General features: G+C 41.4%; 1 long non-coding RNA gene across 1 annotated transcript; it reads right to left on the bottom strand.

The window, feature by feature from the left end:
* Window positions 1-24,390: 24,390 nt before the first annotated feature.
* LOC117870911 lies at window positions 24,391-46,630 on the bottom strand. The gene is made up of 3 exons (XR_004644068.1): window positions 46,376-46,630; window positions 39,311-39,386; window positions 24,391-24,613 (listed from the first exon to the last, which is right to left on the bottom strand). It is a non-coding gene; the product is annotated as an uncharacterized LOC117870911 (long non-coding RNA).
* Between the last annotated feature and the right edge of the window lie 25,459 nt (window positions 46,631-72,089).

Genomic DNA, 72,089 nt, shown 5'->3' with positions numbered 1-72,089 from the left:
GTGCCAGAAAATAAGAATGGCTATACTGGGTCAGATCAAAGGTGCATCCAATCCAGTATCCTGTCTACCAACAGTGACCAATGCCAGGTGTCCCAGAGGGAGTGAACCTAACAGGTAATGATCAAGTGATCTCTCTCCTGCCATCCACCTCCACCCTCTGACAAACAGAGGCTAGGGACACCATTCCTTACCCATCCTGGCTAATAGCCATTAATGGACTTAACCTCCATGAATTTATCTAGTTTTCTTTTAAACCCTGTTATAGTCCTAGCCTTCACAACCATACCAGGCAAGGAGTTCCACAGGTTGACTGTGCGCTGTGTGAAGAAGAACTTCCTTTTATTTGTTTTAAACCTGCTGCCCATTAATTTCATTTGGCGGCTCCTAGTTCTTATATTATGGGAACAATAACTTTTCCTTATTCACTTTCTCCACACCATTCATGATTTTATTTACGTCTATCATATCCCCCATAGTCTCCTCTTTTCCAAGCTGAAAAGTCCTAGCCTCTTTAATCTCTTCTCATATGGGACTCATTCCAAACCCCTAATCATTTTAGTTGCCCTTCTCTGAACTTTTTCTAATGCCAGTATATCTTTTTTAAGATGAGGAGACCACATCTGTACTCAGTATTCAAGAGTTGGGCGTACCATGGATTTATATAAGGGCAATAAGATATCCTCTGTCCTAATCTCTATTCCTTTTTAAATGATTCCTAACATCCTGTTTTCCTTTTTTACTTCCGCTGCACATTGCGTGGACGTCTTCAGAGAACTATCCACGATGACTCCAAGATCTCTTTCCTGATTAGTTGTAGCTAAATTAGCCCCCAACATATTGTATGTTTAGTTGGGGTTATTTTTTCCAACGTGCATTACTTTACATTTATCCCCATTAAATTTCATTTGCCATTTTGTTGCCCAACCACTTAGATTTGTGAGATCTTTTTGAAGTTCTTCACAGTCTGCTTTGGTCTTAACTATCTTGAGCAGTTTAGTATTATATGCAAACTTTGCCACCTCACTGTTTACCCCTTTCTCCAGATCATTTATGAATAAGTTGAATAGGATTGGGCCTAGGACTGACCCTTGGGGAAAACTACTAGTTACCCCTCTGAAAATTTACCATTTATTCCTACCCTTTGTTCCCTGTCTTTTAACCAGTTCTCAATCCATGAAAGGATCTTCCTTCTAATCCCATGACAACTTAATTTAGATAAGAGCCTTTGGTGAGGGACCTTGTCAAAGGCTTTCTAGAAATCTAAGTACACGATGTCTGCTGGATCCCCCTTGTCCACATGTTTGTTGACCCCTTCAAAGAACTCTAATAGATTAGAAAGACATGATTTCCCTTTACAGAAACCATGTTGACTTTTGCCCAACAATTTATGTTCTTCTGTGTGTCTGACAATTTTATTCTTTACTATTGTTTCAACTAATTTGCCTGGTACTGACATTAGACTTACTGGTCTGTAATTGCCGGGATCACCTCTAGAGCCCTTTTTAAATATTGGCATTACATTAGCTATCTTCCAGTCATTTGGTACAGGAGCTGATCTAAAGGACAGGTTACAAACCATAGTTCCACAATTTTACATTTGAGTTCTTTCAGAACTCTTGGGTGAATGCCATCTGGTCCCGGTGACTTGTTACTGTTAAGTTTATCAATTAATTCCAAAACCTCCTCTAGTGACACTTCAATCTGTGACAATTCCTCAGATTTGTCACCTACAAAGGACAGCTCAGGTTTGGGAATCTCCCTAACATCCTCAGCAGTGAAGACTGAAGCAAAGAATTCATTTAGTTTCTCTGCAATGACTTTATCATCTTTAAGGGCTCCTTTTGTATCTCGAGGGGCTGCCCCTCCCTCTGTACTGAGTGGACACCTGGTCAAATTTCAGTGGCATTATGACCATGCAGCTGGAGCGATGCTCTGGACCACTCCAGCAGCAGCCACACACTAATTTAGTATGGGACCTCAGCTTAAAAGTGATCAGGCTGTTGCCTCCCCCTGCCACAGCCCATGGAACTTTCAGCAAGTGCAAAAACCTTCGGAGGGTATTAACACACACACACACACACACACACACACACACACACCTTTCCCTTACTGGTGCCAGTGGTATTTAAGAACCCAACAATGCAGCTAGATGCCTAGGGGGATTTTCAAAAGCATCTAGGTACCTAATTCCTATGGACTTTTAAAAATCCCAGTGGGTGCCTAGCTGCATCTTTTGGCAACTAAGTACCTTTAAAAATCCAGCCCTAAGTGACTTACCCAAACTGACACAGGAAGCCTGGGACAGAGCAGGGAACTGAAGCTAGGTTTCCCTAGGTCCTAGGCTAGCAGATCAGCCCTATTTCTCTAGTACAACACTCACTAATGGCCCCAAAGTGTTTAAAAACACTTCTATAAACTGTACTTTTATAAAAGGAATAACCAACACTATTCCTTAATCAACAAATGCAGTGCAAACAGTCTGTTTGCTCCAGGCCTCAAGAGATCAACTTTGTCACCTCTAAGAAGTGGTTTTCTTTATTATCTTTCCTTAGCTAGTTTTATTTTGTCCTTACTTTGTAGTATAGTGAAAGTACAAAAAGAAAAACAATTTATGAGTGGCAATTATATAGACCTCCACAGCTATGTTTCTCATTACCATCTGGCATCTCTTATCCTTATAAGTTAGACAGTAGAAAGATAAGCAATAGAATTCAATGAATAAATCTTTTGTTGATCTTCAGAAAAAATGATTGTATCATTATGAAAATGGTGCTTCTTTTTAAAATGTCACACATAATTGTGCATAGCCAGAGTTAAATGAACCAGTAAATGGATTGGCGTTAATAATTATATTGGATATGCATGTGATTTCAAGTATTAACTAATAAAAATGATTGATATTTTTTAGATAATTGCATTTAAGAATATGAAGGAAACGTTAACAAAATGTGATGTGAAGCTTTTTAGAGAAGTTAATTAAATACATGTTAAACATAATAATTTATTATATCCATGGGATTTTGTGAACAAAATAAAATACAAAAGACAACAATAATCTATAACTTTTGATAACAATATGAGTGCCACAGGCCTGTAAACATCAATCTCAATTTCTTATGATTGTTCCTCACTTCTGTCCATACTTTCATCCTGACTCCCGAAATTCTTTACGGTTTGACATCCATTAATCTACAGAGAGATTTTTGCATTCCTGTCTCATTATAGGCTTGTTGATTAAAAAGGTGGTAACAATGATGACAAAACAAAAAAATCCTGGAATTACAGAGCACTTTCAAGGCTCCTGACCCTGAAGCTTTATTAAGACACTCGATAAAAGGAGGAAGAAAGCGAGAAGACAACTTTCATATTGTAATGAAACAAAAAACATCATTATCGGCTTGATCTATCAGAAGCTGTTAAGAGTCCAGCTCAGTAATCTCAATTTGGAGAAGTAATTATTGCATCAAATAATAGCTCTGATTTCCATGGGCTATAACACAGTTCTAATACATAATTTCTAAGAAGGAGGGGGGAAAGACGCGCACCATACAAAGGATAGGTTTTAAGATTACAAATAAAGACTGATGAATAAAGATACAAAGATCTAACTCTGAAATCCTGTATCAGAGTTTCATACAATAGACCAGATTGTGGCCAATTGTTGTACGAGTAAACTGGGGTGTGGTGGGGAGAGGTGGGAGAAGGACAAAAATAGCCCTTGCTCCCTTTCCTGGCTTTCCTTACACAGAGAACTGCACAAGTATAGTTCTTACCCTCTCCCTGCTGGCCTTCTAGTGCCATAAACAACCACAAAAGTTGTGGAGAGGAGCCCACCAATGGACCTGTCCAAACCAAAATTGGATGTTGGTTGGCCACAGATCAAAGTTTATAATGCACATTATAGAGTGTGGTGCAGTGGACATAGTTTCCCCATGTACCAAGAAGGTCTAAGAGACATCAGGCTACATTCACAAAGTAATGTAAGCAAGGCGACTCAGTGTTGCCACACCTAATTTTTTGGTACCTAGAAAATCACTGGGATTTCACAAAGCCTGAATTAGGTGCTTACCTATATACCCTATACCTTGAATGAAGGGAGATAGGTACATCAGAATGGGATTCACTGAAGACAGCACACAACCCAGCTCCCTGCCCGTTTTAGTCAATAGGAGATGCCTAGGAGAAGGGGGTGTCCTAAGCCCCAGCCATTTCAGGGAGTTCAGTGACTAGCTGCAAACCTTCCCTTGGAGTTAGGCATCTACCTTTATTTGCAAGAAGCTGCGGGGGGGGGGGGGGGGGGCTGAGGAGGAGAAGGATCTCCTGGGAGGGGAATGTTCTCTAGGTGGACACAGACTCTTCTGCCTGCTTGCCCTTTCTCCCACATTTCCTCCAACCTGTCTTGTCTCTTTTTCCACCCTGGATCCTTGTCCAAAGTACCATTCTTCTAGCCTAACCAGTCACTATTACTACTCCTCAAGTTTCTCCATCCTAGTTCCAGTTTCCATGTCAAGCCAGTACCTGTCTCCCCACTACTGCCCCAACTCCTTATCCCTAATCTCCTTGCTAGTGAATCCCACTTTCCCCTCAGCTCTTCATCCAATCTTTCTCCTCTGACTCTCCCCTTGCTCCCTGTCTCATCTTCCCTGGGCTTCTCATCCAATCTCAATCTCTCCCACCAACTCCTCCCTGGCTCCTTGGCCCAGTCTCCCTCTCCAGTCAGTCACAGTCTCCTTCCTCTCCCCAGCTCTTGATCTAATCCAGATGTGAAAGTAAGCCAGTATGGTCCGGAATGACATACCAGCAAGAACTGGTACGCCGTACTGGACCGGCTTCACCAGGCAGCAATTTAAAGGGCCTGGGGCTCGCGGCAGCAGCTGGAGCCCCAGGCCCTTTAAATTGCTGCCAGAGCCCTGCTGCCGGAGCACTGGGGGTAGCGGAGGTGGCCAGGAGCCCCGGGGCTCCACTGTGGTAGCAGCGGCTGGGAGTCCCTGGCCCTTTAAATTGTTGACACTACCCCAGGGCTCCGGCAGCCGGGATCCGACGGCGATTTAAAGGGCCACGGGCTCCGGCCGCCGCTACTGCCCCACGCCCTTTAAATCGCCACTGGAGGCCTGCTGCCAGAGCCAGCGTAGATTTAAAGGGCCCAGGGCAGTAGCTGTGGCCGGGAGCCCCATGCCCTTTAAATCACCACCGGAGACCCTGGCCGCTGTTAACCTGGGGCTCCAGCAGCAGGGCTCGGGCAATGATTTAAAGGGCCCGGGGCTCTGCTGTAGTAGCAGCGGCCGGAGTCCTTTAAATGGCCCCCGAACTCCGGGGCTCACAGCTGCCTCCACAGCTGGTAGCATTGGCGGTGATTTAAAGAGTCCAGGGCGTCCAGCCACCACTACCGCAGCCAAAGCCCCGGGCCCTTTAAATCTCAATTTAAAGGGCCTGGGGCCCTAAAGGTCCCACCCCTTCCACTTGAGGCCCCGCCCCCTGCTCAGGACTCCGGCGTACTGGTAAGTCCTTTAAATTATTTTCACCCCTGATCTAATCTCATTGTTACCCCCAAACAAATGACTACTAGTCCACCTCATCAGCTTCTAGTAGCAGTCTCTTTGCCCAACCAATCCCAATCTCCCCCCTTCCAAGTAATTCAGGCTTTATCTCCCTTCTGTAGTTCTAGTCTCACCAGGTTCCTTGTCCCATCATCCAGTAAAACCCAACATTTGCAAATGAAGTTAGGTGGAGTTTTTCAAAGGCACAAACTCAGGGGGAGTTCAGCTCCTAACCCAGTTTGGGTCCTTGAAAAAAAATCTCCCCCCCCCCCTTTTTTTTTTTTTTAATTGTAAGGGCTGAGATAAAAATCTTTTCTGGACACTTAACATTACCAATCTTCTAAGTATATGAGCCACATTCTGTTTTGTTATTTTGATGTAAATTTCCACCAGAGTGACAAACAGCAAAGTCTGGTCCATATTATTAGCTCTATGGTTAAATATTTAATAATAATAAGGTTATATTATAGTAGCGCCCGGAGACGGCAGCCTGCACTGGGTCCCCATTATGCTACATGCTGTGCAAATACATATGAAGACATGCTCCCTGCCCTGAAGAGTTCACAACCTAAGAATAAAAATAACTAGACCATTATTTTATGTTGCATTTTGATGATGCAGTTTAGAGCCAAAGCATATAGTAGCCTTTAACAAGAAATCACTGTATAGAGTCTGTGAAGAGGTTACACCAGATGGACTGAATGGAATTGTGTTACTGCTGCAATAAACGGAGAATGAAATGAATACAGATTTATCATTTTGAAGTAAGATCAAGGACAGTTCTATTGTGAAACGTTTTTCTCTTAGCAGTGCATAATGAAAAGGATTTGCATTATGTGAGTGCAGAAAATATCTCTACAAATCAACTTAAATGCAGATCTCAATATAAGCCACAAACAAAAGGCAGTTAGAGGATATATTGTGAAGACTGTGTAAGCCAGTGGTTTTGACCTGTAAGAAGTTATATTTCTTTAACATGTACCAGCTTTTAGAAATGAGTCATTACTCAACCCAGTAATTATGTTACCAGAATGATGTCATTTCAGCTGAGTGCTGACAGATGACCGTATTTAACTTATGACAGACTTATCACTTAGCAGTTTTTGCTGTTTCACTTTTTCCTTTAGTTACTTGCCTCGATAAAGCATAAGAGTAAAATGTTAACATGAGTCTTGAAAGTTCAATTTCCACCTCATATAATGCATGTGGCTCAGAAATGACACATACTTGGCACTATTCTACTTCATCAGTGTTAATCATATTTTCCTTCAGATTATCTTCAAAGATTTCATATGTCTTCTACAGTCAGTACTTCTGGTTTCAAAGTCATTTTCACTTTCTTATCTTTTTCAAATTCTTACTTGTTGGTTATTTAATTTTTTTTAACATTGTTAAATAGGATTTTAGAAAGCATTTCCCTAAAGAAATCTAATCCATATATTATAGAGTTCACCTTCAAAGCATATTAGATCACCCTGTACTTTTTGTTACAGAACATAAAAATGTAAGGGCAAAATGACTAAATTGTATTTCAATCAGGATTGCTGCTAGAAAGTCAGAAAAGTCCATCATCATTACTAAAGTAGAGTTAGCAAGGCAATGGGAAATTCAGTAAGGTAATTTTTAAAGGATGTATTTTTTTGAAAATATACAGTACAATAGCTAGTATAGTATTGATCCAACCAGGTATTTGGTGGGGAAATAATTGCCTTTAATTTTCTATTATATGATGTATGATAGTCTGAGATCAAGTACACAGGAATTTCTAAATGTCAATGTACACAGCATTCTGTAAACAAGAAACACAGCCAGAAAGTCTGATAGGTTTCTGGAAATGATCCCCAGCCTCAGATGTCTGCAAGGGAGAGCTGCCATCTTCTGTCTGAATTGCAACTACTATGAAGGAGGAGTATTTATTTGTGATTAAGACTCGATTGGCTTGCTGGGCTTAAAGATGATTAGCAGGGTTTATGTGGGAGCATACAAATCAATGTAGGGAGACTGAGTTGTTTTCCTCATGCTGCAGCTAGTTTAACAGCAAAAATAAAAATAAGCTAGACAATATTTTACAAGATATATACACAAACCAAAATCCTTGGTCATGTCCAAAACAGCTCATAGACATCACTGTTACAAATATTGACAATCTATTTGAAGCCTATTTGAATAGATGCAAGTGAAAATAAATGGGAATGTCAATATTGTAACAGTGATGTCTAAGAGCTACCCTAAGAATGCTTTGTTTCTGAGGAAAAAACTTGTAGGTTCAGCCATAACCTGTTCAGTGGACAAATGCTGCCACGCTCTGTTGAGTGTCGGTCAATTAGTAACAAACTGAGGTTCTAGAAGAATCCATATTCACACAGGTAAAAAGAAAGTGTCATTTCTCTAGGGAAGGTTTTATGGACCTGCTCTAATGGCCAAAGTCAATAGAAAGAATCCCATTTACTTCACTGGGAGATGGATCACGCCCATTGCTACTTCCACTACTGGCCATTCCAATGACGTTGTGCATAATAATTAGTGACCCACAGTGAGTGTTACATGATCCTCTCTAAATGTGATGCACAGAAGATGAATCTGTCAAATCCTGAACTGGAAAGTCTGCTTGTTAGCTCAAGCTGCACAGACATGCTTGCAGGTCTGGAGGCATGGTTCAATCCCTAGTACCGGCCAAGATAGTGGCTATCACAAGATCACCCCTTAGCATGATTGCCACATGACTAGAGCACTAGAAGACTGCACAAGTTGTGAAACTAGTAAAATGTTATCACTGGGTAGATTTCAGTATGTGACACACAATGTAAATAGTCTTCTGACTAACCTGGAGAAATAAAGCTGAGACTAAGGCAGCAGTTATGTCTTCCTTTGTGTTTGTACAACACATAACACAATGGAGTTATGAGTCTGACTGGTGCCTTTCATCACCACCACAATCCTACCAATATATTTTTAGTAGAAAGGATGGGTCAGTGTGGTATTCTTAGTGGAACGGGTCCCATATGAGGAGAGGCTAAGACTTTTCAGCTTAGAAAAGAGGAGACTAAGGGGGGATATGATAGAGGTAAATAAAATCATGAGTGGTGTGGAGAAAGTGAATAAGGAAAAGTTATTGTTCCCATAATATAAGAACTAGGGGCCACCAAATGAAATTAATGGGCAGCGGGTTTAAAACAAATAAAAGGAAGTTCTTCTTCACACAGCGCACAGTCAACCTGTGGAACTCCTTGCCTGGGGAGGTTGTGAAGGCTAGGACTATAACAGGGTTTAAAAGAAAACTAGATAAATTCATGGAGGTTAAGTCCATTAATGGCTATTAGCCAGGATGGATAAGGAATGGTGTCCCTAGCCTCTGTTTGTCAGAGGGTGGAGGTGGATAGCAGGAGGGAGATTACTTGATCATTACCTGTTAGGTTCACTCCCTCTGGGACACCTGGCATTGGTCACTGTTGGTAGACAGGATACTGGGCTGGATGCACCTTTGGTCTGACCCAGTGTGGCCATTCTTATGTGATGAACTATAAGGCTACTTATAAGTCCTGCAAAAACCACTGTATAGGTCCTGAAATAATTGAGATAATTCACCCAGTTTCATAGTGGCCACTGGAGTCCCTCTGTGACACTAAATTTTCACACTTCCCCCTCAATAGTGGAGGGGCAAAGCAGTCAACAATTAAGGGCCATACTTTCTCTTGTGTTTTTACTGTTACATTGCGAGCACTACCAGAAAAAGAATGAACTATTATAATAGTGGCCACAAGGGGCTGCACTGCAGAACCATGACTACCCATTAGTTAGGGTGATAGACTTTTATCCTTTGTTTACCCCATGCAGTTCTATTTACATATACATACATACATACACATGCAGTCCATTAATTTAAGTTTAGGGAAAGAGTGGATTTCACCCATGGTATACATAGGAAGCCTTAAATTATAAATGCAATGTAAAGGTAAATTGAAACCTGATTATAGGGCTCTCCATTTCTTTTAGAAAAATATGCAATATCCCCAAATATCTAGAGTAGTCAGGGAACTGTATCTCTTTACTGTGCTTTAGGTATCTGTGATGTTAATTTTCACAGAAGCACAGAATTCTGAAACAGGTCATGGCAGGTAAATAAAATGGGGGGCGGGTAGAATAATTTTTACTTGAAAATCCATTTTTGATTTTAAATCAGCCTATACAATCTGTTAATAGATTATGCTCTTAATTTTTTTTATTTAGAAGAGCATTTTAGTGCACTTCAATGTTTGCCCATAATATCATGTCTACATCTACTAATGGAAAAGCATGGAAAAAAGGTAGAACTGGGTGAACAGTGAAAACAACTGATTCACATAAATAATTGTGAATATAAGTGATACATTTTGCTCACTGTGATTGTAGTCATTATTCAGACAAGTGACAGGTACCCATGAAAGTGTCTAAATCCCCAAAGGTTCATTAATTTTACCAAGGAATGGTCTTATCTGCAAGAGGATAAATGGACACAAGTCAGATATCAGGAATGGCAATATACAGAAACCTGTAGGATAACATTTCAACCTCCCTGGCCACACAATAGCAGATGTAAAGATAGCCATCTTACAGCAAAAAAAACTTCAGGACCAGACTCCAAAGAAACTGCTGAGCTCCAGTTCATTTGCAAATTTGACACCATCAGATCAGGATTAAACAAAGAATGTGAATGGCTATCCAACTAGAGAAGCAGTTTCTCCTCCCTTGGTGTTCACACCTCAACTGCTAGCAGAGCACCTCACCCTCCCTGATTGAACTAACCTCGTTATCTCCATACTGATTTATACCTGCCTCTGGAGATTTCCATTACTTACATCTGAAGAAGTGAGGTTCTTACCCACGAAAGCTTATGCTCCCAATACTTCTGTTAGTCTTAAAGGTGCCACAGGACCCTCTGTTGCTTTTTACAGATTCAGACTAACACGGCTACCCCTCTGATACTAAGTTCTCAGGCACCCCATATGGATATAGCAGTATCCACAGTGCTGATCAAGTCAAAAGCAGCTGCGAAGTCTATAAAGATGATAACTTCCTTTTGTTGTTTTAATCATTTTTCAATAATATTCCAAACAGAGCATGGATCTACAATCTATGCTGTACCTGTGCCAGACCCATTCTGGCTGTCTTTCATTTTTCGATTGAGACAGTATTTCAGTCAGTTCAATAGCATGATCATAAACACCTTCCCTAGGACAGAAAGCAGCTCAAGTCCCCTACTTCCGGGGTTCTCAAACTTCATTGCACCACAACCCCTTCCGAGAACAAAAATTACTACACGACCCCAGGAGGGAGGACTGAAGCCTGAGAGCAGCTGAGCCCCACCACCCCAGCTTCGGAGGCCAAAGCCCAAGCCCCACTGCCTCAGGTGGGGGGGCCAAAGCTGAAGCCCAAAGGCTTCAACCCCAACTGCCACCCTATTTGATCAAGCTGATCACTTGCTCTCCCACCTCCCCAAAAAAGAAAGGAATGATGCCGCCCCTTTTCCAATCTTCTGGAGTGCAACTGGCTTCCCAAACTTTTAAGACAATACTATGAAGCTGATGAACTAAACCTGGGCCTCCACTCTTTAGCAGTTCTGATGAAATATTGTCAAGCTCAGACCTTTTGTCATTTTGTAACTGTTTGACTACAAACATCACTTCCTCTAATACCATTGGCCTGTTTTCTGCTGGGTTTATTTTTTGATTCAGTTGCAGTTTACACCTTGGTGAAGATTCCCAACAAGATGTAAAAATAATGAGTATGCTAAACCACCCCTTTAGTGAAGACTGTGATACTAATTAAGTAGAGTAAGAGTATTTTACACAACCTGTAGTACCACTCATCAGTGAGACTGCCTGTGAAATAAGATACCACAATCTGGATCATTATGATGGCCTTTCCAGCCGCACCACCACTGAAAAGTGGTGCATTTTAAAGAGACAGAATAAGCAAGCATTTCTGATGGTGCAATGTCTTTCCAGCTTTTGTGTGTGATATTTCCAGGAAGGTGCTAAAACTATGATGGAGGCATTGGAAGCCTGAGTGAAGCAAGATTACCCAGCATGTGTGTGTATGTATTACTGAGTGAATGATGTCCTCTATTGCCTGACCCATGGAGAGGATAATTGACCTACTGCCACTACAAGCTAAAAGGCACTCCTTTTTACTCAGGTAGTAAAGGCTTGTATTTTTCAGGATTGTAGATCCATCTGCCCAACAGTATATCATTTGTAGAGTAACCATATTTTTTGGTTGCAGCACATGGATACGTTACACCCTCCTTCCCTATAAGACTGCAGATATTTTCTGCATCTCCTCATTGACACTGAGTTTATATTGATAACCCTGCATTTAAAAGACAATTTTATTCTTCTTTTCTGTTACCAAAACTATGTTCTATTCAGACTGGTATGACATAACAGGGTACAATCTAGACTAATGAGCAGCTGTGTCACCCCTGCCCTGTCACCTTGGATGCCTTACTGAATGAATTTCCACCTGGGCTGCTCACAAACAGCCTTCCAGCATGCAAGCCACAGTCAGTGTCTGTATGCAACTGCAGCCTGACAACTACACTCAGATTATATTCTGGCTCTCACCAGCTTTGGTTATACTGTAGGGTGACCCCAATACACTCCCAGTCTTCGGATTTCCCCTCAGAAATGTATGTCTGTACTGCCCAGCCCTCTCCTGGACAATAGCAATAGAAAGTCTATTATTTCTTTAATAGAAATAATATGCACACAACTTGCCATCCCAAATGGAGTTTTCCAGACTGAAAATTTAAATTTAAGTGAGTTTCAATTTAAACACACTGGGATTAGTTAAAACAAGAAAACAAGTTTATTAACTACAAAGAGACATACTTTAAGTGAGTACAAGTAGTGAGCCATAAAGTCAGAAATGGTTACAAGAAAAATAAAAATAAAATGCAACTGGTGCCTAACTTAGACTATGTTAAATTCAAAGCAAAGTTTTCTCACCACATACTCTCAGCAGTCTTTCTGACCAAACTTCTTAGGTCAGGACCCATTCTCCCAACAAATGCTTCCTGTGTTGCTTCAGATGCCATGATGAGCAGAAAAAAAGAGGCATGCCTTGGGTGTTTGCCCCTCCATTTTATAGTCAGTCCCCCTCTTGGAAATATTTCCAGCTGAGATTCAGGAGGCAGAGTCTACAGGGGAGAATGCTCCCCACTGCTTTTTCCTCACCTGTTGGAGTTTCCTGTGTGTCCCTTCCTGCTGGATGACTCTTACTACTTAAATGCAAATTAAGCAGAGCACACATTCCTTTGTGTGAGACAGACCTGTTTGCTAACTTCAGTTTGGTTAAGGATACCATACAGTGGAATCTTATAACTTCACATACAATGTTGGCATACTCATTTTATCAGGACAATGACCAGCTAATTATTTGTTTTCAAAAGATCTCACAAAGCATACTTTGTACAAAGATTATTACAATAGTGTGTAGGGTGTGGACACAGTGGTATATTCTGTTACAACAGACCATTACACTAGGTGGTCCCTCAACAGATAATACACCTCTTGTAAAATCCACTCTCAAACTGACCAGATAAATAGAACAGTCATGATGAAAATTAAGTTATTTATGAGCTACCATTTAAATAACTACCACCATTCATATAACATAACCGGCTAACTCTATCATGTTACTTCAACAATTCTCTGTTCTGACCTTGTGTAGCAAATTATGTTTCTTAAATTATGAGATGTAATTTTTTGCCACCAGCCTTGTATATGGGAGAACCAGGGCAAGAGCATTTGAAAGAGTAGGTGATATAAGTCCCTCTTTGTCTTTTTCTGTGAATTGGTTCTTTACAATTGCTCTTATTGTACGTCTTTCTTTCAGCACCGTTTATCATTTCCAAAACATTTGGAGCCAAATTCATCCCTGCTGCAACTCCACTGACTTCAATGGAGTCACATAAGGGATGAATTTGGCCCTTCATACTCACCTCAACACTCAATTATCACTTTAACTCAGAGCCATTTGTTGGATTAAAAGAATTCTTTTCCTGTAAATCTCACACCTTTCATAATCCTGTCTGTGACTCTGTTTCTCAATTGTATGGAATGTTATCACATTCTATTGACTGATGTTCTTTGTGATGTGTTTTAAATGTATTAAATCTATTAATCCCTTGGCAATTGTGCATGTTATAATTCCCCCAGGCATCTAATGTGTAGATCTTTCTTTGTAATAAATAAAAAGCTAAATTCTAAGAATGAGAATAATATTCAAAGAGCTCATCTTAGTGCTTTTCTGTTCTCTATTTGATGCCTCTCCCCCCTACCTCCCCAATAACTCCTCACGCATATTTAAAGGGCCACAATAACCAGGATTGTAAAACAAGCAATTCTTTGGAATAATAATAATAAAAATAAATCAGGATCCTTTATCATAGTGTTTCCACTTCAGCTGCTCTACTGAAAACAGACATATTTCAATATCTTATTTGCAAGTCCTTTCTAATCCAACCACACATACACACAAATAGTTATAACCTTGATCTATGAAGTAATGCTTCCTCCAACTATATTTCTGGTTTATGAACTAATGCTTCCTCCAACCATATTTTTATTCTCTTACATTGGCTCTGATTCTCTGCCAGCCACGCCTTTCCTGATCTTTGAGCCTCTCTGCATCTGTGTCTTAGTTGCTGCCAGAGAAAAAGAGCAATGCATCAAGAGAAGAACAAAAGAAAACAAAATTGGACAGAGAACTCCTCATGAGAGAAATCCACAGCCAGAGTGAAGGAGTGCTAACCCTTTCCAGGCCCATCACCCTCTCCCCAGGTGCCCAATTGCATTTTAAAGAAATTATATTGGGAAATCCTTAACAGTTAGATGTCAAATATATTTTTTCTACAGCTAACTCTATACTATACATTTCTTCCTTATTATTTTAATAGAAAACTATCAGCTAACAAAAATTAACTACATAAGATAAGCCCAGTATTTACATAAAAGATGGGGAAGTGTTTATAAAATACAAACAGAAGCACAAATCTTAAATCATAACTATATAAAGAACAAACTCTTATTTTAGAGATCTCCAGTCTACATGTGACTAAAAAAAATGGGAAAAGCTAATGTAATGTCTTTACTTGGGTTGTTATAATGGGCTCAGACTTGGTGTGTTTTACTGCTGTGTTAAGGATTATGGGGTATTTATGCCCTGTGATTACCCTAATAGTGCCAGAGGCAGGAATTCTTCCCAGCTGCTGCTGTTCTTCTAGGGACACAAAATAGCCCTTCCCCTAAAAGATTATGGACTTGAACAGGAAAGAGAGAGCAGTTGCAATGTTCCTTAACTTGGGCCTGCCTGCCTTGAAGCAGAAAAGAAATGTCCCCTAAAATCCATGAGAAGGGGGCAGCCAGCCATTTATAGCAAGGAGTCAAAGAGGGTCAGGTCACTGCCTCCCTCTCCTTGAGGATGGGGCCCAGTGGGACATGGGCAGAGGATCCACCACTCTACAGCCTGTCTGTTTTTTTTACCCCAAAGATGGGTCATATTACAACCCTGAAGGACCACTCCAGCATCTGAAGCCTTTGTAGAAGGATTCCTACTATCACCCTCTCCTTGCAACTGTTTACTTAGACCAGCTATCTGTGCTTGGCACTGAGCTGTGCATTTGTCCCTTAAGTGTTTGTCTAAAAAGTCATCTGCACTAAAACTATTATTTAACATGAAGCATGAAAGACTAATCCTAGAAATAACCTGATCTATTGTAAAGACCTTCATCAGTTTCCTGAGATTATATGACCAGATGATTTCAATGCAGGGCACCCCTATTTTTCCACACTGTGTTACACATATTTTATGTTCTTCAAAACCAGAGGTCGGCAAAGTTTGGCACGCGGCTTGCCAGGGTAAGCACCCTGGTGGGCCGGGCCAGATTATTTACCTGCTGACATGGCAGATTTGGCTGATCACGGCCCCCAGTGCCCGCAGTTCACCGTCCCGAGCCAATGAGGGTGGCGGGAAGCGGTGCGGGCAAGGGATGTGCTGGCCGCGGCTTCCCGCCACCCCCATTGGCCCAGGACGGCAAACCGCAGCCAGTGAGGGCCACGATCGGCCGAACTGGCCGCATCAGCAGGTAAATAAACTGGCCCGGCCCGCCAGGGTGCTTACCCTGGCAAGCCGCGTGCCAAACGTTGCCGAGCCCTGTTCAAAACATTTTTAGATCCAAACTGACCTTTTTCCCTAAACCTCATCAATTGGCTTTGGAAATTGAAATAATGGGTTACAAAATATACCATGCCATGTTCTTTGTTATGTTTACCAATTAAAGCCCTAATCATGAAGTTTAGGCACAACCCAGCATTGGAGGTGGCGCCTCCCTAGTGCACAAGGGAAATTTGCATATTATGAAACCTTATTTGTATAGCTGTAGCACAGAGATGCTACATGGTGAGAGGCACTGCCTCAACACATACAAAGAATTCCCCCTACCCTGAAGAGCTTACAGTCTAAATAGATAAGAGAAGCCAGTGGTGGGAGAAAGGAGTATTATCTTAATTTTATAGCTGGGAAGATAAGGCACACAGAAAGTAAATGTGTTACCTAAGATCACATAGGAAGTCCACGGCAGAGCCAAGAATTGAACCTAGATGGCCTGAGAATCCAGTAAGTGTCCTAATCACACAGCCATCCATTCTCTCAGTACTATGCTGTTTTGCAGAGCGTATTGTATTGCCCTTATAAGGCTGGTCAGCTCTACTGGCTGAGACATACGGGAGCAGAAATATTCCTCTGGCTATTGCGCACCCATCAGTCGCCTCCTTTGGACTGCCAAGAGCCCTCAGTGGAGTAGGAGGAGGAAGCAGTCTGCTCCCCTTTGAGAATTACTGAAAACAACTTAAATTTGTAATGGACCATCACTTAAGAGCTTGTATACTTGTTTTGATCACAAGTAAAATGGTGGGGAAAGGGGGCCTATTTTCAGTGTAAGTCACATCCATTTAACTAGAAGGACAAAATGTTCCTAAGCAGTATTAGGGTTTCCAGTTTCAGGATTACACAGCTGTCACAGGGTTCTCTACCTTGTAGTTGTGTCTGGATAATAGTTTCACCCAGTCTGACACCCCCTTCTGTCTCCCCTTTGCACTGCAGCCCTTATTATAGTCCAGGAGTTGCAGGAGTTACTCTCCATGGCTTGGCCCTCCGGCCACATCATTATGTGTTTTTCCCCCTTCCACAGTATCAAAATCTCATTAGACTGGCTATCATTACTAGCAGTCCTCCAATCCAATGCAATGCCTCTTCTCCAGTGGCTGTTAGGGGAACCCAGCCCCGCCCACTGCTTCAGGATCCAGCCAAGATCTGCTCCATTCCAAACCCTCTACAGTTTCCCGAGCCTTTTCCTATTTCACCTCTTTCAGGCTTCCACTCCACCACCCTTCTGAGTAAACTATTCCTTCATGGCATGGAGCTCAGAGCTTCTACTCTCCCCCTGGGTTTTCTTCTTTCCCCCTCTCTAAGCCCATAGAGTCACTGCAGTCTTCTACACTGCAGCACTTTTCTACCCTCTCTACCTAGCCTTATACAAAAGCCCCATCTGGTCCTGATCAGCTGAGCTCCATCCTCAATTAGGAATTAATTAAGCCTAATTCTCCCTCAGGTTAAGTGGCCCCTTGTGAGCTTCATTAACCTTATCCAGACTAGTGTGGTATGAACACCCTATCACAACAGACAAAACCCCAGAACAGCAAACTACCTAACTAACTAACTAACTAAAGAATGGATCATTCAAAAATACCTGAAAGTTTTAATTTCTGTAGTCTTAGAAGTTGCTTGCAAATAAAGCCAGGGGTTTTTAAAGATCTCTAGTGTTTATTAGGAGCCTATAGCTAGTGCGTGAAACTCTAATCACTGTCCACCTCGAAAACAATTCAAGGAAAACAATTCTTAAAAAGTGAAATGACAATGATTATCTGCTACCAAAAGTGGAGGACAGCTGATACTAACCATTCCTGGACCAACCCTCAAGGCTGCCAAATACAATATTAATGCACAAGTTTAACTCCCAGATAGCTGTTGATTAACAACCAAACATTCATCAAAGAGAGTTCTTTATTGTGTAGAAGCCAACTTCATCATCCAAAGAGTACAGACTTCAACCAGAAAGCATAACATCCTATATCTACTGCTTACTGACAGGAATTGCTCGAGGATGTAAGCAAGATAGAAACTTGTAACCAACAAGTTACTATAATTCAGCATATTAAGAAAGTTTTATAATGTGGCCAAACATGATTTATTTAAAACAGAATTACAAAATTAGCAGATGAAAGGTGTGCAAATGTGCCAGTTCCCCCAGGAATAATAAAGGGCAAGATGGGAGAAAACAGGTATTTACCATCTAGAAGAGAGGGAAATGTAACAAGCAATAGCTAGGTGCAAAATGATTACTTTAGGACTCCAGATCTGACAAATATAAAGGGTCAGCTCCAGAAAAGCATGCTGGGGAGTGGGGGACTTCCTATAAGAGGGCAAACTTGTTTGCGACTAATTAGTAATAACTAGGAAGCCACCAATGAAAGTTTTCATAGGCATATGTTTGCTTGTGTAGTGTACTATATTCACTGTGATTGACCTAACATATACTTTTTGGATTTTAATAAAGTATTATTTTTAAAACTCGGCATCAAAGAACACTAACCAAGAACTTTAAGGGCCCTTGACACAAATTTAGAAGCACAATAAAACAGTTACATAATCAGTAGCACATAATCTCATTCTCAAATGTCATTCAAATTGGCTCGGAACGCTGTCATTTGGACTGATTCATGTCTGAAAGGCTCTGAGGTAAGGATGATGATAAATAGCAGTGCCTTTCTTGGTGATGAGTGACATCAATGGATAAGTAAATGGTAGAAGCATAGGTGATTGTCCTCTGTTCTTGGCCTTGAAAAGGTCCTTCAGCAGCACCACCAGAGCTATCTCCATGATCTATCACTATCTGAAACCTATTTGTGAAGGGTCCTGGATATTTTCAGAGATCAAATGTTGGAGCATATTGTATGCCAGCTTCTGAATTGTGCCATGAAGGAGAGATTGGAGATGAGAAGGTAGCTAGTGAATTCTCTGACTCCAAGTAAGATTTATTGAGAACTAGTAAGGTTACTGCATACTCTAGGGTAGCTGGTGGATTGTGCTCTCTGAAGGAGGTATTGATGATCTTGGTCAGCTTTGAGTCTAAACTAGCTTACATAACCTAGATGGGTAAGGGCCTGTCTTTAGGGTGATGGCCCAGACATCTTTCAGTGTTTTTAAGGCCTCCACTTGTGTGACTGAGACAAGGGCTAACAAAGAAAGTGGAATGGTCATTGCTTTCTGGATATTTGGCTTACACAGGAACAGCGAGATTGTCACAAATTCTTTTCAGCAAAGTAAGATAACAGCTTCTCATACTGAGAGATTCTGCAACTGGGTTATCAAGATTTAACTTGACAATGATTAGCCAAGATAGGCAGGGGAAATCTTAGTTGTAAGTGGCAAAAAATATATCCATTTATTTCAAGAGGTACTGTTTCCAAACCTCATTTCATTAGATGAAGTCTTGTCATGAAAAATACTTTAGTACAGGAATTTTTTTTTATTGTATTTATTTATTTATTTACTTTGCAATTCAGTTCTCTTGGTAGGCTGCACAACTCACCCATAAAAAAGAAACTGTCTTATGAAATGGATACACAAATAAACTTACATCTTGTGAGGTTTTAAAGACACAAAATGGCTTTCCTTTAGGTAGATTTTGCCTGAAGTTTAAAACTTAGCAGCTGCTGTCTGGTACTGCAAGAAAGATTGTACATAATAACAAGTTGTTCTCAAATGAAAGTTAAAACATATACAGTTTAAAGTTTCATACCGGAAGATACACTCAGATCTTTTATATAACTACTGTATATATACACTGTCCGTTTATATGGTACCTATAATATTTGTATCATAAATGTACATGGTGTTTATTTATTTACGGTGGTGCTCAGTTGATTTAAGAGGGATTATTTTTAAATCTTGATTGTTTTCACTGCAGTTTAAAAAAACCTTGCACTTTAACTTGATTCAAATTCTTTTTTACCATAAAGAGTAAGCCACCAGAAGAATACTTCTGCAATATATACATGGTAAGTGTACCTACATTATTTTACATAGCAAATATATAATGCAATAACAAAACTACCTTTCTGTGCAAAAGAGATATTCTGCTCTATAATTTCAGAGTATATTTTTATCTTTCATTTGGGATAGCTTTTATTACATCCCTGATTTTCTACTTTTTTCAGAAATAAAAGGTTATATTTTTAGCCTAAAAGAGACTTTCAACTAAAGTTTAATTAAAAAAAAAAGAAAAATCTGGATAAAAGGTGAAAGTACATATGTGACATTGCACCCCATAATGCTTTATAGAAATATGCTTATGAGTGTAAATATGACATAACTGGAATATGTTTTATGCTAGATATGCCATGTAACATATCTTTGCAAAGGTTATGTTCTGTTAAATGTATTCATCCTATTAGTATGCATGTATCATTTTTATATCTGAAGTTATGAGCATTGGCTCTATGCTTGTATTTAAACTGTTTGCTGTAGAAAGCACCTAAGGCAAATTTGGTCAACATAGTGTGAAGGGGTTACTTAAGTAATTGGGAGTACTTGACTAACAATGGACCTTGATAGACGCCAATCCACATCTGAGCTTTCCTGGGAACATTCGGGCTATCATGTGGGCAATGGCATCGGCCTGTAGAGAACCGAGTCATGCATGGACATGTGACTTGCCCATGTGACTCCAAAACTCCATCTTGTAGCTGTGATTCTACACAGGGGGAAAGAGGTGTTTCCACCCACAAGAGAGAGACTATATAAGCCCCTGGAAACCCCTCCATTTTGTCTTCAGGTGGTTCAAGAGATAGCCTCTCCACCCCAAAGAGATGCCTGAAAGAAACTGGAACAAACGACAGTAACTACAGGGGTGTGAGTGAATGCTGGATCCAGACTAGGAGGAGCTCTATTCTGTAAAAGAAGTTTATTGGAACATCTCTGAGGGTGAGATTTACTGCATTAAGTTTCTTACTGTAATAGGCTTAGACTTGCGTGTTTTATTTTATTTTGCTTGGTAATTTACTTTGTTTTGTCTGTTATTACTTGGAACCACTTAAATCCTACTTTTTATATTTAATAAAATCACTTTTTGCTTATTCATTAACCTAGAGCAAGTATTAATACCGGGGGGAGCAAACAGCTGTGCATATCTCTCTATCAGTGTTATAGAGGGTGAACAATTTATGAGTTTACCCTGTATAAGTTTTATACAGAGTAAAATGGATTTATTTGGGGTTTGGATCCTATTGGGAACTGGGTATCTGGGTGTTGGAGACAGGAGCACTTCTTAAGCTGTTTTCAGTTAAGCTTGCAGTTTTTGGGGGATGTGGTTCAGACCTGGGTCTGTGTTTGTAGCAGGCTAGCGTGTCTGGTATAACCAGGCAACGTACTGAAGTCTCAAGCTGCCAGGAAAAATGGGCTCAGAGGTAGTCCCAGCACATCAGGTGGCAGTCCCAAGGGGGTTTATGTGACCCAACCCATCACAACATAGTACACTGGCAGTGCATCAGTTCATCTCCCTGCCTCTTGGATATTTAAAAATGCTCCCACTTCCCAGTTTAACTACACCTTCCCCACAAAAAATACTCCCCATCCCATAGTCCCACCCTATCTCAGGCCTTTCCTTGAGATGATGCCAAGTTGTTTTCTATAGACTCAAACCCTTCTCCATAAAAATCTCTTAATTTAACTTCCACAGATCTTGAGCCATTCAACACTCTATATTTTATGCACCCTGATTCCAGCTTGCAATTAGCTCCCTCAATAGTAAAACATCCTTATCTGTACCCTACCATAGGCAACGTGTCATCAACCCTTACTGGCATCTGGCAATTTCCAAATGTCTGTGTCTTTTGAAAGATGGCATATACTATTTATATATAAGAAGTTCTTCCTAGTGTGTCTTTTGAAGAGGTTACTATACTCTAATGGCTTATCTACATGGGGTGCTATTCCTGAATAGTTATTCCTGATTAACTCCCTGTGTGGATGCTTTTATACCAGGGTAAGAATGCCTTATTCTGAAATATCTTAATCATCTTCCAAAGCTAATTCAGGACTTGGCTACACTTGCAAGTTAGAGTGCATTAAATAAGCCCTGGGCACCTTAACTCCTGAGGGGTCCACACTGGCAAGGCACTTAGAGTGCCTGGACTCTGCGGCTGGAGCACCCCTGGTAATCCACCTCCATGAGAGGCATAGAGCTTGCTGCCCCAGGGCTGAAACTCCAGGGTGTCAGTGTGGACGACGTGTTGCATTACTGCGCTGTGATTGGCCTCCGGAAACATTCCATAATCCCTTGAAGTCAAGTGGCCACTTTCATCATTGTTTTGAACTCGGCTGCAGGCATGCGGATATCCCCTTTCAAAGCACCGTTTCTGACAGCCGGCATGCTTATCTGTTCTGGGACACAAAGCAAACCATTACTGTGGAATGCTCCTGCTGCAGAGGCAGGCATTTGTGCGTGTGTGTGTGTGTGGGGGGGCTGATATTGGGGTTTCCCCTTCCCCCTGCCACTGTCTGAATTTACAAGACAGCATGCTGGCATACTCTCTGCCCCCCAAAACACACTGTTTCTCCCACCGTATACACACAACACATATATTTATCATTTCAGATACAAAAATGATACATGCATACAAATAGGATAATCATATTCAGCAAATACACACAACACACTCCCTGTCACACTCCATCCACCCCCCATTTGAATAGCACGTGGCAGCCATTTGCACACTGGGATAGCTACCACAATGCACTGCTTGCAGCTGACAGTGTGAACACACAGCAGCGCTTTCTCTGCTGCTCTCACTTTACCTTAATCTGCATTAACTTCCTTGTCTAGATAAGCCATAGATAAGACAGTCAGCAAATTCTTGATCCTTTTGTTATAAGTAGTTTTCAAACATTTGTATCCACAGCCTAGGAGTCAATTGATGGTTTGTTTGTTTGTTTTCATAATTGAAACAGACCCTTTTTACATTATATGTTGGGCTTTCTTCATAAAGAAGGTCCTGGTCCTGCAAACATATATGAGTAATTTTATGTGCTATTCACTGAGTAAAGTTGTTGTGATATGTAAGTATTTGCAGGTTCATGCCATTGAACTGTGCACACAGCCCTGCAAACTTCATCCTATACTTGATGGTAGAAATTGAGCTCACTAGAATGGGCTAAAATAGTCTGTCATATGTGAGAAATAATGTCTAAAATCCACATACAATATAGTTAAAATCCTCTTAATAATACTAAGTACAGAATGTCTGCTTGCATATTTCCATGAATATTTGAAGCAGTATGTATACAAAGCCCTTGGATGTTTTTCTAAATCCTAACTAGCATAATCCTGATCACAGGAAGATTAATCGTTTGCAGAACACTACAGTTAGCAATCAGCATGTGTTGCAGTGAATTGCTTATGGCCAACTCAAGATGTGAAATGATAGTAATTAAAAACCAAACAGTTAATAATCAACAACTATATGAAATGAGAACTTTTTTTTTAAATTGTTGATTCTGCAACTTTTGCCAACATAAATACATCTCAGTCACTATCATGGTTTTTGCTGGGCTGTCGTTCCTCTTAGTATGGGATATTTTGCAATTCCAGTGTATCACATTGGAAAATTGAAAAACATGGGACACTGTCCAGGACCCACATACTTGACAGTGTGACACCATCATTTAATGGGGCCATTTAAGAATATACCATTTTAAAAGGCAGACCAAGCAGTAGCCATAGTGTGAATTTTACACACAGATAGGGTGACCAGACGTCCCGATTTTATCGGGACTATCCTGATATTTGCTTGTTTGTCCCGCGTCCTGACCGATGTTAGGTCGGGACGCTGGACAAACAAGCAAGGCTCCCACAAACAGGCGGAGCCTGGAAGGGTTCGCGCCCCCCGACTCCGCCTCCTCCTTCCCCCATTGGATCGCTCCCCAAATCCCTGCCCCCATCCCCGCCCCCTCACTGTCCCATTGGCTCCCGTCCCAAATCCCTGCCTCTTCCCAAGCACGCCATGCCCAGGAGATGCAGGTGAGCGTGGGGCCGGGGTGAGTGTGAGTCCGGCCTGGCCCCGAGCAGGCAGGGCTCGGGCGCGGTACCTGGAGGGAAAGTAGTGGGGAGGCCCTGGGGCGGAGGCATCGACAAATTTGAGTGAGCTGCATGAGGATCACAGGAAGAACCAATGCACATTGCCCAAAGAGAGAGTGATGTGCAAGATCTCACATTAAATAAAGTTTGCGCTGTTGGAAATAATATACATTTTATCAAAAGGGTCAAATTGGACCTATCTATGTAGGTTCTTATATCACACTCATCACTGGGTTATCTGAGCAACATTCTTGGACTCAGATGGATGTGGTCAGGACATGATTTCGTCCACTGAATTCAAGTAGAAAAATATTTTAGACCTATTGCTGCAAATCATTACTGGCAATAAACCCTGCAGATCTGTCTAGTCTATAAAAGAAATAACCAATAAAAGTCTACAAAAATAATAGGAAACCACAGAAACATGTTTTCAAAATGAAATAAATGTGTGATATGAACAACATTTCCTGCAACATTTTGAGGGCCCTCTTTTGAGTTCCAGACTACTGAGCTTTTCAGCAACTCATAATTTACTAAGCAACAACTAAACAATAAACAGCATGTGAATGATGAATATTTGAAATTAAAGTTGTATCACCTGATGCTGTAATAGTATCAAAATGCTGCATGTTGTAGAAACCAGCTGTATCATTCATTGCTCTGCAGTGACCCTTTAGATAAGAAGCGTTTGAGGTGAATTTCCCCCTTGGTGCAGAGGGTGCACCACCTAAGTCCCACTCAAACCCTATTTTGAGGACTTCACTAGTGCATAGGCCTTAGGCTGGATCACTCTGTCCTCCTGGATCTCCGTCTTAAACCAAAAATGTGTTGATTGCAGCAACTGCAGAAAATAGAAAATAGAAAGAAAGTGTTAATCTTGGCCCTGGTCTACACTACGAGTTTAGGATGAATTTAGCAGTGTTACATCGATTTAACCCTGCACCTGTCCACACAATGAAGCTGGGGTTTTTTTCCGACTTAAAGGGCTCTTAAAATCGATTTCTGTACTTCTCCCCTGATGAAGGGATTGGTGCTGAAATCAACATTGCCGGGTCGAATTTGGGGTAGTGTGGACACAATTTGACGGTATTGGCCTCCAGGAACTACCCCAGAGTGCTCCATTGTGACCGCTCTGGACTGCACTTTGAACTCAGATGCACTAGCCAGGTACACAGGAAAAGCCCCAGGAACTTTTGAATTTCATTTCCTGTTTGGCCAGTGTGGCGAACTCGGCAGCACAGGTGACCATGCAGCCCCCTCCCCCGAATGTTTATACATTCCACCTATCATCTCCATCCCTGAGGTTATCGCAGATTAAAAGGCAAAAAAAATGCACTTGCGATGACATGTTTTCCAAGCTCATGCAGTCCTCCCACACTGATAGGGCACAGCGTAATGCATGGAGGCATTCAGTGGCAGAGGCCAAGAGAGAATTGCTGTGTTTGCTTAACAGCAAAAGTATCATGCCTCACTAGAGATCCTGCCCGAGCCAGGTCGCTATGTCAGCCTTGGGCGGGGGCATGACCGCTTTGTGAGCAAGAAGGCCATAGATATAGACATTGCATTAGGTAGCTTCTGTAGCTAGAGAAAACATTCCTGTGCATTTGGCAAAGTCTGTGTCAAAAAAAGAGAAGCCCTGTAGTGTAGTGGTGATCATGTTCACCTAACCTACGAAACGTCACTGGGTGGAAACAGGTCACTGTTTCGTTTTCTGACTCCCCTCTTGCATTTTTAGTCTTAGAACAGACCGTGCTGTGAAATTTTACTTTATGAGTTAAATAATATGGAAGCTCTCTCTCAGTTATAGTCCCAGGTTCCTTACCCTTTCAGCTGCTCTGATAAATTAACATTTTTGTTAGGGGCGGGGGGAAATTTTCATGAAGCCTTTTATAGGGACTAATGCTATCTAGGACTCTGAAATAATCTTAACGTGGCCCATAGAGTGCAATCCTTTGTTCTGGATTTGTTATTCCACAAGTTGAACTGCTCCTTACTACTGTCCAGGCTTCATGAGCCATGGGAGCAAGGGGCAGGCTGAGGTAGGTGCAACTGCACAGTAATGCCAGCTGGGAGAGCAGCCTGAGGCAGAAGCCTCCAGCTCACATGATATTCCAGGCAGGACTGAATCTCCATGAGACGAAATTTAAAGAAGAGAATGACCTGGCGTCACTCCCATTCGGTGCTCTAAAAGGAGGATAGCCATGTCTGTACAGGCACCCCTGATCGACCTCACTGAGGTCTGCCAGCTGAGTGGGGCTGAGCGGGACCCCAGCTGGCAGGAGCCAGTGGACGGAGCCCCAGACCGGCAGCGGGCTGAGCCGCTCACCCCGCTGACGGTCTGGTGCTCCGTCCGCCAATCCGCTCAGCCCACTGCCTGCCTGGGGTTCCGATCATCCAGGCAGGCAGCGGGCTGAATGGGTCCGGTGGACAGGACCCTGGAAAAAAGGGGTGAAATGATTGTCTGCCGTTGCTTTCACGGGAGTTTGGGGGGGGCTGACGACATGTACCCAGAACCACCCGTGACAAAGTTTTTGCCCCATCAGGCACTGGGAGCTTAACCCAGAATTCCAATGGGTGGTGGAGACTGCGGAAACTGTGGGATAGCTACCCACAGTGCAACCCTCCGAAAGTGGATGCTAGCCTCCTTACTGTGGATGCACTCCGCCGAATTAATGGTCTTAATGGTCTTAAGTGGGGACACACACAATCGACTGTATAAAATCAATTTCTAAAAAATCGACTTCTATAAATATGACCTAATTTCGTAGTGTAGACATACTCTTGGATATAAACCAGTGTCATCAGCCTTTTGACACTTCAGAACTTTTTAATCGTGGCTTAATGCCACATTTTCCTTTTGGCTATACTACAGTTCAGTTAACATATACTGTAAATGCTGTGTTGCTCTGTTTACAATACATATAATCTTCTATTTGATTAAACTTTATTGTAATGTTTGGAAAATGTAGCTGTTTTATTTAATTGTGTTTTTTTTTAATTACTCCCGATTAAAGGTGTGGGTTTAACTGCTGAGCAGACTGACGTCTTCTATTTATATGCAGAACAGATGCATCAGGGATCGAGGCAATGCAAACTTCTCCACTTTGTTCCACCAAATATGCCTTAACGCTGATTTGGTAGGACCATTTGTACAGGTAAGAGGGTAACGCTGATTCAGCTGGTGGCTGAGATTGGCAACAAAGGTGACAATTGTGATACTTGTTAAGTGGCCACTTTAGCTATGCCAGGACTACCACTCATTTCACAAAAGATAAATGAACAGCCAACTGAAGCTAATAACATTTAATCACTGACCCTATCTCTCAGGGATGTTGTAAAGCTTAACTCATTAATTTTGTAAAGTTTTTTGAGATCCTTGGATGGAAGGTGATATACAATGGTAGCCATTAAAATATTTCACATTAGTCTCCAAGATAAATTAATGTTACTGTGGTATTACAGATATTCTGTATATGACCCTAACATTGTCATGATAGTCACAGTAAGCGCTAAATATTATTATAGTGATAACCTTTACTAATGACCTTAGATGTCTAAATAATACATGCATTTAGTGTTACTGTTCTAGCCTACACTAAGCATTCAGCACTAAAAAAGCAAATACTTCAAATACTGAGGTAGGTATGATGGGTTCCCCCCTGGAATTGGGGTACTAATGAGCCCTCACCAGCCCTGGCTCCCTCTCACTCTGTGGTGCTGTGACAAGCTGGAGACCCGCTCTCCATCCTACACTTCCACCATCATTCTCACAGGTAGGGACACACTGAGCTGCAGTTACCTGCAGGCTCTCTGATCAGCCACTGCATGAACCAACAATAGAGAGTCCACAGCCAAGATAACCCCCAGCTCTGCAGGCACCTCCCCCACCCACTGGAGTATAAACCCAAAAGTACAGAGAACTATACAGCATAAGTTCAGAATCTGCCCCTCCCTCAATGTGGAAAGGAATATGCAACATCCCCCGCCTGTTGAGCTAAGATTCCCAGGCACTTCACTCCAAACTTACTGGTTTAGATTAAAGCATAAAATAAGTTTATTAATTACAAAAATATAGATTTTAAGTTATTATACGTGATAGCAAACAGATCAAAGCAGATTACCCAGTAAATAAACAAAAATGCACACTAAGCCTAAGATACTAGAAAGATAGGATATGAATTAGCAAATTCTCACCCTGGCTAATGGTACAAGCAGGCTGTATCTGAAGGTACACGTTGCACTTGCTTTACAGCTTGGAATCCCCAGGTTTTTCATAAACAGGCTAGAAATCCCTTTGGCCTGGGTCCAGCAGTTCCCCCAGTTCAGTCTTTGTTGATGAACCATTAATACTGTCTGGCTTCTTCATTGTTGTACATGAAAGGCTGGCTGTGGGTGTTTTCCAGAGTAAGCCCATTTGAAATACAGATCCATAGGCAATATTTATAACTTCAGATACAAAAATGATACATGCATACAAATAGGATAATCATATTCAGCAAATCATAACTTTTCCAATGACACCTTACATGCCCCATCTTGTACAAAATGAATCATAATTATGCCACAACCATATCATAATAATATTTCTGTGAAGAATATGGGGTGTAGTGTCACAGTAGGATTATCAATTTTGTAGGGAAAAAAAGCCATATATTTAAGGGTCACTACTGAATACATAATTATTGTAGTTTTACCTATGTAGGTTGGATTCATACCAGCAATCTAGAAGCAGAAACCATATCTCATTACTAAACCTTTGATTGCTCCAATTCCCCCTTAGATACTTTATTAAACTTTCAAAAACTCTTGTTATACTTTCTGATCATAATCCTATTCTGGAACCAAAGACACCTATGATCAAGAAAAGACTCACGGTCTTGCTACTGAATTTAAAACAAAATTAAAAGCTGGGAAATCGGTGACAAAAGATGTTGCTTCAAATGTTGAAAGGTAATTTGATTAAAATAATGAGCACAGTTCTGTTTGGTAGTTATTGTAGTTGCATGAAAAGTCTATTGTGCAAAGGTGATTATATTGGACAGTTTCAAAGGCACACTTTGATTTTCTACACTTACTGTGTTTTATAAAGTAAAATGTTAATGATATCTAATTACTTTTTTTAAAAGGGGTGAAATTATATTGTCTGAAATATTATATAAGCTCCAAGATCCTCTTCCATTCAGCCCATGAAGTGATGCCCCAGGATCAGGAAGGGGCATGGCTTAGAGAAAGAGTGTGTGGCCAATAGTGTCTCTGCACTGCCATGATCCCTGGTAACTAGAGAAAGTGTTGAAGTTGTGGGCAACAAGCCTAATACAGAGCAGCCTTTAGTCCACATTATAAGAAACCAGTTTAGTATCCACAAGAATAGGGAAAACAAAGATGGCTAACAGCCACCTTAGTGATCTCTGCAGAATGAAGAAACCTGGATGCCAGGATCTGGCTGTAATAAACTGAGAACCCTATGTTCTTTGTCATATATTAAGGAAGATCCTCAAATCACCATGAGAAACACCTGTGAGAGACATTTAGGTTTCCTAGATGGAAACTTTCCTTCATACCTGGGCAGTACTGGGTTTATTATGGTGCCAGTGGCTTCATGGCACTGGGCCCACACTTGGGAAGGGCCCATAATCCCGGGTTGGGTGTGCATGCGGGGAATGAGGGCAGCAGCTGTCTACCCTGAGCAGAGCAGGCAGAGGCAGTGAGCATACAGAGGCAGGGTGGTGTGTCCGGCCCCACCTCTCCCCAGCGGCTCATACCATTGGGGGAGGGGGGGCTTGGCAGGCCCAGGTCAGGGGTTCATGGCTGCTGCACAGGCAGCTGGGCTCCCCAGTGGCACCTGAACACAGATCACGTGGTCCCCGCCTCGTCCCTGTGCTCCTGGGTCCCTGATGGGCCTAAGGTTGCCAACTTTCTAATCCCACAAAACTGAACACCTCTGCCCTGCCCCAATTCTTCCCCGATGCCCCCACCCCTGTCCCACCCCTTCTTTGAGGCCCCGCCCCTGCTCATTCCATCCCCCTCCCTCCATTGCTCGCTCTCCTCCACCTTCAATCACTTTCACCAGGCTGGGGCAGGGGGTTGGGGTGTGGCGGGTTGAGCACTCCAGCTGGGGGTGCAGGCTCTACGGTGGAGCCTGGGATGAGGGGTTTCGGGTTCAGGAGGGGCCTCCAGCCTATGGCTGAGGGGTTCAGAGTGCAGGAAGGGGTGCAGGCTCCAGCTGAGGGCATGGGAATTAAAACCAATAGTAAAAGGTTCTATAGCCATATAAATAAGAAGAAAACAAGGAAAGAAAAAGTGGGAGCACTAAGCACTGAGGAGGGGGTGGAGATTAAAGATTATCTAGGCATGGCCCAACACCTAAACAAATACTTTGCCTCCATTTTTAATGAGGCTAATGAAGACTTTAGGGGTAGTGACAGGATAGCTAATGTCAATGAGAACATGGAGGTAGAAATTATCACATCTGAGATGGAAGTCAAACTCAAACAGCTTAATGGGACTAAATGGGGAGATGTGGGGAGTGGAGAGATAATCTCCATCCAAGAATATTAAAGGAACTGACACATGAAATTGAAAGCCGAATAGCAATAATTTTTAATGAATCTGTAAACTGAGGGGTCATACCCTATGACTAGAGAATTGCTAATATAGTTCCTATTTTTAAGAAAGGGGAAAAAAGCGATGCAGGAAACTACAGGCCTGTTAGTTTGACCTCAATTGTATGCAAGGTTTTGGAACAAATTTTGAAAGAGAAAGTAGATAAAAACATAGATGTGAACGGCAATTGGGTAGATTCTAACAAAAGATAGATCATGCCAGATCAACCTGATCTCCTTCTTTGAGAAGGTAACTAATATTTTAGACAAAGGAAATGCAATAGATCTAATATACCTGGATGTCAGTAAGGCATTTGATACAATTTCACATGGAAAATTATTAGTTAAATTGGAGAAGATGGAGATTAATATGAGAACTGAAAGGTGGATAAGGAATTGGTTAAAAGGGCGACTACAATGGGTCATATTGAAAGATGAACTGTCAATCTGGAGGGAGGTTTCTAGTAGAGGTCCTCAGGGGTCAGTATTGGGACCAATCTTATTTCACAATTTTATTGCTGACCTTGGCACAAAGAGAGAGAGAGAGTGTTAATAAAATTTGCGGATGACACAAAGTTGGGAGGTATAGCCAATATGGAGGAGGACTGGAATATCACACAAGAATATCTGGATGACCTTGTAAATTGGAATAATAAAAAATGGGATGTAATTTAATAGTACAATTGCAAGATCATACATTTAGGGACTAACAACAAGAATATTTTGCTACAAGTTGGGACTTATCAGTTAGAAGTGAGAAAGACCTTGGTGTGTTGATTGATCACAGGATTACTATGAGCCATCAATGTGATGCGGCCATGAAAAAGGCTAATGCTGTCCTAGGTACATCAGGCAAGGTATTTTCAGTAGAGATAGGGAAGTGTTAGTACCATTATACAAGGCACTCGTGAGACCTCATCTGGAATACTGTGTGCAGTTCTGGTCTTCCATGTTTAAGAAAGATTAATTCAAACTGGAACAGGTGCAGAGAAGGGCTACTAGCATTATCTGAGGAATGGTAAGCCTACCTTATGAAAGGAGACTCAAAGAGCTTGGCTTGTTTAGCCTAACCAAAAGAAGGCTGAGGGGAGATATGATTGCTCTGTATAAATACATCAGAGGGAAAATAGCAAGCAGGAAGAGGAGGTATTTAAGTTAAGCACCAATGTGGACATAAGAAGAAATGGCTATAAACTGGCCATCAAGTTTAGGCTCAAAATTAGGTGAAGGTTTCTAACCATTGAAGGAGTAAAGTTCTGGAACAGCCTCCAAAGGGGAGCACTGGGGGCAAAAATCCTAACTGGCTTCAAGACTGAGCTTGATAGGTTTATAAACGGGATGGTATGATGGGACTTCCTGCGATGGCATGTGGCAAATCCATAATTCCCAGTAGCAAAAATCCCCAGATGCTGGAGATGGGACACTAGATGGGGAAGGCTCTGAGTTACTACAGAGAATTCTTTTCCAGGTATCCACCTGGTAGGTCTTGCCCACATTCTCAGGGTCTAACTGATCATCATATTTGGGGTGGGAAGGAATTTTCCCTTCGGTAAGATTGGCAGAGACCGTGGGGGATTTTCACATTCCTCTGCAGCTTGGGGCGTGTGGGACTTGCAGGTTTAAACTAGTGTAAATGGTGAATTCTCTGTAACTGGAAGTCTTTAAACCATTATTTGAGGACTTCAGTAAGTCAGCCAGAGGTTATGGGTCTATTTCAGGAGTGGGTGAGGTTCTGTGGCCTGCAATGTACAGGAGGTCAGACTAGATGATCACAATGGTCCCTTCTGACCTTAAAGTCTATGAGTCTATGAGCAGTTTTTAGCCAGGTCACAGGACTATTCTGCAACTAATATTAGAATTATTGCAGCAAAGCCAGAACTAGTGCTGGGAGGATAATCCAAAGAGTGATTTGTGAATATTTTTTACAGATAAATATGTGAGTTCACTTTGCTGTTATTTCCATATGTTATTCTTTGTTTCTGAGTATTTTGATGACAGCTGGTTTACTTGTGAAAATGTTTGCAAATCCTAAAGGTTTCATGAATTTTAGCACAAACGATTTTCCATCCAAAAGTTCATTTACTCTGTCATTAATTATTCTCCTAGTTAGAAAATTTCAGTCATCCAATCAGGGAGCAGAGATTGTGCCATGTGACTTAAGTGACCAATCACATACCAAATGTAATATAATAATATACAGGCGATGCCTGATACCATGGTAGTGTCTCATTAGAAATACATAGCTATAAGGATAGCCAGTAACCTAAACACTCCTGTGAATGAGGGCCAATTTGTGCTGTACCTATTGTAGCCAGCCATGGGAGATTCTCCCCAGCCTTAGGTAGCATAGACCAGATATAACAACTTTTACACCTTCATTCCTTCCTGTGGCCAGCATAGGAGGCATGGGCAGGTGAAAGGGGGAATGACTAGACTTCTTTGTACACTGGTGATCCCAGGCTTTTGTAACAGCCTCTTTGGGCTGCTACCAGCCCTAAGACTTCTGTAACTTATGCAAATCATATGTGTGTGTGTGTGTGTGTGTGTATTTTACAGTTGGGAACTGGTAGTGCCACCTACTAAACCTATCCTGCCTTCCATTATAAAAGATGCTGTGATATTTTCTTTCAGCAATTCTCAGACCAGCACTGTATACAGCAGGTCTTTGATGTTTGGCAGAGGGGAAGATCTCAGGTTGGATAAGGGTCTTCTCTTTGTCCCATGAAATTCCATGCCAGCCTTTGCTGATTGCCATTTCCCTTCCTCAGGAAAACGTTGGTAGCCTGTCAAAGTAATAACTAAGCATTAATGTTCCAAGGCCGGACTGCTACCAAAGCACCACCAGCCACACACACACATAGTATGAGAATGCCTGGGAGCCACTCAAGCAGCTGGAAGGGATGGAGGAAGGGAGCAGTCTGGGCTGCACACTCCAGGCTAGGCGTATAGTCCCATAACCCTACCTCTAGGGCACTGTATAAGAAGAAACACCCCACCTTCCACTGAAGGAGAAAGAGAGAGCTGAGCCGGGTTCCACATCCTCATGAATTCCCTCAAACCCAGGACATAGTCCCAGTAGTCCATTACCCCTGAACTCTCATGGCTATCACCAGAGCCAAGCCAGAGGTTTCCCAATTCACAGAGAAAAAGAGAGAGTGAGAGCGCATGCCAGACCAGCATGTCCCTGCAGCCCGCTGCTTCCTGCAGCTCCCGTTGGCCGGGAACAGTGAACCGTGGCCACTGGGAGCTGCGGGGGGGGCCGTGCCTGCAGACGGTCAACATCAGTAAAATGTCTCGCGGCCCGCAATCAGATTACCGCATGCGGCCTATCAGGGTAATCAGAGTGACCAAGCATGCTGCAGCCCAGGACTACAGGACAAAGCCAGACTTTCCCTTTAGTAGCTGCTTCCAGCTGCTTTGGAATGGAGTGGGTCTGGGCACTGGAACTGAGAGCAGGGAGCCTGACTTTCCTGTGCTCTCATTTACCCCCCTCCTGGTACCCAGGCAGCATGGAGGAGGAAGCTGTCTTGTTTGAATGAAGAGAGGTGAAAAACCAGACCAGGGAGAGGGAAAGGAGTAGACTGGGACAAGAAGTCTGGTGATACCGGGACTGGATGTGTGGAGGAGAGGAACTGGGACTGACTAGGAGACTGGGTCTGGGATCCAGGGGAAAGGGAGGCAGGAACTAGGAGACAGTAGTGAGGAGGGGAGGCTGGAACTGGTTGAGCAAGGAGATTGAAATTGAGCTGGGGAAGATGGGGACTGAGATACTATTTTTTCCACACAACCTCTGCCTCATTCAGTATACAGGAAGGAATTGCTCTGATGAATCAGGGTTGTGTATTAAAGAAGCTGTTGTTTGCCTCATTTGTTGCAGAAGTTGGAAGGTGTGTAGTGAATACGGTGGGGGACTGCAGGAAGGGAAACGATGGTCTCATGGTTAAGGCACTTGAATGCTGCCCTGGAAAATCGGAATCTATCCCTGCCTCTGTCCCAAAGTTCCTATATGATGCCGGGCAAGTTACTTAAACTAACCTTGTCACTGGTGGCCAATAATAATGTGCTCCTCATCTTCTAGGGTGCCCAACTTGAGTCGCTGGGGTCTGATTTGTAGAAGGACTGAGCACTCACAGCAGTAACTGAAGTCAGTAGGAACTGAGCTTTGAACATTTAAAATGCAATATAATGCTAAGTATTCTGAAGACTCAGGTCCTAGGTACCTCAAACAGGGCACACAAAATTAGTGGAGACATTTGATCTTTCTCTGTGCCTCAGCTCCTCATCTATAAAATGGGAATAATACCACTCCCACACTTCACAGGAGTGTTGTGAAGATAAATTAAATAATGTTTGTGAAGCACTCAGATATTATAGTGATGAGTGTCATTGAAAAGCCCTTGAGAAAATTAATAATTCTGTCTTCAGAGCAGGGTTTGAATAGCATGCAGTAAATGAGGCCTGGGGCACCCACATTGAACAATGAGGATAAAGCAAAATATCGAGTAGCTGCTCATTAAATAAGCACAAACTATACTGTTCACTGAATGAAGCAGGGGTCATGTAGAAAAAATAGTATATAATCATGTAATTAAAGACTGTATCATAATGCATATGCAAAAAATGGCCAAATTAAGGTTGCAAGGCAACCTTAATTCTGGCATTTGCTAACTTCCGAATTCTTTACTTTGCTATGTTAATCATGTTCTTTTAACTTGGATTTTTGTGTTTGATAGATAGATAGATATGGAGCATAGTAAGCTATTAAAGATAGAAAGAAGATGATTTAATGAAGGTGGTACGGGTATATGGAAAAGAGAAAAAGGACAAGAAATTCCCATTGTGGAATTGTACAGAGAAAGCATCTTAGCACAAAGGGCAAAGCACCACCAGAGAAAAAGCAAATTTTGACTGGAAAACATTGAACTCTGACAGGAGAGAATCAGAGATGTCTGTCTAGCTATGGACAGGAGGACAGAGTGAGCCACAGAATTAAAAGATGAACGGCAGTCAAGGAGGATGAGGGAAAAGGGCAAGATAGAGCTTGTTAACTAGATGAAGAAAAGCAGTTTCTGTACTATCCACAGAACTGTACTCAGACTGAAATCAGTGCAGATATTGTCACGAATAGTGATTGGAGAGATGAGAAGAGCTATTTTGGTTGGTGATTGGAGAGGTGAAAAATGAGATGAGAGTGATGAAAGAAGCTTCTCTGATTGGTGACTGGAGATATGAGATGCCCCCTTTTCAAGCTCTTTGATGAGAAAATAAAGGTCAGGGATTAAGTGGTAGAATTTTTAAGGTAGGCTTTTTAAGGAGGCAGATGAATAGTTTCACATTTCAGAGAGTTGCACCGGCAAACAGGTTATTTTCAGTGATGGTAATGTAGTGAACAAGGGTAGGAGGACAGGATTAAAATACAGGAAATGGAAAGGGATCAAGATAGTAGGATTTTTTTAATGCAAAGGCTATCAGAAAGTTGAAAGACCCCTGGACTAGAACCCCAGTCTGCAGAGCCTGAGATGCCTGATGGTCTCACAGTACCACCAGGAAGCCCTGCAGAGCCACACCCAAGGAGCACTTTAGATAGCCGGCACTGCAGGAAGTAACGGCCAAGAGACCCAGACCTTGCAGCCCTCTGATTGACCAAGTGCCCTATTTAACCTTGGAGGGCAGCCCAAGAAGCTGTCTGGACAACCACAAAGACTTTGGGCCTGCTGTGACTCTAGACTTCACCTGATCTCCAATCTCCAACTCCAGCCTGATCGTGACCCTGATTCCTACCTCCTGAGTCTAACTGGTACTACCTCTGGTCTCCAGTCTCTGATTTCGGCCTGACTCTGACCTGACTCGTGTTTATTGAACTTGCCTCTAGTGATTCCTCTGACTCCATCTCGCTAACTAGCATACCTGATGTGTGGACCCCAGCCCAGCTGTGACCACTAGCCAGACTGCCTATGCCCCAGTCCCTTACACAAAGGAGGGAATGAATAAAGAGGATGAGGTGAATAAAAGGAAGAAAGTATAGTTGAGGGAACAATTAAAGGAGCTGTTTCAAGTTGAGATGACATTGTTGCAAGTTTGGGCATCTTATATTAACAGAATGAAACGAGTTCATCACCTAGTCAGAGAAAGTGTGTAAGGAGAAAGGGAACTAGACAAGTAGAGAAAACAGTTAATGTTATTGGATAGTTAATGACTGCTAGTACCTTTTGAAAAATTTAAAGCTGAGTAGAAGTTAGACTTTGTGATCCAGAGGGATGCTCTGTAGAGCATCACACGATACATCCATACCATGTAGAGAACAGAGAAAATGTTAGCATGAATTTTCAATAATATTATCCAATTTCAATGATAATGCCCATTTGGCACAGCAATTTTTTGCATAGCATTTACCAAGTCTGTCAACCTTGCACTGTTCATGTGCACTATATTCACTTGAAAAGATTAAATATTAAAAAGGTGTGTGTGTGTGTGTGTGTGAATAACCCTTCCCAAGTTGCATTTTCACCCCAATTATATGTATCTGTATAATTCTTTTTTATCTGTAACATTTTCTATTTTTATCAAGACAAAATTCAGACATGCTCAATATAGATATTCAGCTGTTGAGACACCAGATAAAATATCCAGTCTCCATTAAGGAAAAAGAAATTGGGCATATCAGTTCTATGCTAAATACAAAGTCCTCGTTTTGGTATTGAGAGACAGTGTATGCTAAAAAGGCCAATGATCCATCTAGTTCTGTGGCCTCTGCCCGACATTTAAAAGGAAGACAAGAATGCCTCAGTTAGAGCTGATCAAAAATGGAATTTCCATTCCACAGGAAATTCTGATATTTTGGCATTTGTTGTCATTCCAAATTGAGACAAAGTTGAAATATTGAAAAGTTTGGGTAACACAAAACATTCTGAACAATTTCCACTAGGAAGAGTTGGAGCATTTCATTTTGGATTGGATTGATGTTAAGCTACATCTGCCAGAGTTGCTGTGGTGCCTCATCATGCCCCCCGTTCTCCTGTATGGGTTTGGCTTCCCACTTGAACTACTTCTCTTGTGATACACCAGTCAGTGGACTCCCATGATGCAATATATAGGCTCAGCCAGAGAGAAGGTGATGCTGCATCTTGGGAAATGTGGAGCCCAGCCCCAAAGGGAATGAATTCACAAGGCAACCAAACAACTCCTATGAGGCAATGCAGTGGCTCAGGCAGACGCACATTAACGTTGACCTAAACTGAAACTACGTATTTCATTTTTATCTTTCCCAATGGAAGATTACAAAATTTCAGCTAAATCAACATTTTTCGCACAGAAAAAAATTGACTGCAGAAAGCATATTTTCCTTTGAATGATCATTGATGGAAAAATCCTGACCAGCTTATTAATAATATATTTGGTCAATTTTCCACTGCTACAATATGACCTCAAGTATCAGAGGGGTAGCCGTGTTAGTCTGAATCTGTAAAAAGCAACAGAGGGTCCTGTGGCACCTTTGAGACTAACAGAATATGACCTCAGTTCAGCAGGGTGCTTAAGTATGTACCTAACTATAAAGCTGGTATGTGCATAAGCACCTTGGTAAGCCAGGGCCTCTATATATCACGAATGAAAACTTTTTCCATGCCCCCAACTCGGGGTTCAATTTTTTGGCTCAAGGTATGGGGATTGACAGCTGCTATTTTTAGGATTTAACGTTGTTGTTTTTTTCTCGCCAACTATGTGCTTGGCTCTGTACAATACATAAAGACATCCCCTCCCCTGGAATACCTATCTTAATCATTTTGGTACCATAATAGCTTGTGTAACTTCAGAGACTTCTCTTACTCCTATTCATCTAATCCAGTTTTGACCCTTGCCAAGCTTTGTGTTTCAATGCTATCACAAGGCAGTAAATTCCCTGGGTTATTTTCTTAAAAATATTTCCTTTCATCTATTTTAAACTTTATGGTATTGTGATTTCATGTAACATCCCTTTGCTTTTGTACCATGTGACTAAGTAAACAGGAACCTGCAATTGGCCGTCACTAACCTATTCATTCTGCTATTTATGCTTTTGCCACACCTCCTTTCCAAACAAGATGGCCCTAGCATTTTTAACCTCCCCTTGTACGTTACCCACTCAGGCCTCTACCATACTAGACTCCAATTCTTAAATTAGCTTCTGTCACCAACACAGCAAACACTATGCAGTACAAATAGACCAATAAGCTAAAGATAAAAGATAAAATTGCATATTCTCAGCCCATAATGAATCAAAATAGTAATATAATTTCATATAAAAAGCTGGGCATGTCCAATATTCTTTTCACTATTTTAAACCTCACAAAAGCAAGGAAGTGGTTGACAATAATAATTCTGCTTTGCACATGTTCTCAACCAGGGTTCTGGGGGCAGGTTTCAGGGGGTCCGCTAAACATGGCCAGCATTAAACTTGCTGGGGAGGAGCAGAAAGCCAAAGCCCCACCACATGGGGCTGAAGCCCAGGGTCCTGAGCCCTGCCACTTGGGACTGAAGCCAAAGCCTGAGCAACTTAGCTTTGTGGAGCCCACTGTGGCATGGGGACCCAGGCAATTGCCCTGTTTGCTACCCCCGATATTGGTCCTGACTTTTATATGCAGAAAAACAGTTGCTGTGGCACACGTGGGCCGTGGAGTTTTTATAGCATGTTGGGTGGGCCTCAGAAAGAAAAAGGTTGAGAACCCCTGCATTAAAGAACTCAATACAACGCAACATGTGTAGCTTTCACAACTGCACGTGCCCTGCATGGCTGTAGGTGTTGGCTCTGCAGCAGGCTGATCCAGGGGGTTACTGTAGCAGCATAACAGTTTATATCAGCTAATTTCCCTCTTACTTCATAGCTCATAATGTTACAGGGTTTCTTGGAAATAACCCTAAAGAACTCTGACAAAATGAAGCATAGCAAAATAGAAACATACCGTGCTTTCTTCTCCTGTGTGGTATTTTCCAGAGATGTATCCCGTGGGATTTATTCAGCTCAGTTTGCAAGGCAATCTGTGGAGGGAGGACTCTCTGTCACCTCTGATAGGTTATGTGCACCAAATTGAATATCAAACAGCTTCTTGGCATTGTCAATCAGTAAAAAGGTATCTTTTCTCCTCCATTTGGAGCTTTAATTTCTCCTGGCTAATAAAAGAGAAGCAATCTTAACACCTTTTCCTACAAATCTACATAAATCTACATAGTCTAAGATGGGTTTTGCTACATCAGGAAAAAAATCGTAGGCCTTGAAATATTAGCTTCCTTTTTCTTCCTTTTTTCGTTGTTGTTGTTTTTTTGTTTGCCTGTAGAGAGAACAGTGTCACTTTGTGAAATTAATACAAAAAAAAAAATCAGAGTAGGCATCTCTCTTCTATAAGTAGATTGATTCACACTTATTTTAACTATAGGTCAGTGTATCTTTGTTGATACCCTATATATGGTATCCACATGCCAAAAGCCCCTCTCAATAAATTGCCCAACAGAATGTCACAGCAGTCTCTTCAAATCTAGAAGGCACTCTGAAAATTCTCCTGCTTTTAATATTATTTCCTAGTTATTCATTTTTAAAGCAAAGTAACTAACAGGGCAAAATTCAGTCTTGAATAAGGAGATGCTATTTTCCTTACTGGCAATGGAAGTTGTGTCTACTTACACCAAGGCTACATTTGACCCATAATCTGTAGAGATGTTGCTAACTATGAATGTTTCTTACAGTATTAACTTTAGCAACCAGAGACCATGACTCATTATCCGTAGTGTCCTATTCCCCAAATTCTCAACTGATAGATAAGCAGGTTTAGCTGACAATTACTGATTCAAGTAAAGTGATTAATTTACCTTTCCCATTTTTTGACATGCCTTTCCACATACGGAGCTTATGCTACCAGACTAACCTTTTCAAAATTACCATTCCATCCCACCTTAGGAGCCTCTTTAGAGTGGTGGGAAAGGTAAGATGGTATCTCCTGACACTCCCCACTCACCTTGCTCTCCAGACCTATTCATACTGAATGCTGAACGAACAAGAATTTGCTGAGTGGGCCAATATATGGGGTTTATAGGATAGTTCTGGTCCAGTCTCTCGTGCACCCCTGGACACCAACCGTGCTCTGATTATGCATCCTTCAGTCTACCATTCCCTCCATCTGTCACTATTGTGAGCGGAGCACAACAGAGACATGAAAATGACAGCCTTGTTGGCTGCTGCTTCCTGATTATGATGATGTGTGGGCCCACTTCTCCCTCCAACATCTCCAATTGTCATAGGCCTAATAGCTTCACACTTACCCACCTATCCAGACTCCTGGCACTCATGACCTGAGCCTGCTGACTATTGAGGACCAATAAACCTCAGCTTTGGTAGCTTCCTCCCTCCCAAGCTCTGGAGAGCTGGAAAGACAGCTATCCCGGGCCCCCTCCAGGGAATTGAAAAATCCCCCTGCTTCAACAACATTATTCTCAACACACACACCCCTTTTTTGGTAGCAGTTAGGTTGGCTTTGCCAACCTAGGGTTATCCAGGTTTTCCCAGGATCGTTCTTTTTTAAGTTGGCATCCCAGGAAATCTGCAAATCTTCCCAAGACAGTAAACTCCCAGTTTTTGTCATCTCCCCTTCCCTAGCCCTTGGCCTGCCTTTCCCTCCAGGCTTCCCCTTCATACAAGAGGCTGCCCTGGGTTTGGTCTCCTGTTGATCCGTGCCCTGGAAGAAGGAGGAAGCATGACCCACCTTGGGGGCTGGGGAGCAGGGCCTGAGGGGCTGGTGAGTGCTGAAGAGACCCAAACATTTTCCTCAGGCCTGGGTTGAGAGGAGATGTTGGGCCCATCAGTGGCTTGGCAGGGAAAAGTGGGGCCAGGTCCACCTCATGCCTTTTCAGAGTGTTGCCATTTTAATTGGTAGAATATGTGGAGGATGGAGGGAGTGAGCAGCACTGAACCCTGTCCCTCCCACAATGCGTCCAGACTGACCACTCCCATGTCCCTTTCTTTGTACCTCAGAGGTAGCAAATCTACACCAGCCAGACATTTGTCATGCCACAGCTTCACTATTGTAAATCCCTCTAGTGTAGGTTGCCAGGAAAGCATTTTTGTCACTTGCATCTAGTGCAGAACAAAGCAGCACATTTGCTCATTGAGATAACAATTCATAACATACACCAACTGCCTTGCATTGCTTGCACTGACTGTCCCTGTCAATAGAACATATGGATTACATTTTTCCAAATGGAGAGGACCCAAGGAAACAAGGTTCCGAAATTACAAAATCTTGCCGGTAGAGGTGAGCCAAAACCAGATTCTTTCACTTTGTCAACAGGGTAGGAGTGCACTTGGTCAGTGGTTAAACTGATCAAAATAAGAGCAACAGGCCACGAATTCTGGATTTACCCCAACTCTCATTGTTAAAGTGTGCTGGGGCATTGCATAATCTTGTGGTAATGGGAGTCAGTAGGAGAAACAGGTCAGGAAGAAAAGTATCCAAAAAGATCCTCTTTCTAATCAAGCCCACACAGTAAAAAAAAAGAGAGAGAGAGAGAGAGAGAGAGAGAGAGAGAGAGAGAGAGAGAGAACAGTTCGTGGAGCTGGGTACAAAACCAGTCATGGTGCTCCACACCCACTTTTTATTTTTACAGAGAATTTGACTAGTATAGAGAATCCATACTGATGCAGAAACATTTTTAAATTATTTAAACGGGGCAGTGAAATCCTTCCTTAGAAAATTTGGAAATATTAATGCAATTTCCTGCATAAGATTGTCATGAAGATTCTATTTATTATGTATCCTTCTCAGAGGGAGCTGCTGGCATCAGATCATTTTACTTCTTGGGACCTTATCTCTCTTTTTAAAAGTCTCAGGCATCACAATACGAATGAGCTAGGATCAAATTAGGATGTCTTTACACAGTTTCTACTCATTCCTTATTCCGAGAAGCTCCAATTGACTTCAGGGATTTTGTCTTAGTAGGGACTGAGAAAAAAATGGGTAAGAATTTTAAGGTTTGGCACACTGTGGAGGAATTTTTTCCCCTATATGTGCCTACTGGTTGCTTTTTCTATTTTCTCTTTTTTATAGTTGTTACTGATCAAATTTGGATAGGGTAGAGCACTGATGTACTCTGCAGAACAATAGTGGGACAGATGAAAATGTCATACTAGTGCTCTACTTTAACACATTGTTAAAAAATTTAATGGGATCGCACTGAAACAATTGAGCTTTTCCGACATTATGCAATACACTGACATATTGCTGAGGATTCAACCTTTTTGTGCTCTACTGTCTAATTGCATTTTCACTTAGTATTGAGCAAAGAAGCAGCTAACGGTACTAAGTTTGGGGGTCAAGTGAAATCTATCCAAATCTTTACGGGTAATTATGTTAGGTTACAATAGGCAAGTGAGTATTCATTAGTTACAATGTGAGTATTAAGCAGGTAGTAGATATTCTCATTTCTGCATGTTTCTAATCCTAATTTAGAATCAGTATTGACAGAACAACCACATGTTCACCAGGTGGCAATTTCTTATTTTTGAGGGAATCAGTGGTTTGTAGCAACCCCTATTATACACAATGAAAATAGCCTAAAATAGTAGGTGAATCAGAAAAATGAAGTAGAGTTAGCCTCTTCCTATGGTTTAGCTATTGCTGACCTCCCCCCCTCTACTAGTTTAAAGAAAACACTTGTTATAGAAAATTTGGAAGTTTTAATAGTGCAGATATTTTTATTAAAATAAAATTATTACATGTTATAGGGTTTGATTGGAATATTCATGTCTGCAAACTTTATATCTCAAAACTAGATCACAAGTCTTCTAAAGTCTGAAAGTGATTGCCAGAACATTACAGAATGTATAACTAGAGCACAGATATTTAATTTTTATCATAAATTGCTTTTCATTAGCTGGGCAGCAGACATTTTTCACCTCTTTTAACCATTATCATTTGTGCCAAATGCCATAATAGAGTCCATTAGCACCATTTCTGCATTCTACATCACAATGCCACTAGCTGTACATATTTCCACAGTAAAGAATAATTGCATGCAGAACAGCACAGAGATGATTGTATCAAATATATTGAAGCATCTGAGGTATCTATATGAATAAGGTAAGGCAACCTTTCCTTTCTTTCTGTCTCTTTCTAAACCCAATAAACTGTAAGTAGGCAGGACCCTAATCACAGATATGCTGGTATCCTAATAGTTGCCTATGTGCCTCAGCAACTCACTTTCAAGATCCACTCACTAACAGCTCATCTCTAGCTATACTCACATGCAAGCAAACCAGAATAGCGGAGGGATAACTCAGTGGTTTGAAAATCTGTCTGGGGTTGCTTTGAGCAGGGGGTTGGATTAAATGACCTCCTGAGGTCCCTTCCAACCCTGACATTTTATTATTCTAAGGAAGCCTATTTCACTGCCATGCAAACTCACTAGTAGCAGAGGGAAGCCCATTCCACTCCTGCCCACCAATAAAACTAACCGTGCAGAATGGAAAGCCAATTCCACACATGTGAATGTCAACTAGAGGTACAGGAAACCCATTTCACTATCTCACCCAGATGTAAACTCACTAGTGAGGAAGGGAAAAGACATGGCAATCTGCAAGCTCTTAGTTGATATATTATTTTATATTGAACTATTTTGCATGTATAATTTTTGAGAAGAGGCAATTGTACATGAAATGCCTATAGTAAAGAATGCCATTCATCTCAAAACACTTCTCTGCTACTTTTATACCTGGCATATGCTTCATAAAACCATCTAGGATGGAATTTTCAAAAGCGCTCAATGTCAGCCTAACTCTATTGCCACTTAAGTCAATGCTGTTTTACCATTGACTTTAATAGGAGGAGGGATTAGGCCCATGCTTTTGAAAATAATCATTTTCTTCTTTATTTTCTATGCTTTTTAAAATGTATGATAAAACATATTTCTGGAATATTTAAACATGATCTCTACATATATTTTGAATCACATTACATGACCTATAAAATGAGATTACATAAAGGTCATTTATCCCCAAAGTATGCCTTTTCTACCATTAATATATCAGTGTAGCTCCCATCATCTGAATGGTATTTAAGTGCATATCATGCCTGAAGAATTTGCCTTTGAATTCGAAGGAATACCTAACCAATATACACACAGAGCATGAAATCCTGACCCTATTGAAGTCAATGGGAGTTTAGCCATTGAATTCTGGCACCAGGCTTTCACTCACAACATGTCATCAACAATACAGGGGTATTTATTCAGTCTTGTCCATAACAGTATGGAATTTGATTTACATAGTGCTGTTCATGGTCAAGAAATTTCAAAGCACTTTACAAACTAATGGATAAGGCTCAGTAGTGTTGTAACTATGTAGACTAACAGAGCAACCATCATATAATCAGACACAGGCAAATAATGGGGGGGGGGAATCATTCCAAAGCATTTTCACATAATTTAAACCATGTTTCATTCCAGCCATAGATGTACTCTTTCAGGTTTACTTTAGTGAGAACATTCAAGCCAACAGAATTTAGTTCACATTAATATTTAGGAGAAAAAAGAGCATTCACATATGGAGGGATGTATTCATACAGACATCTTCACCTGGCTTTGGATATTTTGGGAACAAGAATGTTAGAGGTGGGAAGAGAATAGAAGAGTGAGAAAGTCAATGATTTTCAAACTATGTATCTAAATACAACTAAGGGAACACTCAGCATAAGCAACAGACAGGAAAACCGACTGCACTTTGGAAATACTCCATCCCCACAACATGGAGCAAGATGTGAGCAGCATAGCTAGATATTAAACTAGACACTTTAGTGCCTGTGGACAACTTCAACTGTATTCAACAATGTCCCCTACAATAAATGGTTGTGCGTACAATCCTGTGGTCACGTAGGTATCCGTGATCATGCCAACAGGGCTGCTGACAGAAAAGTCAAAGATAAATTTGGTGCCACAGCAATAGCCATAGCAATTATTTGGCATGAACATGACAACAGAAAACTATTTGCGAAGTCTGTTAGACTGCTAATCAATCTGCTTTTCCTCTCCCTCAGTCAGAAAAGGAACCAGATACTTTTTAAAACTAGAGTCAACAGACATAGCCAAATATAATGTTTTCCTATGCAAACACAGGAAAAGATTTTACCTAGCCTTACAATTCCTAGGCCTGTTTATTTCCTGATCTATCACCCTAAAGTTCTCTCCACGCTCTCGTTGGGAGATTCAACACCCCAATGTTTTTGTCACACACTGGTTCTCTTTATAAAGGTTAGGCCAGTTAATCAGGGAACCATGACTTGCTGACCAGTCATACAGATCAAATAGCAAACATAAAAATTTTATTAAGATGATGTTAAAAAAAAATAGTGAACAGAGTTTGAGCATAGAAGTTTCTGGTTATCAGGGAATAACATACAGATTATAGAGGGGGCAAAGTTTGGTTTAAGATAAGGTGGCATGAGGAATACATAATCTGCAATATCCCTGATTGGGGGGTAAAAGGTTGATGGGTCAAAGTATAGACATTAAGATATGAGGGTATTAAGTTCATAAAGTGGCTATGTTCAGGTGTGGATTATAATGAGTGGATATGATATGTGGATGGATTGACCCTCATTTGGTGAGATTTAATGTTCAGGGAGTTTATGGTTCCAGTTCATATGATCCAACGGAGAAGGTCACTTGGTCCCTTTCTCGTAGTGAGAGAACGATGTCACTCTGGCTCACGCCTCCTGGGTACTGTTGGTGGCCGGTGATGTGCTCGATGTAGATGTCTCTGGACCATCGGATGGCGTCTGAGACCATGAGGTGCCGCGTGAGACGTGCGTAGTGTCGACCGATCCCGCAGGTCCGCAGCACACGCTCGTTGCAGGGGTCCCAGGCGCCCAGGGCTCCGACAATCAGGGTGTCCATATGCACCTCATAGCCCTTCACTCTCTAAATACTGAACACTTCTTACATGACCTCCGGCACCACTGGTTCTGAGCACCTTGCTAGGTACTTACATGACCTCCATTACCATTGGTTCTGAGCACCTCGCAGTCTTTAATGTATGGAGCATCAAAACACCCCTGTGAAATAGAAAAGTATTATTATACTCATTTCATACATGGAGAACTGATCTAGAGAGTCTTGGGGTATGTCTAGCTTCAAATCAGTGATATAAATTCCAGCTTGAGGAGATATACTCACTCCAGCTCTGATCTAGCTACCATGTTAAAAATAGAGGTAGCCAGAAAAGGTAGTTGACCGAAGTATATTCCTAGCATCTTAGAGAGGTACAGACTCAGGGTATCTAAGTCCTCCCACACCTACACTTTTAGCATCATTACAGCTAGTTCAGGTATATCTAGGATTTATTACTCTAGCTTGAAGTGTAGACATGCCTTAAGTTATAGAGGAGTCTGGAGTGGAGTAAGGAATTGAACCCAAGCCTCTTGAGTCCAGACTGGCATCCTAACCATGGAGCTAGTCTCCCTCTTAAAGAGGCCAAAACTGATGTTCCCATTGAACTCTACACTTATTATTCCAGCTTGTTCTCGGTGCAGCATGAGCCTTAAGTAGGATAGGGAGATGCATGGCCACCCTTTCTGTTTCTCAGTTGAGTTGCCAGAGGTTCTCCGTTAAGAGACTGGCTTGTTTCAGAAGTGTCCACTTAGTGCACAAGGCCTTGACAACGCCAGCAGAAGGATCCTGTTGAAGTAGAGGCCACTCAGCAACTCCCCAGGCTTCCTACCGGAGTTAATAACATGAGGCAGCGTGCACAGCTGGTATGAGATAACTGCACAGCTTGGATACATAGAGAGGCATGAGAAGCTTGGTATTCTCACAACAGCTGCATGGCCTAGAGTGTGTTATTCCACTTAGAGCCAATTAAAACATTTTGAGGGGAAACAGAGATTTAAAACCTGTTTTTAAACAACTGGCTGTTAAAACAATATTTGGAGTTTATGAGTTCGTTCTTTTATACTCTGTCTGGCCTTGAAAAACTTTGAACCTTACTCTGATCTCACTCGTTTCACACTAGTGAAATTCAGTGGAGCTAATCCTGATTTACAATGGTGTAAGCCAGATCAGAATTGGGTCCTTTGTCTTTATTGTAAGCAAGTCACAAAAGACTATTCTTCATGATCGTATAAAATGATACATTGATATTGATTCAAAAAAGAGGTCTCTTGGCACAATCATTACTTTTTTCCATTTTCTATAGACAAACAAACCCATAAAACAGAACTGACAGATGTTATAACCCAAAAAATGAAAGAGAAAGTCCCACTGTACGGAAATACAAAAGAAACCCCAAATAAACTCATACAGTGGCAACTCCTGCAATACATCTGTCCATATTCCAATATATGTGGGCCATATAATCCAAAGACAAAAGTTATTGCAGCTACTGTCCCTGTCTGATCAGGATGTTGGCATATATATCAGAAAGTTAGCATAACTCTTGTCTTGGTTTGTGCTGTAAAGTTTTCTCCTGTCTGAAATAAATCAGGTTTGACAAGTTATTCCAGGGTGATGGGAGAGTCCCCTCCCCCCCCAAGTCTTAGTAACTGTGTGTTCTGCAATAGTTCAGCAAGTGTCACATACTAATCACCTCCCTCGACCCTCAATGTCCAAAATCTCACCCCATATAATTGCACAGTTGATGTCAGATCATGTTTTTATTTAAAATGTGTTTGAATATATATCTCTACCCTGATATAACGCGACCCGATATAACACGAATTCGGATATAACGCGGTAAAGCAGTGCTCTGGGGAGGGGGGCTGCGCACTCCGGCGGATCAAAGCAAGTTCAATATAACATAGTTTCACCTATAACGTGGTAAGATTTTTTGGCTCCCGAGGACAGCGTTATATCAGGGTAGAGGTGTAACTACATGCTTTAAGAACCAAAATCTCTGTTCTATTCAGCCACATTTACATTTGACTGTAGTCTGAAGCCTCTGGAATAATAATAATAATAATAATAAATAATATATGGAGATATCCTATCTCCTAGAACTGGAAGGGACCCCAAAAGGTCATCAAGTCCAGCCCCCTGACTTCACTAGCAGGACCAAGTACTGGTTTTGCCCCAGATCCCTAAGTGGCCCCTTCAAGGATTGAACTCACAACTGTGGGTTTAGCAAGCCAATGCTCAAACCACTGAGTTATCCCTTCCCCCCCAAGCAGCATCTTGGGGTGAAGCCACCCTCAACTCATAGAAAACATCAGTTCCTTTTTAAAAAATAAGCCTTTTGCAGCCATATACCCAGGCTGGAGAGATTTATCAGTTTCTCTTATTTGAGAGTGGTTTCAAATGTAGAGATTTCAAAGCCCTCACTTAATAGATGCCATGGCTCAGGCTGAAGTTGAAAGTGCTGGTTAACACAACACCGCAGGTTTTAGGATTCCTGGAATTAATAGTGGATTACACTGAATAAAACAAAAAAACAAAAACCCTACACACACTCAAAGATTGTTTCCTATGTTCCCCTTTTCCTTGGATATGGGGGTGTATAGAAGACAAATGTAACTCCTATTCCAACTCATGAATTATTATCTCATAACAGAGCACCATTATATCTAGTTATTAAAGCAGAAGACTAGAAGTCAGTACTTTGAACTCCTGTTCTATTCCCAATTCTGCACTTGACTGACTGACTGACTGACATTGGGCAAGTCCTGTAGATACCATATCTGGACTCGATATTCAAAAGGAGAGGACTGAGTGTACGTGCATTTCTGTGTGCCTATGTTTGCAATTGGACATAGTAGATTATTGTGGCATCCATCTAGCTATTTATATGGGCAATCACTGTAACTGGAAGTGAAAATGTAGAAGTTCAATTGCACACACAAAACTTAATATACAAGAGGGCATCAGTTTTAATTATCAGGTCTCTGTGCCATCCTTTACCCAAATTAAAAGCTATAATACCCATCTTCAGTAAATATCACACAGTGGTAATCTAAGGCTCTCTTAATGTTTTTAAAGTGTTCTGAGGTATGGGATAAACTGAAGCTAAAGACAGAATGAACTGATCGTGCATGTTTATATGTGTTTAAAAGGTATAGAACCAGATTTATTGATATGATCTGGGTGCTGAGTGTTACTCCAGCAACACAAAGCAGCCATAAACCTGGCTTATCCAACAAGCTAAGCTAAGCTAATGACTGTTTTACATCATGGTAGTGGATGCTTTGGGTCACTGGAATAACACAAAGCAGCCACAATGTACTGGTGAATCCAGCCTATATAGTACACCAGATCCTTTAGAGCCTAATCCAAAGCCCGTTGATGTCAATGGAAGTAAACTGCTGATCACAATTAGTCTAATTTACTGGAGTGCATCAGGCATTTCCCACTGCGTTGGTGATCTGAAGATTTGCTTTCTTTAGCCTTTTCTCTGCTGTCCCTCTAACAGGCCTTGAACAATGTCTTAGGACTGAAGGTCTCTTGAGTCCATTCATGAGTCCATTCATTGTTGCCTGGAAACACAGCACAAGTAGGTAGCTGCTGTGTATTTTAAAGGTAAACTTATAACTATCCCTATGTTGTGGATGGGATTTCTGCAGTTAAATTCTCAGCCATAGCTTTGCTTGCTTTCAATGACTGATGCTGCATGAGTAATTCTCTGTTGCCGAATATTCATCTTGACTGGTTTGGGTTTTGTGGCAGCTTCAATGATGAATGCCTAATCTCTTCACTATAGCTTGTTTTTTCTTATTCTTGCCTGCCACAACCTCCTTTGCACAGATTCCTCCAAAGGCTGACATCGCTCTTCCCTCTGCTTCCTCTTGCTAATCACTAGAATCCAGAAAGCTTTTCTTCAGAGTAGCATAAATATTGTAATAGAAAAGCAACCAAAAATGACAAGGCTTTTATTCTGGTCCAGTGTCTGCCAACTTCATAAGTCACGACAATGTTGGTTATTTATGATAAAACCTGGATTCTAAAATCTCGTATTTTTAAATATTTTTTTCTATCTTATGTTACCCTAATTCTGTTCTGCCTCTCCACGCTCTTGTTGCTGATTTGATACCCCTTGTCTCTGTGCTAAAATTGAAACTGCCAGACATAGCTTTCTATGGCATGTTTTAAACACAAGCTACTTTAGCTTTTATCTTTAAAATTTTATTAAGAAGTTAAATCCAGTCTTTGTAATGTTCCCAATATGGGGATTTTCAATATAAAATTAAAGTTATAAGATAGTGCATCTGTGGGTAAATTCTATGGACAGCCAACTTGCCAGCTGGCAGTTTCAGCTTTTAAAATCAGTGGGGGTTTTGTTTTCATTCTGGGCAGTTGCTCAGCTGTCAATCAAAAATCTTGTTATACATGAATCTGAAGTCAGATCAATATTTGACAAGATTTTTGACTGGCAGGACAAATTGTTATACATGGATGCCACATCCACGTATAACAAGGTCATGTATAATAGTTGCCTAATCATGGAATTCTGCTATTTATATGTTATATCAGGGAGAGCTGCTCCCAGCATTCTCATATGCTCAGTAACTTTCAGATCATGAATCCATCTCTACACCTAAACCAAAACTTATTAGAAGCATAGGGCTCGGTGGAGGAAGTAAGGAACCTTGAACCTTTGAGTTTCTGGGTTTGACATTCAATAGTAACATTAGAGTTTTCTCTTCCAGCAACATTTTCTTCAAGGTAACGTCTGTACAAGAGCAAGGTACATACTCTATTGAAGCTATGGCAATAGAGATGTGGTGTGTTAGTGTAGTAGATCACTAGGGAAATCTGGGGACTATAATGGCAATAAATGGAAGGAATGGAATTGAAAAAGAAATAGTTTCATTACATAACCAAGGAGCTGGAGATGGGTCACATCAGTATATTCACTGGTAGCCCTCAAAATGCTAGCATCTATAGCAAAGAGTCACATTGTGCATATTTATTGGAAGCTCTACATGACTGTCATGGAGCATGGCTCCTCTCCAGCCTTCTCCTCCCAGAAACTTTAAAATTGGAAAGAGTCCAGCGGAGGGCAACAAAAATGATTAGGGGTCTGGAGCACATGACTTATGAGGAGAGGCTGAGGGAACTGGGATTGTTTAGTCTCCAGAAAAGAAGAATGAGGGGGGATTTGATAGCAGCCTTCAACTACCTGAAGGGGGGTTCCAAAGTGGATGGAGCTCGGCTGTTCTCAGTGGTGGCAGATGACAGAACAAGGAGCAATGGTCTCAAGTTGCAGTGGGGGAGGTCCAGGTTGGATATCAGGAAAAACTATTTCACTAGGAGGGTGGTGAAACACTGGAATGCGTTACCTAGGGAGGTGGTGGAGTCTCCTTCCTTGGAGGTTTTTAAGGCCCGGCTTGACAAAGCCCTGGCTGGGATGATTTAGCTGGGAATTGGTCCTGCTTTGAGCAGGGGGTTGGACTAGATGACCTCTTGAGGTCCCTTCCAACTCTGATATTCTATGATTCTATGAAACTGCACCGACTCCCTCGGTTGTGCCTTTACCGTGTTCTTTTAAGTTCCCTCCACCCTTTTCACAATGATTCCCATGAAACAGTCTATTTACAATATTATCCTAGCTTTTGGCCCTTTCACCAGGGCCTTAAAGGAACTTAAGTCTCCCTACTCTGAGCCCTGGTCTACACTGGGGGGGGGGGAAGGAATCGATCTAACTTACTCAACTTCAGCTACGTGAATAACGTAGCTGAAGCCGACGTACTTAGCTTGACTTACTGTGGCAAGTCACTGCAGTGAGTCGACTGCTGCAGCTCCCCCGTCAGCTCTGCCTGCACCTCTCGCAGCACTGGAGTGCAGGAGTCAACGGGAGAGCACTTGGGAGTTGATTTATCATGTCTAGACTAGACACAATAAATTAATCCCTGCTGGATTGGTCGCTGCCCGCCGATCCGGCAGGCAGTGAAGACATACCCTAAGTCTCTGTGTGGCTAGGCTGAGCTAGCCCCTGTTCCTCCCTCTCCCCTTTCCACTTCCTTCCTGTGCCTCTTCTTATCAGCCCTGGGCTAATGGGGTAATTGGCTCAGTCCAGCAGCCTGACTGGCTAATTACCCCCATCAGCTTCCTCCAGGGGAACTAATAAATATCCGAGTGATCAGAATGCAGGCTCACCTGTTTGCTCCCTGCACTCTGTCACAGTGACACTTCCTGAAACAGTGTCACAATATGGCTTTAGAAGGATAAGCAGGGAACAACAAATATACAGTTTTCGTGTATACTGTGACGAGCATGATCCAAGTTATTCAGAACCTTGGCTCTCACAGAGTTGCGAGAGCTCTAAACTGAAAGGGAATGGGAGTCATTGTGGGAAGCATGTTTGGAAAATAGATTCCCTGTGAAGAGAGAAGTTGAATTTTAAAGAAAGTGAGAAAAGGCACATAGATATAGGAGACACAGAGGTGTGAAATGGAAGCTGACAGCTTACCTTCCATCTGTGTACCATAGGTTTTTCTACAGGGCCCATTACCATGGTATCTAAGCACAAACTACCATCCCATTATTATGGTCCATCTCAGATCCAAGCTTAAACCACTACTGCTGATGTTTAGATCATTCCATCAAAGCCTAAAACCTCCATTGCTATTGTTTGTAAGACAAATGTGGTGGGAATCTCCCCTTCTCAATGGTACCCATAAACCATCTCTAGACTTGGTCGTTCATCAGGTATCTGACCTTAAATCTGTCACTGATCCAGGACTGATTATTTCCTATTCCTTGTACTTTGCAAACCCACAAAGAGATAATTTCATCCACCAATGAAGTGCAGCCATCTTTGGGCTGAAACACAGCAAATGTTTAACAGAGCACAACACTACAACCACAGTTTCTGGATGAGATGTGAAGTACACATTATCCAAGTGGCACTGTCAAGGAAATGTAATGGGTAAATATTAGTCCTGGTCCTGGAAATTGGCTGAGATGGCAAAGTCAATGTCCGTTCTCTTGCAAAGTCTGTCATAGGGCTTTTATGGAATGTAAGTGTTCAGGACTTTGGTTTTACATCTGCCTATCTTATACAATTCTAATGTGCTCATCACTATGTTATCTAAGCACCACATCATCAAAAATCACTCCAGCACCAAGATAAGGCATTTGATCAATATTGATTTAGAAGGAGTACAGTCACCCATTTGGTCAATGGTATCTGGATGTTCCTTGGAGGACTCCATTCCAATTATTGACCCAGCCAAGCTTGTGATATCCCTCAGGATCACAGTACAAAGAGGCATAGTTTCAGGCTATCTATATTAATACAAGATAGCACTCCGAGTCTCACTTGATACAGCAACCAGGACACTTCAGCAAAAAATACAGACACAAGGGAAAGAGAGATAGAACAATGAAAAGTCTGTGATTCTATGAAGACAAACCACAGCAAAAGATATTCAGGGCAGCTGTGTTGTAGCTTTCAAAGTAAATAAAACAAAATGAGTGTAAGACAAGATTCACTTGAACTTGAAGTGATATATCTTAAAAAATCAAGGGTGGGGGGGAGACAGTAAATAAAATTTCCTTAGATACAGATCAGCAGCTCTCTGCAGGATTGCTTTACAGTAGTGTCATACATCCAGATCCGTTTTACTTATATTTCTGAATATCATACAATTTAACACATGCATTTTATAAGCCTACTAAACTACAAATGATACATTGACAAACCTGTTTTCAGGTACGATACTCTGTACTTCTGTTTGCTGACAATATATTCTATTTATGTAGTTGGTTATGAATTGCTTTAAGTCATCTGAGCTGCATGATTCAAAGATGTTCATATTTCTCCCCTTCCCTGATGGCAAAGAACTACTTTTCTTCCTCGATCTTTTCAAAATTATAATTAGGCTAGATCCTTGCCTCTGTACTCATTCATCATTCTCTCCTATTACTCTTATCACTTCATAGGGCTTGGGAGAATTGGCTAGTAACATCACCACTAAGTCAAATTTGAAATAAGGCTATCAAAACAGGCAGGCTTAAATGTCAAATCTTTGGATAAATTATCATTGTACAGAATGGGACAAAGTTGCAGTTAGAGGGAAAAACCATAAGCCTTGTGAATCCTGTTCTGCACCTCTTGCATTTTTCTCCTTCTGCAGCCAATTTTAAGGTGCTCATCAAGTGGGAGACAAAACCAAGGAGGATTCATTGAAGTTAATCATATTATTTATGTGAACACTGCTCTATGCTGGTTAGTGTACTAACTGTTTATTATGGGGTGTTAAAATGGGATATCATTGTGCCTCAGCACACTCCTCAGCACTGATATGTGGAATCAATCTTAAAAAGAGCTGCCATCACAAATTGTGACATTACAATTTTCTGTCATGAAAGTGATTATGCTGTTATAAACACCAGCTTGCAGCATCACAAATGAATCAGGCAGTAAGAACAGGCTGAATAGAAAGGTTTCCACACTGACCACATATCATGGCAATCAGAAATGATAATAAAGGAATCACAGAAAGCAAATGACAATTAAATAGATTATTAACTTGTGCTGCTTTACAAAATGTTCTGGAGTGCACCGAGGGTTCTTTAACGCTACTGAAGTTCTTGATGGCCCTCGTGTTAATGAAGGTGATGAAAGTTATCAAATCATAATTGTCTGCAGACAAATACAAAGTAATCCCATTCATTGTCTTAACAAAACAACTTGCTGTTCACAGAACCATCTATGCCTCTTCCCCAAATTTAACTAGGTCCTACAATGGTAGGGGAGTGGAATAGATGACCTCTTTTAACGGGGGCTGCGGGAAGCGGCGCGGGCAAGGGATGTGCTGGCCGTGGCTTCCCGCCACCCCCATTGGCCTGGAGCAGTGAACTGCGGCCAGTAGGAGCAGCAATCGGCCGAACCTACCTACATGGCAGGTAAACAAACTGGCTTGGCCCTCCAGGGTGCTTACCCTGGCGAGCCGCGTGCCACAGGTTGCCAACCCCTGCTCTATGGTAAGACTAATATAGTGATCCATGAGTTCACATTAGTTACTGGCTTAGCAAAATCTAATTATAGACTATATCACCATAGTCTGCACTATTTTCTGACAATCTGACCTGAGATTGGCTCTCACAGTTGTGAGTCTCTCCAGATAGCATGATGGTTGCGAAGGCTAAAATTTCCAAAATGTAAGTCATTTAGGAGCCTATATCTCATAGAATGTAAATGAGATTTAGACTCCTTAGTCACTTAGTCACAGTTTTTACAAATTGTATCTTAAGTGCACATGAAAGTGACTTCCTTTCCCTTTTCTCTTTGAGACAGCAGCATATGAAAAAGACAAAGGTATCACTAAGTGGGGAGGACAGTTGGGTAAGCACCCTGGCGGGCCAGGCCAGATTTATTTACCTGCTGACGTGGCAGGTTCGGCCGATCGCGGCCCCCACTGGCCGCAGTTCGCTGTCCCGGGCTAATGGGGGCAGTGAGAAACTGCGGCCAGCACATCGCTTGCCCGCTCCGCTTCTCGCTGCCCCCATTGGCCCGGGACGGTGAATCGCGGCCAGTGGGTGCCGCGATCGGCCGAACCTGCCATCTCAGCAGGTAAATAAAACTGACCCGGCCCGCCAGGGTGCTTACCCTGGCAAGCCGCGTGCTGAACACTGCCGACCCCTGGTCTAGTTGCTTGGGAAGTGTTATAGGAGCATAATAAGAATGTTAGTAGGTTTCCAACAGTAGACTTCATGTGTCTGTGATGTCCATGTGTTGCAGATAGCAGATTTAGGGATGAAGCTTGTGGTCATGGGGAAGATTTTTCAGTTCTATAATTTTGCAGTAAAACTTTCTGTCATGCTTTCTGGAGTGGCTCACAACCATGAGTGCCTTCCTCAGGACAGACCATCAAAAGAAAGGCACTCACCCCAAACTGGTATGTTCTATAATTAGATTTCACCAACCCAGTAACAAATGTGAACTCCTGAATCAATATAACAGTCCCCCTTAGACTCACCAATCTATCTTGTCACTTAGGCAAGCTGGACTTAGTGATAAATGGTCACTTGCACCAAAAGAAATCACAAAATATTCAGACCCAAGAGACCAGTCACTTACTACAGATCAATTTGTATCTTAGATCTCAGAACAAAGACAAAGCCTGTAGCCCAGGGGTCGGCAACCTCCGAGGGATGTACTGGCCGCCGCTTCCCGCCACCCCCATTGGCCTAGAGCAGCAAACCGCGGCCAGTGGGAGCTGCCATCGGCCGGACCTGCAGACGTGGCAGGAAAACAAACTGGCTTACCCTGGCGAGCCGCGTGCCAGAGGTTGCCAACCCCTGCTGTAGCCACTCCTTTAATAAATGATCTAAAGGTTTATTAACTAGGAAAAAAGAAATAAGAGTTATTTACAGGTTAAATCAAGCAAACGTATACATACTCAGGTATTACCATCTATGATTCCTAACAATGACAGAGATGTGGTAATCTGTCAATTCAAGATGTCTTCCAGGGTGGACCCAGGCGTAATCCCTAGGGCTCTCTGCCTCTCTGTGAGTGTTCAAACAGCAAAGAGATGAAAAATTTTCTTCTGACCCTGTTTTATCTTTTACATATGGCCTTCCAGTCCATGAGATGAGCTCCCTTGCATATAGCATTTCCAAGGTGTGATAGGGCCATTCACCAATCCTTTGTATTGTGATGTTTCTTAATACAGGTATGACAATCATTGTTCCTTCCCCACCCCCCTGCCTGTTTAATCTTGATAGTTTTTAAGGGCGGGGGGGTGGGGAAGGAATAACAATTGTCATGCCTGGATTCACAAGATCAGAGCAAACATTTTTAAAATTATAAAGCAAAACTTACATATTTCCTTATAACATGGAATACAGCCATTACAAGTGAGATTAATGCAGGCAGCAATTTACAAGCCTTTCATAGAGTTTAAACACTAAATACATTCTTAAAAGACTAATACTTAATTTGAACACAACTAACATACAGGTGAGCTGGTTTGGTTTCCAGCTATGAGTTTGTCAGTTCTTAGTTAACACCTACAGGCTTGATTTACAAAAATAACACTTACAAACACTGCTATCCAAAAAATGACTGTTATGAACTTTGGCCCTTTACTCTGCAATTTGATGGTCTCTGTTACCCATTGGGTGATTCTCACCCCTACTCCTGCCACTTTATGCAAGGTCAGAGGGTAGACCAGTGTGAAGGGGTTCTAAACGACCTGTATCCAGCTAGGAGAGGATTCCCTCAGTGCAGGATCTGAGGAAGATAGCCATAGGTTGCCTTTCAACATCTCTCTCACAAACTCAGGTGTAGGGGGAATGCCCAGAGAGCAGCTGGGTGAGGGAGGAGCATATTGGGGTTCAAGCTAGTGTACGTAGTGCTATGAAGATTCTGGGTAGCCCTGGGAGGCTGGGCCTTCAGGGCTTAGTTACTCTAGGGGACTAACCAGCTTCTGGAGTAGCCTACAATCAGGATCAAACAAAGATGACTTAAAACTATTTATCTCCCCAGGTTGGGAGTCCAGTGCTGAACCTCTTAGAGGCCTGGCACAGAATCTCAAAGCTGGTGATTAGGAGAATGAGAACAGGGACCTGACATGATGAATAAAAAAGAAAAGTGCCTACAGTAACAGTATAACAAAATTACTTACAGGTTTAGAGAGAGTGCTACAACATTATCCTTCTTCCCCCAGGTTCATAAACATTTTTCTTAAACAATACTCTGAAATGTCTTATGTGGGATAAGACAACATGTCCAAATGGAACTCATCCAATTCTTCTTCCACTAGATTTTCATAGGAGCTTTAATGACCTCCACTCATACAAATGGACTGCTTAATGCATAGTAGATTATTATTAGTATGAATCAATGGGAGCCTTTGACAGGCAAAGCCTTCACGGATTTGCAAAGCGACTAATAAAAATCACCTTGGTACCATCTTCCCTTTGTGAATCACTGATCTTTATGAAGTCAGAATTAATTAGTGGGAAATGAGATGAGAAATTCAACCCCTAATATATAAAGTGGCAGGGCTTTTAAAACCCTGTTTTGCCCCAGTTTCTCTCCTTGCCTGCTGTCCCTCTGCTACCAAGAGCATAAGAAGAACTCGTTAATGGAGAATCTAAGAGGGTGTTATGAGCCTTCCTAAAATATGTATACTTTCTTTTACCATAAAATCCCTTAATTTAAATATTCTTTGGTGGTACAGAGGACTATTAACTGGGTAGAGATCTGGCCACCATGGAGCACGTGTGAGGCTACTTGTACTTTAGGATCTGAGGTAGGTAATCTCCACAACATTACAAACTTAAAAAAAAAAAAAAAAAAAAAAAAAAACCTAAAGGAAACTGCAGATTTAACATCAAATAGCAGTGGGATAGTATATAGTCCCAAGCACAGCAAGGTTTCCTCCCAAGTAAAAAAAAAATAATTCAAACTAAAAATGGAACATTCAAATTAAATACTGCTTGACAAGAATATTACACTGCTGACTAAAGTGAACAAGAGCTCACAGATAAAAATCAGAGCTCCACTACCTCATCACATTGAGGCACGGCTTTCATATTATCTGCAGGGAGCCCTGTTGAGTTCAGATTTTATCTTTAACTGCAAATTTCCATCCATTGGAATTTCCATCCATTCCTTGAAGGCCAACCTATAAAGTTCATTTGCTATCATTCTCCAGGTGAAATTTTGTAACACCATAACTGTATTATATGGAAAGTATAATAATCCATTTTTATCAGTAGAAAAACAAATTGTTGTAGACTCACACCACCTCCTCAAGTATAACCAGAGCCCATGGAAAGCAGCCAACTTGCTGATCCACATGTATCTGCTAAAATTGCTAAAGCAGAATAGACAATAAGCAGGGGAGCACACCAGAGTATGGAAAACCAGCAGGTTACCAACAAGGTTGAAGAATACAAGCATTTTTTTACCTCAAGTACTAATGGCAACTTCAGGGGAGGGAAAGTAATAAACTGAATCAAAAAATTTATTGGTTCCACTCAGCTGGGTATTTTACCTGAGGCTAAATGTTGGTCATGTGTTTTGGATGAAGCTGTGATTTGACACATCGTTTGGGATTGTCCCTTACGGTCCCCTTAATGATATTTTTTGAGAACAATTGTCTTGACACTGGAAACTAACATATAAAAAAGAACCCAACAGCTCTTATTCTTGGAAACACTAAATCTTGTCATATCCTTCACTGGCAGAATCAGAGATAGTTTCTAACTCCATGTTTGTACAGTCTCTCACAAAAGAGCCATCGGGGATTCTGGGAACTACTGCTCTTTAAATAATAACAGCAGAACTATGACTTCATCTGGAAACCATTCCTGGACTTCAGATTTTCGCTGTCTTTGTGGGGGAGCCGTCTGCTAATTTGCATGTTTGATGTGTACATGCAACTGAACAATCATGGTTCTTTTCTCCAGCTTTTTTCTTCTTTAATTTATTTATTAAATTACTTACCTACATTTGATGGGGTTTATGTTTTCTGTATTCTGGTGTCTGCTTCATGCTTACCCTTTTACTCTTGACCGCTGAGAAAATTATGGGTAAAACTGGATTGTTTGTCAATAACATCATGGCATCTGTTGCATTTTGTACCAGTTTATATTTTATTGATAAAGTATAATGTAGGGCTATGTAACCTACTTAATATTTAACATGAGTTCCTATTTTAATGTGGAATTTGGTGAAAAAATAATTAAATTTAAAAAGTTATTTTAAATTTTAAAATAATTATTCAGATTTTAAAAGTTTGAGTAGTAGTTTCAAACAGTTTGGAGGGATTTGTATTTGTGGGAGGATTTGCAGCATATTTTTAATATATGTATTGCTTTTCTGTGAAAATTATTTTTTTTTCTCACTAGAAGTGTTGGCTAGACCACTCTGACCACTGTATTCCTGTATATAGCCAATAGAAAAGTGCAGCATGGGCAGCACCAAAGAAAGCTCTCCTACACCGTCCACACCAATGTACTTCAGCATTCGCCGGCAGAGACTACATATGACGGGGTAAAGGTAGTTTGGTCTCCAGGCCTATTGAGTTTGTGGCCTTCCTGCTTCCTGACTACCAGCAACAGTGACATGGTGATGATGGATTTGTAATCCTGTCTCTAGAAACTAGGATGTGATTTTCAAAAGTACACAGTATCACCTAGTATTGGCCTAGCTCAGCTCCCATTGAAGTCAGAGTGAGTTTCACCATTTATTTCAGCGGGAATAGAATTAGCCCAATGCTAAGTGTTTTTGAAAATCCTGCCAGCCAGAAAGGCTGTGTGTCCCATTACCAGTTCTCTGAGCTATCTAATTTCTCATAATTTTCTTAATATGTGACAGAACCTAGTAATGTCATATAACTTCTCACGTGCCAGTGTGCTTAAATAAATAACTATTTCATTATACCTCTCACCCAGCGAGAAACCTTTTAAATGTGATCAGTCAAGGTTACTAAAACTTCCAACCTAAGTATCACAGAAAGTGCACCAATGGCTTCAGTCAGGGGACAAAAAATAATAGAAAGTAATTTAGAAAAGTCTGTATGCCTAGTTAGCCAATGTCTGGGGAAAACTGTAAATGTCTTAACTATGTTACCCAAGATAGCATAAAAGCATTGACCTTTAAAGGACCACATAATTGTATATGTGTACACACACACACACACACACACACAATTACCTGAAGGTCTTGCAGGGGACAGAGTAAACCATGATTGGATACTTAGATAATCATTCTTAGACTTGAAGGCCTTATAGTCAATTCCCTTGATTACAGAGGAATCTGGGGAGCAAGCAGGAACCCTAGGAGGGGTGATTGGGGAATGAGATTTGGAGGGAAGCCTGAGGAGGATTAAATTAACCTCTGTGAAGTGCTTTAGTAGAGGTGCTAAAAGATTTTAACAGAGACCAGTTACTAAGTGTTTTGAGATGGGCCTTAGCTAAGGTGCTTTAGCTTCATCTTATGAATCAGTCAACCACTTACTGATCTCACAACCCCCTTTTTATCTTTCAAAGATAAGCCTCCTAATAAAGAATTTAGAATTAGTATAAGTACTAATTATCCTTAAACCAATAAGAAATGTGAGAAACTAATTAGCTCAGTAAATCTGATCTCTGTGAAATAACTACTCCCTCCCAAGGGCAGTTCTCCACAGTTTGGGGTGTGTGTACAGTATGTACCCCTCCCTTCTCACTTTTGCCCCATACCACTGTCCTCCATTCTCCTCTCCCCATGGCAGGAGCTCTCTCTGTCCCCCATTTCCCACTGTGCAAGGGTTTCTGTGTACACCCTATTTTACCCATCTTCCATACAAAGGCCGTTATTCCACATCCCCACCCAGGTCAAGGACTCTCTGTGTCCCCCATTCCTCCCCTCCTCTTATGCCAAAGGTTGTGTGTGCCACTCATTAGCCCCTCTGCCACCTGTCAGGGGATCTGTATGTCCTCATTCCCTCTACTCCATACCAGGACCCCCCATTCCCCTCTTCATGCCAGGAGCTCCCTATACCCCCTCTCCCCCAATATTTCTTTTTTTCTCTCTGGAAACTAAGTCATTCCTAATGCTGCATTGGAAAAACAGGCAGAGCTGATATGCTCGTGGAGAAGGTGTTATGCTGGTAGGTGTTAATGATTGCCACCAACTGGTTCTTTGATCTATAAACAATTCATACCTGATTGAAGCTGAAGGATCTACTAACCAAAAGCATGGAGCTCCACGCATCTCCATTTCCTCCTTCTGGTTTTCTGATTTTCACAAAAATCAATATGGTTTTGCCCACTGATGCCTAGAACAGTTTCTGAAATTGGGGAATTGATCTTATGTGACATTCAAAAGCTATCACATTTAATCTAAACCAACAAACTGGCTGAAAATCACATTTTGTGATTCAAATTTAGGAGTATTTAGAACAACCAGAGGTGTCAATAAAGAAACATGCTGGAGTTCTTTCCGAACCACCTGCTTATATGACTGCCACGACAATACTATCTGCACCTTACAGGTATTAAAATTATCCTCACAGCATCATTGTGAAATAGAAAAGTGTTATCCCAATTTTACAGGTAGGGAGTTATAAGTGACTCAGCCAAGGTCATACTGGAAACCTGTAACAGAGGCCACTATTGAATACAGGTCTCCTGAGCCCTAGTGCACCACATTAACTATACAACCAACCTTCCTCTCTATCTGCTAGATGACTATAGCAGACATCATCATTGTATTTCTTAAAAGGATTGGTGAGTGGCTGAAGGCAATTTGCATAAAACAAATTGTAAAGAAGAAATGGAGGAGCCAATCCTGGCATCGAAATACCCTGTCCAATTTGGATTGCACAAAGATGGTTTAAGACTGAATTAGAAAGTAAATCAGCAATTACCCTAACATATTGTAAGCTTACTGGCTCTGTTATACCATAAGAATTTTTGTAATGGTCTCAGCATATTCCATATTGTGACTCACTTCAGTACTTTACATTGGTGCTCTTCTCAGCAAACAAGTTCTCCCTTTCTACAGAAGCAGCAGCAGCTTTTATTATATCATTCTGTTTTTTCAAAATGGAGCAAGTCTCCCAATTAATGTAATAATCCTCTGCCTTCTTTTTTGTCAGTTTTTTTAAAAATAACAATTAATCAAAATGAGGGTCTGTTTACTACTGCAGAAATTGAATCAAATTCTACCTTTAGCACAGGGTGTGCTGAGCTCTCTGAGCAAGATGTCATGTTACACCATTTCCTGTGATTCTATTTAATAGAGTTAAGGATCTGATAGGCACTCAAATATTATAGTGGTGGGAGCCATATAAATATTTAGATTGGGTACAAGAGATTTCGTTTCAGGTCAAATTAACAACATGTGTTTTATTTATTTACAGTAGACTACTGCCACTTTAGAACAAGAAAATGAACAAAGTACATATTATATTACTTGCAGAGTCCCCCATGCATGAAATAGTGACTCAATTATTAGCTAATTGTCCCACTCTATTTGGCACTGGTGGGGCCTCAGCTGGAGTACTGTGTCCAGTTCTGGGCCCCACCCTGTAGGAAAGATGTGGATAAATTAGAGAGAGTCCAGAGGACAGCAACAAAAGGTTTAGAAGATCTGACCTAGGAGGAAAGGTTAAAAAACTGGACATGTTTAGTCTTGAGAAAAGACTGAGGGGGGGGGAACCTCATAGCAGTCTTTAAATATGTTAAAGGCTGTTATACGAGGACTGTGATCAATTATTCTCCACTTCCACTGAACACAGGACAAGAAGTGATGGGCTTAATCTGCAGCAAGGAACATTTAAGTAAGATATTAGGAAAAGCTTTCTAACTATAAAGGTAGTTAAATTCTAGAATAGGTTTCTAAAGGAGGTTGTGGAAATTCCCATCATCAGAGATTTAGAACAACAGGTTGGACAAACACATCTCAGGGATGGTCTAGGTTTATTTGGTCCTGCTTTAGAGCAGGGAGCTGGACTAAATGACCTCTTGAGGTCCCTTTCAGCCCTATATGTCTGTGATTCTACGATTCTTCCATTCTTCTTGTTTGGGCAATTGAAAAGGACAAGACAAGAGGGGTTAGACAAGAGGGGTTCATTACAGAATAAATGGTCTGGTTTCAGTATCAACTCATTAGCTTCTGGAACTGGGCCACCAGCCAACAACAAAGTGACTTTATCGAGGAATTTTTTTTGGTCAGTAAAATGGTCAGAATCCATTTTTATTCTTATTGGATTAACGGTAAATGTCATGAGCAAGGCCACGGCGGGGAGGGCAGAGAATATCCTTTCAGCAGTAGCTGTGGTGTCTGGAGGACTGAGAGGGGGTGGGAGAGCAAAAGGGTCAAATCTCAGGAACCATGTGCTGGAAGAAAGGGTCCCAAATTACCAGGGTATTTTTTTTAAAATTAGACATTTACAGTCATGGTGCATCTTGTAATGACCTTCCATCATGAGCAGCCCCTTCCTTCTCCCCTACTCCACTGATGACTGAGGGTTCAGTGTTTGCTTATGCTGATTCGATACCATGGGTCCAGTTTTCCAGTTCCTCACTCAGCACTGAACCCTGGAATCTGGCCTGAAGGAAAACACTGTAGCAGCAAAAAGAGCATTCCAAAACTAGTAACCATCTGGCAAGGAGATGGAGTCTGCAATAGGGAGAATTCATAGTCATTGCCAGGAGTAACATGATCCTAAAAACTTTAATTAATAACATGTAACACTGCTTTTCATTTCAGCTGCACTTTTCATCAGAGGTTTATCTGCATTTCTGCACAAACATATCTTAAATAACCCTCCAATATACAGAGGTCAAAGTGAAAAGAAAAACTCATTTTTAAACAATAACAACACCAGCATGAAATATCAGTCACAGTAGAATGTGCACAGCTTCATAAAATAACCGCCTCTCCATTTTTCCTTATCTGAACATAAGAATGGTCATACTAGGTCAGACCAAAGGTCCATCTAGCCCAGTATCCTGTCTTCCGATAGTGACCAATGCCAGGGTGAATGAACAGAGTAGGTAATCATCAAGTGATCCATCTCCTGTCGCCCATTCCCAGCTTCTGGCAAACAGAGACTAGTGACACTTCAGAGCATGGTTTTGCATTCCTGCCCATCCTGGCTACTAGCCATCGATGGACCTATCCTCTATGAACTTATCTAGTTCTCTTTTGAACCCTGTTACAACATCCTCTGGCAAGGAGTTCCACAAACTGACTGTGTGTTATGTGAAAAAATACTTCCTTTTGTTTGGTGACCTCTAGTTCTTGTGTTATGAGCAGGAGTAAATAACACTTCTTTATTTAATTTCTCCACACCAGGCATGATGTTATAGACCTCTATCATGTCCCTCCCTTAGTTGTCTCTTTTCCAAATTGAAAAGTCCCAGTCTTATTAATCTCTCCTCATAAGGAAGCCATCCATACCCCTAATCATTTTGTTGCCCTTTTCTGCAAACGTTTCCAAATCCAATATATCTTTTTTTCAATGGGGCGACCACATCTACATGCACTATTCAATATGTGGGTGTACCATGGATTTTTATAGAGGTAATATGATATTTTCTGTCTTATCCATCCCTTTCTTAATGATTCCCAACATTCTCTTTGCTTTTGTGACTGCCGCTGTACATTGAGTGGATGTTTTCAGAGAACTATCCACAATGACTCCAAGGTCTCTTTCTTGAGTGGTAACAGCTAATTTAGACCCCCTAATTTTATATGTATAGTTGGGATTATGTTTTCCAATGTGCATTATTTTTATTTATCAACATTGAATTTCATCTAACATTTTGTTTCTCAATCACCCAGTTTTGTCAGATCCTCTTGTAGCTCTTTGCAGTCTGCTTGGGACTTAACTACCTTGAGTAGTTTTGAATCATCTGCAAATTTTGCTACCTCACTGTTTACCGCTTTTTCCAAATCATTTATGAATGTGTTGAATAGAATTGGCCCCAGTACAGACCCCTGGGGAACACCACTGTTTACCTCTCTCCACTCTGAAAACTGACCATTTATTCCTACCCTTTGTTTCCTATCCTTTAAACAGTTACCAATCCATCAGACGAGCCTCCCTCTTTTCCCATGACTGCTTTCTTTGCTTAAGAGCCTTTAGTGAGGGACCTTGTCAAAGGCTTTCTGAAAATCTAAATACACTATATCCACTGGATCCCCCTTGTCCAAATGTTTGTTGATCCCTCAAAGAATTCTAGTAGATTGGTGAGGCATGATTTCCCTTTACAAAAAACATTTTGACTTTTCCCCAACAAATTATGTTCATCTATGAGTCTGACTATTTTCAACCAGTACTGAAGTCAGGCTTACCGGCCTGTAATTGCTGGGATCACCTCTGAAGCCCTTTTAAAAAATTGGTGTCACATTAGCTATCCTCCAGTCATTTGGTACAGAAGCTGATTTAAATGATAGGTTACAAACTATGGTACAGTTTGGTTCATTTAAGATTTTTACTTCATTTGACTATACAATTTCACATATAGTGCCACTCCTCCACCAGAATGACCTGTTCTGTCCTTCCAATATATTTTGTACCCTGGTATTACTGTGTCCCATTGACTATCCTCATTCCACCAAGTTTCTGTGATGCCTAATATATCAATGTCCTCACTGAATATGCGGCACTCTAGTTCACCCATCTTATTATTTAGACTTCTAGCATTTGTATATAAGTACTTTAAAAACTTGTCACTTTTTAGCTGTCTGCCATTACATGATGTAATTGAATGGGCCTCTTTTTCATTTGATGGTTTCTCATCATATCCTACCCATATTTTATCTTCCACCCCCTCCTCCTCACTAAGACATAGAGAATCTCCATTAATAGATCTTCCCCTAAGAGATGTCTCTGTCCGAACCACATGCTCCTCTGCACCTGTCAGCTTTCCCACAACCCTTAATTTAAAAACTGCTCTACAACCTTTTTAATGTTAAGTGCCAGCAATCTGATTCCATTTTGGTTTATGTGCTTTGATCAGCAGTGCAGTAGTTAACATTTTTATCATAAATTATCAATAGGTTTTGGATTATCAGTCCATTTTGATGAATGGTGCTGTTCACACTCCTGAGTTATTATTTCAGACTATCTGCACACTCAGGTAGATGTCATAACTTTGTTTGTCACTTAGTTCATGTTTATCTGTGCTCAGATATTACAGGGATGAGCATAGTATGAGAACCTATTATGACACACTGTACCCCAAATAACAACCTATACCCCCATATTCACCCCTGTTATATGGTTATGATATAGTTTGTACAAAACATGCCTTGGGAGGTATCATTTGAAAGGTCATAGTCTACTGAACATCATTGTCTTTTTAAAATGTGTGTATCAACATTGTGCATGGAGTTATGAGATTTCGTTATACGTTTGTTACTAAAACATGTTGTGAATCTGGGGAACACTCACAGAGTAGCTCCTTGGAAATAACAAAGTACGGTAAACAAAGGCCTTGCATGTCATCCCAAATGTCATGTACACAAAGGTGCGAACAAGAAATTTACAATTCACCTGAGAGTTGCTTCGAATCTCACATACACAGGATGTATATATACCTCAGCAGGGGTGGGAGGTGTTCCTCAAGTAGAGGAGGAGGACGGTATAAAATAAGATACAATGACTTATTACCTCTCCTCCCCACCTCTACTCTCAGAGCAAGATCATTTAGAAAACAAAGAAATATCTTTGAACAAGAGGAGTGGTCCTGGGCTGTAAGGGGATCCAACCTGTGAACTGTCTGCAGCATCTGGTGAGGTGAGAAAGTTGCTTGCTTGGTAAAGTTTAGGAATTAGGTTGCAGTTCTATGTTTTATTTCTTTTGTAACCAATTCTGACTTTTATGCCTTAAACACTTGTAATCACTTAAAATCTATCTTTCCTTAGTTAATAAACTATTTTATTCTTCCATCTAAACCAGTGTGTTTTGGTTGAGGTGTCTGAGGAATCTCTACTCAGGTTAACAAAAGCTGTGGCATGATCATTTCCTTTGATGAAATGATGAACTAACTTATGAATTTACTCTGATGAAGGGGGTTTTGAGCAGTGTAAGACTTCTGGGGTGCAAGGTTGGGGGATTTGCAGGTGCCACCCTGTATACAGTTCATGAGTGGCTGGGAGAGCATTCATGTCACTTTGCTGGAAGTGCCTTTACATGCTAATGGCTGTGTGAGCAGATGGAGAGGCTGCTTTTCACTAGCAGAGCAGTGTAAGACACACCCTTGGCTGGAGAATTAGGGGAACACCGCTATTCAAAAGTCCAGCTTGTACTCTGGGAGATGTCACACCTTTTATAATGCAGAATAGAATCTTCATCACCATAAGATTTAGTGACTTAATTATTTTTGTTTGTTTGTTTGTTTAAATGAAAGCTTAGGCTTTGGAGCACAAGATAGTAGCCAAAACAAAACACAAACTGGCTTGCAAAGCCACATTAAACAATCAGTTAGCCCTTTGACAAAACCACAGTGACACAGGGAAAAAAGGGATAATTTTATTCACACTAAAATTCAGTCCACCGCTCGGGTGGAACACTGCAGCTTTTCAACAGCACACAGCAACACTACTCAAAAACCTCATTTACCGCTTGGAGCAGGCCCCTTTAGCCTATATCTTTACTAGACACTGAAGCGATAGCATTTATCTTGGTCATGCCCTCCCCCCACTCCACAGCCTGGTATAAATTCTTGCCTAATCAATCCCTAAAAAGTCCTACCCAAATGTCAGTCTGTCTAGCCAATAAGCACATTCCATTGTCCCTAAAAAACTCAGGCACATTATAGTGGGTGTCTGTGTGTGAGATCACTGAGCTACCTATGTCCAAAAAAAGACTCAGACAACCTCACAGCTTATGCTCTTCTGGGGCCTATCCTCATCATACTCGCCTCACAACCATCTCTGACCAAACTAATCTCAGGCTTGATCATGACTGTCTAACCCATTCCACATCTCTCTGAATCCTAGCTCTCAAATTTATCCCAGGATAGGCCACAAGATCTTTCTCCCCTAGCCTATAACCAGAACATTTAGGTAGTCGACCCCTCAACAAATGCAGAAGAGACATGGGCTGATACCAAAACATGCCCCTTTTCCTCAGCCCTGAAGCTGCGCTGCAATCCACCTGGTGACCTGGCTGCCTACTGGTGGGGCTAATGCACTTAAGAGTCCAGACACTGAGCTTGTATCTGCTGTCTTCTGCAATTACAGAGAAACAGGGCTGGTTCACAGTCTTTACCCACTCCCGTTATCCATCAGTAGGGTCAACATAGACTCTTCTTACCCTACACCACACCCATGGGGGAGTGGATGCTGTCCCCCTTCCGTTTCCCAGAGCTGCTGAAAAACTGTCTAATCCTGGTGGGTGCCTCTCAAGCCTACAATCCACCCCACACAGATCCAAGGAAGAATCACTGCCCACCTAAGCTGCCATGACTCTTAATGTCTCAGAGGTTGTTTGCAAACTGACCAGTGCATGCTGGAGGAGGTCTTGGCTTATCCCAACCTGCTTCAGCATTTCTCCTACCTCTTGCCCTAGGGATAGCATCTACTCTAGCTGCTGCCCCACCCCTAACTCTCACTGAGGGGTAGATTCTGCTCAATTCACTGCTGCTGCTGCCTTATCTCAGCTTCTCCTAGGCATGGTGAGGGACAGACTTGACCCAGCTGCTGCAGCCATAAGCTCTCCTGCAGTCTCCCTTTCAGGGCATTGCTGCAATTTTCTCAGCAGCAATATGGCAAGATAGCCCCTGGATGCCTGGGAGATGAGCAGTGAGAGCCTATTAGTTCCCTCATCCCTTCCTGGCTGGCTAATGGGAAGAAGATAAGCCTGTCCCTCTGACACATTCCTACATGGGGAATCTGAGATCCTCTAAGGTAGCAATTCTCATCCTTTTTCATACCATGACCCCATGTTATAACAGAAAAAAACACCAGAGTACCCCTCTAATATGTTTTGGCATGCTATCACATGCAGCCATAAAAAAGGGAAAGTGGTCACAACCCTCCCCCCGCCCAATGAAAACTTTTTGCTATCCCCAGGTTGAGAACTCATTCTGTAAGGGACATAAAAATCTTGAATTGTCTGCATCTGCCATTCTCCCACTCCCTGCCCATAACTCACACACCAGTCATAGTCCCACCAAAAGTAAGCACACATTTCTTATTGAGGATATCAGGAACAGGATTCAGGAACAGGATTTCAGGAATGATTAATCGCGCTGTTGAACAGTAATAGAATACCATTTATTTAAATATTTTTGGATGTTTTCTACATTTTCAAATAAATTGATTTCAATTACAACACAGAATACAAAGTGTACAGTGCTCACTTTATATTTATTTTTATTACAAATATTTGCATTGTAAATAAGCAAAAGAAAGAGTATTTTTCAATTCACCTAATACAAGTACTATAGTGCAATCTCTTTATGATGGAAGTTGAACTTACAAATGTGGAATTATGTAAAAAACAACAACCCTGCATTCAGAAATAAAACAATATAAAACTTTAGAGCCTACAAGGCCAATCAGTCCTACTTCTTGTTCAGCCAATCAAGTTTGTTTACATTTGCAGAAGATAATGCTGCCCGTTTCTTGTTTACCATGTCACCTGAAAGAGAGAACAGGCATTTGCATAGCAGTGTTATAGCTGACGTCGCAAGATATTTACATGCTAGACGCGCTAAAGATTCATATGTCCCTTGACGCTTCAACCACCATTCCAGATGGCATGCGTCCATGCTGATGACGGGTTCTGCTCGATAATGATCCAAAGCAGCATAGACCGACACATTCATTTTCATCATCTGAGTTAGATGCCACCAGCAGATGGTTGATTTTCTTTTTTGGTGGTTCGGGTTCTGTAGTTTCCACATCAGAGTGTTGCTTTCTTACGATTTCTGAAAGCATGCTCTACACCTCATCCCTCCCAGATTTTGGAAGGCACTTCAGATTCTTAAATCTTGGGTCAAGTGCTGTAGCTATCTTTAGAAATTTCACATTGATATCTTCTTTGCATTTTGTCAAATTTGCAGTGAAAGTGTTCTTAAAACGAACATGTGTTGGGTTATCATCCGAGACTGCTATAAAATGAAATATATGGCAGTATGTGAGTAAAACAGAGCAAGAGACATACAATTCTCCCCCAAGGAAGTCAGTCACAAGTTTAATTAATGCTTTTTCTTTTTAATAAGCATCGTCAGCATGGAAGCATGTCCTCTAGAACAATGAGCAAAGCATGAAGAAGCACATGAATCTTTAGTGCATCTGGCACATAAATATCTTGTGATGCAAACAACAACAGTGCCATGTGAACACCAGTTCTCACTATCAGGTGGCATTGTAATTAAGAAATGGGCAGCATTATCTCCTGTAAATGTAAACAAACTAGTTTCTATTAGCGATTGGCTGAACAAGAAGTAGGACTGAGTGGACTTGTAGGCTCTAGAGTTTTACATTGTTTTGTTTTGAGTGCAGTTATGTAACAAAATTACCTACATTTGTATGTTTCACTTTCATGATAAAGAGATTGCACTACAGTACTTGTATGAGGTGCATTGAAAAATACTATTTCTTTTATTTATCATTTTTATACGGCAAATATTTGTAATTAAAATTAATATAAAGTGAGCACTGTACATTTTGTATTCTGTGTTGTATTTGAAATGGATATATTTGAAAATGTAGAAAAACATCTAAAAATATTTAATACATTTCAATTGGTATACTGTTTAACAGTGCGATTAATCGCAATTAATTTTTTTAATCACAGTTAATTTTTTGAGTTAATTGCATGAGTTAACTGTGATTAAAAGACAACCCTATTAATTTATATTGTTCTCTTTTAACATAGGAACTATAAGGTGGATCTCCACCAGGAGCAAGTTATGATCTCCTAAATTTGCCACGCTTTAGAGTAGGGACAGACAGGGTAAAGGACACAGAGCAAGAGGAAATGATCTAAAGAGATCTAAACTCAAAGGTCTAGAACAGGGGTTGGCAACCTCTGGCATGCAACTCACCAGGGTAAGCACCCTGGCGGGCCGGGCCAGTTTATTTACCTGCCGTGTCCGCAAGTTCGGCCAATCACGGCTCCAACTGGCCATGGTTCGCCGTCTCAGACCAATGGGGGCTGCGGGAAGTGGCGTGGGCCAAGGGATGTGCTGGCCGTGGCTTCCCGCAGCCTCCATTGGCCTGGAGCGGCGAACGGCGGCCAGTGGGAGCCGTGAACAGCCGAACCTGCCGATGAGGCAGGTAAACAAACTGACCCGGCCAACCAG

This window comes from Trachemys scripta, chromosome 1, assembly GCF_013100865.1.
Source record: "Trachemys scripta elegans isolate TJP31775 chromosome 1, CAS_Tse_1.0, whole genome shotgun sequence".
Classification (NCBI taxonomy): Eukaryota; Metazoa; Chordata; order Testudines; family Emydidae; genus Trachemys; species Trachemys scripta.
The sequence above is the reverse complement of the archived record's forward strand: the minus strand, read 5'-3'. Positions and strand labels throughout refer to the sequence as shown.